The 71,121-nt window shown below is 41.7% G+C and overlaps 6 protein-coding genes and 2 long non-coding RNA genes across 10 annotated transcripts in view; 2 read left to right on the top strand and 6 right to left on the bottom strand.

Annotated features, from left to right (window-relative positions):
• Positions 1–12,027, bottom strand: part of tmprss2 (transmembrane serine protease 2) — a 12,644-nt gene extending 617 nt beyond the window's left edge. Inside the window, exons 1-13 of one of the 2 annotated variants that reach the window (XM_080779855.1) lie at positions 11,912–12,027; positions 11,481–11,533; positions 9,716–9,908; positions 8,880–8,972; positions 8,352–8,468; positions 7,874–8,003; positions 7,146–7,262; positions 6,030–6,070; positions 5,628–5,796; positions 4,761–4,933; positions 4,553–4,648; positions 1,779–1,921; positions 1,472–1,624 (exon numbers count right to left, since the gene is read on the bottom strand). In XM_080779855.1, coding sequence (XP_080635981.1) covers positions 1,472–1,624; positions 1,779–1,921; positions 4,553–4,648; positions 4,761–4,933; positions 5,628–5,796; positions 6,030–6,070; positions 7,146–7,262; positions 7,874–8,003; positions 8,352–8,468; positions 8,880–8,972; positions 9,716–9,908; positions 11,481–11,495 — 1,440 coding nt within the window. In that variant the 5' untranslated portion in view covers positions 11,496–11,533; positions 11,912–12,027. Of the gene's footprint in view, positions 1–1,405; positions 1,625–1,778; positions 1,922–4,552; positions 4,649–4,760; positions 4,934–5,627; positions 5,797–6,029; positions 6,071–7,145; positions 7,263–7,873; positions 8,004–8,351; positions 8,469–8,879; positions 8,973–9,715; positions 9,909–11,480; positions 11,534–11,911 lie in introns of those variants that run through there. The other variant, XM_080779854.1, reaches the window with a different exon arrangement.
• A 1,564-nt stretch (positions 12,028–13,591) lies between these two features.
• Positions 13,592–23,445, bottom strand: acat1 (acetyl-CoA acetyltransferase 1). Its single transcript, XM_080779876.1, has 12 exons — positions 23,309–23,445; positions 21,873–21,920; positions 21,575–21,692; positions 21,321–21,416; positions 20,479–20,579; positions 18,808–18,951; positions 18,041–18,191; positions 16,904–16,999; positions 16,267–16,380; positions 15,605–15,669; positions 14,936–15,093; positions 13,592–13,963 (listed from the first exon to the last, which is right to left on the bottom strand). The coding sequence occupies exons 1-12, from the start codon at positions 23,357–23,359 to the stop codon at positions 13,843–13,845; spliced, it is 1,263 nt and encodes a 420-aa protein (XP_080636002.1). The 5' UTR covers positions 23,360–23,445; the 3' UTR covers positions 13,592–13,842.
• Positions 23,446–30,955: 7,510 nt separating this feature from the next.
• LOC308326976 lies at positions 30,956–32,388 on the top strand. The gene is made up of 3 exons (XR_013965151.1): positions 30,956–31,669; positions 31,827–31,918; positions 32,328–32,388. It is a non-coding gene; the product is annotated as an uncharacterized lncRNA (long non-coding RNA).
• A 244-nt stretch (positions 32,389–32,632) lies between these two features.
• LOC308326975 lies at positions 32,633–36,943 on the top strand. 2 transcript variants are annotated; one of them, XR_013965149.1, is made up of 9 exons: positions 32,633–32,759; positions 33,165–33,276; positions 33,355–33,455; positions 33,862–33,973; positions 34,056–34,160; positions 34,587–34,847; positions 35,070–35,166; positions 35,608–35,694; positions 36,688–36,943. It is a non-coding gene; the product is annotated as an uncharacterized lncRNA (long non-coding RNA). The 2 variants fall into 2 exon arrangements; XR_013965150.1 differs by having other exon boundaries at positions 33,862–34,160.
• Positions 36,944–39,549: 2,606 nt separating this feature from the next.
• Positions 39,550–53,708, bottom strand: LOC308327581 (uncharacterized protein). The gene is made up of 20 exons (XM_080781104.1): positions 53,595–53,708; positions 53,064–53,311; positions 52,763–52,911; positions 52,490–52,618; positions 52,186–52,347; positions 51,940–52,069; positions 51,693–51,826; positions 51,447–51,606; positions 51,252–51,355; positions 50,719–50,811; positions 44,147–44,199; positions 43,676–43,926; positions 43,354–43,502; positions 42,514–42,642; positions 42,229–42,390; positions 41,986–42,115; positions 41,735–41,871; positions 41,459–41,621; positions 41,216–41,319; positions 39,550–40,797 (listed from the first exon to the last, which is right to left on the bottom strand). The coding sequence occupies exons 1-20, from the start codon at positions 53,691–53,693 to the stop codon at positions 40,592–40,594; spliced, it is 2,892 nt and encodes a 963-aa protein (XP_080637230.1). The 5' UTR covers positions 53,694–53,708; the 3' UTR covers positions 39,550–40,591.
• LOC308327132 (translationally-controlled tumor protein homolog) lies at positions 47,116–47,637 on the bottom strand (the record flags this gene model as incomplete). Its single annotated transcript, XM_080780313.1, has 1 exon — positions 47,116–47,637. One exon carries the CDS (start codon positions 47,635–47,637, stop codon positions 47,116–47,118), a length of 522 nt encoding a protein of 173 aa, XP_080636439.1.
• On the bottom strand, positions 48,303–49,073 carry LOC308327131 (proteasome subunit alpha type-3-like; the record flags this gene model as incomplete). The annotated part of the gene is made up of 1 exon (XM_080780312.1): positions 48,303–49,073. The coding sequence occupies one exon, from the start codon at positions 49,071–49,073 to the stop codon at positions 48,303–48,305; it is 771 nt and encodes a 256-aa protein (XP_080636438.1).
• Positions 53,709–57,524: 3,816 nt separating the features above from the next.
• LOC308327158 (collagenase 3-like) lies at positions 57,525–61,599 on the bottom strand. Its single transcript, XM_080780370.1, has 10 exons — positions 61,490–61,599; positions 61,000–61,247; positions 60,736–60,884; positions 60,398–60,526; positions 59,356–59,517; positions 59,111–59,240; positions 58,876–59,009; positions 58,624–58,783; positions 58,404–58,507; positions 57,525–57,967 (listed from the first exon to the last, which is right to left on the bottom strand). The coding sequence occupies exons 1-10, from the start codon at positions 61,586–61,588 to the stop codon at positions 57,858–57,860; spliced, it is 1,425 nt and encodes a 474-aa protein (XP_080636496.1). The 5' UTR covers positions 61,589–61,599; the 3' UTR covers positions 57,525–57,857.
• Between the last annotated feature and the right edge of the window lie 9,522 nt (positions 61,600–71,121).

The raw sequence follows: 71,121 nt of genomic DNA, 5'->3' as shown, positions 1-71,121 counted from the left end.
TCTAAGACAGAAAATAATCTTAAAACCGTAAAGTTGGGTTGTCTCATGTAGGTCCCCAGAAATCTGAATATCCCAACATACTATAATAGACCAACAATAACAGTAAACTACACACTCAGCTGAAACTGTTACAGTACACCAATGAATCACAGTCACAACAAAAGTATACCAATCGCAGCAAACTACTACTGTATATAGCCGGGGAGCCACAAGGCCCAAAATTGGACAGGACCTGTGATGTCATGCTGTATTTTTTTTTTTTTTTTTTCTATTCATTTGGTCATTAAGGTCCACTGAATGAGAGGCCTGCTCTGCCGGGAACATCGCAAAATAAAGTTATGCCCATTTTTGTATACCACACCATACTGTAGAGTAACCAATATACAACATTTCATCATGCTTTAAGTAGAATGTGACAATTGTGACATGTCAAACTAGGGGGTTTTCATGATTCTGAATCCATTCCAAGCATTCTTTTTGCATGAAAAACACTCCTTGGCCTAAATTCAGCCATAGCCACAAAATGTGCTGACCTCATCACTTTTGTGCTGACCTCATCACATTTCTGATGACGGCTATGGCCGTTTTTAGGCCAAGGAGTGTTTTTCATGCAAAACAAATGGAATGGATTCAGAATCATGAAAACCCCCTAGTTTGACATGTCACAATTGTCACATGCTACTTAAAGCATGATGAAATTTGGGAAATGTTGTCTTATATTGGTTATATGGTGTGGTATACAAAAATGGCCATAACTTTTTTCGCAATGTTTTCGGCAGAGCAGGCCTCTCATTCTGTGGACCTTAATGACCACGTGAATAGAGAAAAACACGTATTAAAAAGTACAGCATGACATCACAGGTTAATCCTTAACCATGTTACAGCAATCACAGCTAAAATACTTTAGCATTCCGCTAATGTGGTGTAGTGTATGTTTTTAATTGTTTTCAATGGGAGTGCTGCGTATTTGCACTATGCTGGAAATGCCAGCAGCGTGATATGGCTTAAGTGTTCAAGTCTAGCATTTCTATCTCTTGAAATATATTCTCTGTTTTTTTGGACGAGTGTGCTTTGGTTCTTCACCTGGGCAAAAACACTTTGGTGACGGTCACAGCCATAGTACTGTAATAGTTATCTTTATCTGCCCCAAAGCAAAAGCACCCTGGCATGATTATTGCCTTGAAGCATGTGATAATCTTGGGCGGATCAGTTATGTGCAAAAACTCAAATGTTTCAAATGCCAAAATGCTCAGCAAAGGCACACTTACTACTCTTTACTGTCTTTGAGTTTCATAATTAATTGAAAGAGCGTCTATTCTAGTATTGGATAAGAATCCAATACTAGAATAGTACAAAATGGTTAAGGCTACCTGTGTTGTTTGCAAGCACATTTTGTTTGGTAACATTACAATAACATCTCAAATTAAATGATGTAGGCCTACATTAGCTTTGGTCACCCTTCCGTAAATACCTTCATTTGTTCATATATCCAGTCAATGAAATAGGAGACATTTCCATAGATCCCAGGCCTATTCTTCCATGCACATCCTATACCCCAGCTTGTGTCCCCTACCAGCCACCATACTTGTCCCTCCTTGGCAACCAGGGGTCCTCCACTGTCACCCTGCAGTAATCAAGAGCAATTTAGTGTCAAGTTAGTGATGCAGGGTTACGCTATAATATGTATGTGCTAATAACACCAGACTCTTTGTCTGTGCCATCTGTGTGCAATGTCAAAGTTATTAGTTAGCATTATGTATGGGGGGAGAGAGACTGACCTGACATGAGTCCACTCCTCCTTCCAGTTTGCCAGCACATATCATGGTTTCGGTTACTTTTCCATCCAACACCTCCTCTCTGTTGCATGTGTCTCTGCTGTAAATAGTAACCTCGGCCTGCATTAGTGTGTCAGGGGAAGATCCTGAAGGCAAAATTTGAAATTGTACTTAATGCTTCACTACGCACTCCTCCATTCACTTGTAAATTGTTAAAAACGTATTTATTTCGTATTTTCGTATTTATTTTATGATATCTTTTTTTTACTTGATTTATTTGCATCTCAATGTTTTACCTTCTATTGTTTGTTTCATGCCCTTGTTTTAACATGATTTTACCTTGTTGTACAGCACTTTGTAACATTGTTTCGAAAGGTGCTCTATAAATAAAATGTACTTACTTACTTGTACATTTTAAAAACTCCACTGCCATTCATAACAAATGTAGCAATGAGAATAAATTGTGGGAGAGTTAGATGAAATGTATCAATGGAGTGTAAAATCTGCCTCAACTTCGAGCATCGGTTTTGGAGTACGATCACGTCGGCATGAAGTGATCCCAAACTGCTGATCCTTCCTTAATTTAGTTCCGAGCATTAATAAATGTGACGGCTGAAATCAATCTGGCACACCCTATGAAATCAAGCCTCGCCCTCGTTTTTGCTACATGAACAACTGCAATACGACCAAACAACGTATGGAAACCATAGTTACATTTAGGAACAAAATCCCCTCTCACACACACACACACACACACACACACACACACACACACACACACACACACACACACACACACACACACACACACACACACACACACACACACACACACACACACACACACACACACACACACACACACACACACACACACACACACACACACACACACACACACACACACACACACACACACACACACACACACACACACACACACACGTGTGTTGTATTTTAAATAAATAAAGAATGAACACCTGCATGAATTAAATAATAGCTGTAGGCCTACCCTACACGTTCACCTGCATGAATTAAATAATAGCTGTAGGCCTACCCTACACGTTGTCTGTTTCCCTCTCGCCTCACTTGTCTGGCTGTCATGCACGCACGCACGCACCAAGGCTACATGACACATCACAGTTGCATCGCCATGAATGGAATAAGTTTGTAGGCTACTATATTAATTTTACCCATTCGTGTGCAGTGCACGTTAAAGCAGTCATGTAGCCTAGGTAGGCGAAGACGATCCCAGTGAAACTGCATGCTCACTGCTATGTGAGGGCTGTGGGTGAGTGATGCCTGCACCGCACGTTAATGAGAGATAACCTGGCAAGGCAGTCATAAATAATCAATGTTTATGGAGTGATTGATGAATGAATCATAAACATATGGATGAAGGCTGGTGTGTGCTGGTGTCGCTGTTTAAACAGCGCCCACCACGGTCCCGTCCCATAAGCCTATCTGACCCAGATGACCAGATCTGCCTTTTATCTGAATGACTGTTAAAGCACTTATTTAAAGGACAACTTTAGTTTTTTTCAACCAAGGTTCATGTTTTATGTTGTTATTAGAGAAAGTAAAAGATGAGTGTTAATTCTTGCTCGAATGCCCCCGCCCCCCTGTCAAAACCAGCTAAAATCCCATAAAACGAAAGAAAGCAGCAAATGAAAAATAATTAACACTCACCTTACATTTACTTTCTCTAATAACAACCTAAAACATGAACCTCGGTTGAAGAAACGAAAGTTGTCCTTTAAATGGGTGAATGATTAAGCCCCTTACACCTATAGGCCTATAGCCTACAATTGCAAATAGGCAAAATATTATTTTAATTTATATAGGCTGCGCTCCCGAATCATCTCACAAGTGCGCTCGCATATATGTTTAACAAGGCCAGTAAAGCACTGTTTGATTATTTGTACATTGTAAACATGTTATATTGTTTTTAATTGAGCAATATTAATTGCTTGTAAATCTCTCTTTTGACATGTATACACATACAGTTTTATATTAACATTTTAGGAGTGAATACATAATATGTTTAGATGCCTGTGACAGCCTGTCAGCTGGTCAGACATGCTGCTCCACTTTTCTACAACAGAAAAACAGGTGAGGACAAAGCCTACAACAGCTCCCGCCCGACCTGACGTGATATTTGGCCGGGCGCACGTTCAAGTTCAAGGTCATGCAGGGATAATAAATGCCGAAAATGATGGTGGTTCCGGTGTACGCCCATATTTGGACTGCACAATCCGTTACCTGCTGAGAACCATGGCCTCAGATTTGGAGATGGAGATCCTCATCCAGAACAGCAGCCGTACCCAGACAGCAGAGAGCTCTAGGACTCAGAGCAGCAGTCGTACTCAGACAGACAGCAGAGAGCTCTAGGACTCAGAGCAGCAGTCGTACTCAGACAGACAGCAGAGAGCTCTAGGACTCAGAGCAGCAGTCTTACTCAGACAGACAGCAGAGAGCTCTAGGACTCGGAGCAGCAGTCGTACTCAGACAGACAGCAGAGAGCTCTAGGACTCAGAGCAGCAGTCGTACCCAGACTGAGAGCTCTATAGGGACTCAGAGCAGCAGTCATACCCAGACAGCAGCAGAGAGCTTTAGGACTCAGAGCAACCAGCTTATAGTTGCTGGTCTGTTACGTTAATGTTTTTTGTTTGTTTGTGATATAGTTAGAGGCCTTGAATAAGCTCTTTAGGTTTTCCTACGTCCTCCTAGTTATTTTCAAGTATTTTGTATTGTACATCCAGCCTATGCTGCCTCACCTTGTGATCTTAAGGCTCCCCATCCAGTGATCCAGGCTTGGCGCTCAGGGGAGAAGTTAACACCAACATTGGGAAGACATACAGGCCTCACTTCTCCTAAAGCAGAAACATCAAGCTGGAAGTTGGACAAATATATCCACCAGAAATATACAGGTTGCATGGACTACAAAATAGTTGTAATTCATGTATGTGTTGGAAAATCACTTACGTGAAAATGTGAGGGGTGTACTGAGCCTCAGCAGAGCAATGTCATTGTCACTGGTTTCTGGGTCATATCCTTTATGATTGATGATTCTTTCAACTCTATTGCTGCTAATCCAGCTCATTGCAACCAAGCTCACATGGCCAGAATGCACCGTCCACAACGCAGGCTTGGAGTACCTAAGGTGGAAATGAGAAACAGGTGACATCAACTATGATAAAAAAAAAACCCAAAAACATGGATGGATGGATGGATAGATGGATAGATGGATAGATGGATGGATGGATGGATAGATGGATGGATAGATGGATACTATATATAATCTTGCTATACTCCTAAAGGTGAGGAAACATCTGTCTTTCTGTGATTAGGTCTGTCTATCTTCATCCATTTTTCTCCTCAGTGGGTTGCCCAATTGATCTAAACTTGTACATGAGCATTGGCTATTGGCAAACAAAAAGAGTATGAAAGCCAATTGTTTTTACTTTTTCCAAATATAAGCTGTGTGCCTTGCAAGGCATTGGATCCCCAACTGCTCCAGCTTTTATTCTGCGTCTATGTGCAGGGCTTTGCTGAAAATAAGCACTTGGCCTCGGCTACTACCATGGGTAAAAAAAAGAAGAAGAAGAAGGAAAAAGGAGATAGCTCAGTCGTGCAGTTATAAATGACTTTGATTTGAACACACAGCAAAGAGCAGACCCGAGGCTGGCCTGCACGTGACGTGGACTATATAAACTTTGTGCACCAGTCCTGAGTCCAATGTGTAGGTGTGGTCAATAATCTGTGGCCTAAACCCTAAAGCATATCAAACTGAGTGTAGGTCCTTGGAATTTAAAAAGGTTGAGAATCAGTGGTCTAAAAGAATAGACTCACGTTTGGAAGCAGTGAGCAGCAGACAAAATCCAGTATGGGCTGATAATGGAGCCTCCGCATACGTGCTGACCATTAATCTGTAGACTGACCTGCCATGGCCAGGCCCCCCTCACTGCCTGTGTGCCCCCCACAATACGAGTCCTGGGGGCTGCATCACTCACACCACATTCTGAGGAAGGGATTTAAAAACAATTCCACATTTAGGCAACAAGTTCATTCACAATTAAGCACTTAAATGTGTATTTTAGGTTTATTTTACTTAAACCTTAAAATAAACATTTAAGTGCTAGTATTAAACCAGGACACCATGCAAACACGGTCAGGCAGAACCCAGATTATTACCAATTCACTTATAACCAAAGTAAAGTTAAATTATAAGCTTAAAATTAAATAACAGCTTACCAATACAGCGCAGGCTGACAGCAGGGACTGTGCAACTTTGACTGCAAAGGGGAGTGACACACAAATTAATTTGATGTAAAGCTACAGTACAATCTGTTCATGTACTACCCTAGCTGCAAACAACTTGCTATCTGCAATTCTGCATCAACAACCTCCATTGACATTCATGAAACAGAAAAGTTCTTCTATATCTGAAGAACCAAGGCCTGGCCCAGGCCTTCATTTTGAGGCCCTTTGAGAACTCTACCGTTGGGTTCTGTATGAACGGCAGCTCGAGTGTGACAAACAGTGCATGTGTGAGTATTAGATTAGATTTAGATTAGATTCAATTGAGTACCAGGACACTATTAATAATAGACAATTTGAAAATATGAAAATAAAATATCCGCATTAGAATGAAGACAACTAGCTCCATTCAAACTGCATTTTACTGTGGGAGGAGTGGGGGAAAATGGAGAACAGGGGGCAACTATGAAACAATTCAAGGCCAACATGCAGGACAGGATTATAGGCTTGATTCAGGGTACATGTGTTTTGGTGTGGATTTGTCCAACCGTCCAAGAACAGGATGATATTTTGAGTATTAGAAAAATATAATTTTGTTCTAAATATCCATTCCATAGGCTGACAAACATAGCTATTGTTCTGGACACTTAATTGTCATATTGTGGAAATGTCCATAGACATTATTTTCCTAGAAATACCACCATACAAGTTTTGTTTTGTTTTTTTCAGCCAAGGTTCATGTTTTAGGTTAAGTAAAATATGAGTGTTAATTGTTTTTCATTCGCTGCTTTCTTTCGTTTTAGCTATTATACATAATATACAAAGAAGTGGCTAAATATGTATTTTTCCTTTTTTTTCCTGCTTTTTTTTTTTTTACAAAATGTTATAGCGATTTCTTTATTATTATTTACTATAGTCCTACTAGACCCCAGGAACTTGTATCTGGCCACAAAATATCACAGGATCTTTCTCTAATAACAACCTGAAACAAGAAAACAAAAAACAAACAAAAAGGTTGTCCTTTTAACCACTTAAACCCTGTAGTTGGTTGACTGGAGTCTCTCAGGGCTCTATAGTTTTATGGGGCTTTGTGATCTGGTTCATACGTACCTGTGTGTTAGCAGTGACTGGATATATTTTACAGGTGTATATCCAGACTTCACTTTCATGTAGCCTCCATGCGCCATGGATCCTGCACTGATCTTAGTAGAAGAGACATAGTCCCCACTGTAGAATATGCAAAGCAACAACAGCTCTGTGTTCATTTTACTTGACTGACTGTACAAATGGAACCAAATGGGCCTATATTTCACTGAGAAAGTGAGAATTAATGTTTGGCTAAAAGCCTCAACTGATGAAAGCTGAATTCAACTGAGTTAATCTGTGTGTCAAGCTCAAAATCAATTTGACACCAAGGTTAGTGACCACTGGATGCAGGGGGCTCAGATCCAGAGAGGTGTCACAGGCAGTGCTGGGTCTGAACACCATGACACCTTTTACTTTAATTAAAGTTTTGGACGTTTAAAGCCATACATAAACTTGTATGTCCTTCAGACAGTCCAGCAGTGTATACTGTCACACAAAACTATCCGATCTACAAGAGCTTGAGGCTATTTTTGCTCATCAAAGTGATTAATCTGTCCGTGGGTTTTACAAACATTGAACCAGTTAAAATGATTAACAAGAGCTTGTGACTGAATAATAAGTCTGGGTCAATTTGAACACAACACATGGTTATTTTATTATAATTTTCTCTTTTTTAAACATTTCCTGGATATGTAAGGTTTCCACCCAACAGCACTGGTAAGAATACATGACCAAGTGGAGCGGTACTGCACCTCTTGTATCCGATCTGTTCACACGTAGCTTTTCCATATTCGTCATTCCAGTCTTCTGCACACACCGGCCTCCATGTTTGGCCTTCTGGAGAGTAGCTCTGCAGGAGGAAGTTGGTCCCATGGAGGCGAACTAGATAGCAGAGAAGCTGGCGTTAGGATTACTAGTTGTGTCAGTGTCACCACTATTCACACACTTCCAAAAGGAATTAAGGACATTAGACATGCAGTAGGGCAGTGGTTCTAAAAGTGGGGTCCTTGAGGGTGTTCCATGGTTTCCCCAGTTAAATGATTGATTAGGAACCAAATTAATCTCACTGAGGATTTACAGTGTAGATTTACCTGCCAGAGATAAAAAAAGATTGTATGTGTTCAAAATATATTTAAATAGCCTAAGATATGTTTAAAGTGTACGCTGTTAAACCTCAAATGCATTGACCAAATGTGTGGTGTAAGAGAGTGCATGCGTGTTTGTGCTTACAACACTGGGATTCATCTTGTCCCTTTGAACAATCCTTGACACCGTCACACCACTGGGAGGCGCTGAGGCACGCCCCACCATCACCACATGTCTTCCCCAGCAGACACTGGTAATACACTGTAGCACACACACACACACACACACACACACACACACACACACACACACACACACACACACACACACACACACACACACACACACACACACACACACACACACACACACACACACACACACACACACACACACACACACACACACACACACACACACACACACACACACACACACACACACACACACACACACACACACACACACACACACACATTATTAATAGTCAATTATCAATAATAGTGAAAATAGAAGGTCTACAGTTGCATCACAATGCATTGTGATGTTGTAGATCTGCTATTTTCACTATATTTGCAATAAGGTTCTAGTGATTTATAATGTGTCCTTCCTAGAAATGTAGCGGAGTCAAAAGTACAGTATAATTTCAATGGAACATGAACAATAACTTACAGAAGTACCACAGCAAAGCTCCCGTCACTGCCAGGACAGCTAAGACTGACAGTACGGCACACAGTATCCAACTACACTGGATTCTCTTCGATTCTGAGTGATGGTACAGACAAAACACAGGAAAACACTTTTTTTTGTTAATTAATGCTTTTTCTTAGCTTCTTGATTCAAGGTTTAACAACATTCATTACAGTAAGAATCAGTTGTAGGTATTATAATAGGATTCAACTAATATTGCAGTCCACTGGAGTCCTGCAAGTAAAAACAATACATTTTAAATAGTTGTGGTGGTTAGGTACTATGGAAACATGCAAACTCTTTACATTTACATAATTCTGAAAGGTACAAAAACAGTCTTGCAACATACTGTGAAATAATAATCAATACATGTACATGTACATAATAATCAACATAATTCATCACTGTCGGGAGGAAACTACCCAACTAAATTTTTTAAGTTTTCACAAATGAATGCAATTAATTGAACACCCTTTACGTCTGTGTGTTGGTTAAAAAAATATTGAACCATGAATGAAAAGTATTAAAAAGCGCTTCGGACAAAACCTCTTAACTCTTAAACCTCAAAACCTCTCGACTCCATTGGACCCTCAAACTGGTTAATTGATTTGTTGATATTTAAAACTTAAAACCGCCCAAGACACATTTTCACATCAATTTCATCACGCCATACATCATGTCCTCCTAATAAAGCACACTTCAAACCGCAATATTAGCAAACACCGCACCCAGAGAATTACACATTACAGTACATACTGTACATAAACACATGACGTAAGAATGAGGTGTACAAACTAATTGAATAAGGAGTACTGTACCTTTGCTCTGGGTTGTCGGGTTCTCGGCTTGTGCAGGGGTCACAGGGTGGTGTGTGTTAATGACACTGGGGGTGTATCGGGGTACACCATCTGAGGCGTGGTCTGGCGGGAGAGGGGGATACACCGGGGCATAAGGAGGTGGTCTTTCATCCCCATATTGAAACCCTCGGTTTACATAGTCGGGACCTGCTGTCTGGGGGAAATCAGAAGGAAATTAACCAATTAAGATGATTCACGGTTCTCAATAACAGTGCTTCAACCTTTTCAGGCATTTGAACTGGGGTGGGGAGTCTATAGGAAAGCCCAACCCGACAAGCTCATGTGGCATTTGAGTTGCAGTTGAGGCATAAATATTGTGAAAATAGCAGATCTACAACCCCTACGACACCTTGCAATGCTGAAGTGGTGAGCTTGTAGATCGACCATATTCACAATTTTTGCCCCTTTCTTATATTATTTGACAATTTGGCCCCCCCGACCCACATGTTGAGAACCGCTGCTAAAAACAATTTGGGTCTTTAAGTAAAAATCCTAATGTTGATATTGGATTGATCAAGTCGGTAAGACAAAAATAATAACATAACATGTTTTAACCACTGAAACACTATACATAAATACTGAGTAAACCAATATTTAGTTGATCGATATCGGCTCTGAATTCACCATTTGTCAGCCTTCTGATTGTTTGGTTCCTGACTGACTAACCAGCAGGCTCTTTCTGACTTGTTTCCGCCTTGGTTCCACCTTTTTTATGTTGAATTAAAAACAAACATGATATGCCCAGCCACCATGCTGCACCTGTGATGTTCCTTTTTACTGACACCAAGTTTAAAATAAGAATTGAATTCACAGAATATCAATACGAAGAAACTGAAAAACACGATATTTCAATGGTAGTGGATGGAGAGAAAGGATTTTTGTCCAACCACGAAACGGCAACCAATGGGTGCGAAGAGGGGCACAACCAGGGACGTGACTTGACAAAGGGTGAATTAGTCTGCTCTTTTCTCGAGCGTTTCCCTAGGTAGGTTCTCAATGCACTTCCCACTGGGAGGAGACCCCAGGACAGATCAAGGCGCAGATGGAGGGATTACATCGACTCACTGGCCTTGGAACGCCTCAGGAAGCTGTTGCCCCCGGGACCCGACTACGGATAGGCGGTTGAAGATGGATGAATGGATATAGTATAGATTTTCCCCCCACACATTTCATATAGTATGGAGTGTCAAATAGAATCTAATATTCATCAGTAGGTAAGACCGTATAGTAGTCTAAATGTTCTTCTGAATACTATACAGTCAAGACTCCATGGCATGCAACTGTCAAGGAATCAGGATGGTGAGGCAAACAGAGTTGGAGACACTTTATAATATAAAGGTTTAGACGAACTCAAGTAGTTCAGTTATGAAAGCAGGGATCGGAACATAGCCCTACACAGAGATAAGAGGGAGCTTGAGTCATAGGACCAGGCAGTACTCAAAATAATAAATACCTGGCCTGTTCCATGACGTCATGACTATAATATTCAGAAGGCCAGAATATATAAAACCAAGGATGATCAACATGAAAGACAGACTAATGCATCATATCTGACAATTAAAAGGCTGAGAAGAAAATCACTGGCCTGTGGCAAACATTTTTGTGGACTTTGATGAAGACCTCACTGTCTGCTGTCAAGTGTCATTGATTAATATCTTGAAATATTTTGCATATTGTGATGCAGTGGCATTTGCATGTGCCCTGCAAACACAGAAAGTACATTTACCTGATCATTGTTCATACTGATTCCGCTTACAGTGGTCCAGGAAGTTGCCAAACCTGTTAAAGGATAAAGGTCAACAAGCAATGAGGTGATATGGCAAGATATATTGTTATATCAATTCATGAAACTCAAATGGAAATGTGAATATTTCATACCGGTATATGCATATTTAGTTACATATTTTGTCAAGTAAAGTAGTTTTGTTAATCAGCCAAATAAATGCAGATGAATGAAAGGCTCTCTCTGGGTTATGTGTACAGTACACAATAACACAGTGACAACACCAATTTAGGTTTAAATAGAAAGCACACTAGACATACCCTATTATGAAAATGAACTGATCAAATTTCCCCAAATGGTTCATCCATTAACTGCATATGGTGATTTTACACACCATTATTTGTTTATTTTATTCCAGAATTTGTCTGACTTACCTTGAAACTCCAAAGTTCTGTTAACAGTCCGATTCTGTCTATTCGTTGTACTCTCCTCTCCTCTCACTCTGAATCAGAACATTCCTCCGCTATGCCAGGTAATGAACAGCCATGGCCACACCTTTCCCTGTGTGTGCTTAAGCTAGTGTGCTCATGCTGCAGGCCAGTTGATGTGTGGGGATACTTGAAATGACATAAACAAACAGTAAGCATTCTCTGATCTCGGTCAAACTGATACTAGAGAAAGACAAATGTGTTCTTCCTAACGAGGCCTTGTGATTAAGTGAATAATGTGAAAGCAATGCGTACACTTTCACAGCAGTCCCTTAGTGTCCAACCAACAAGACCACATATTGTTTCCTCATTAGCCAAACATGGGTTACTAAGTACTGTAGGTCAAGTAATATGGCCCTGGCCTTAACGTATTACTGTTTATCTATCCAACATTGAAACCTGTTGTACATCCTATCCAAAAAGATTAAATGGTTTACCTAAAAAGTTCCAGATTACTGAAATCAAGCAAAAATAAGTTATAAAAAAACAAATTAAAACAAAGATTTCAACAAATGCAATTTTACTTGATTTAGAAGTGTCATTTATAATAAAAGGGTAGACTTCATTTGAGGAACTTCATTTGTTCCATAACTGACACCCGACACTAAACAATGGCCATTGAAAACTACTTGTCTAAGTGGAAACACAATTGTCAGTTTCACCTGTGGTTTCTTGAATGAACACGGTCAACACAGGATGCGGTAAGTGGTAACATAAAACATGTTTGACAATCTAGTTGGTTAATTAAAGCAGCCTCCCACTACACCACTAATGCCGTTTAAAGACCTTAGAATGTGAGCCAGAGCGTCATCATTCAACAAGAAGAGGTCCATAAATGGACACTATTAACGACCTTTCTATGGCAAAATAAGCACTAATTTTGTGTAGTAACCCTAGCTAGTAACGTAAATATATTAACCATTTTGATGCCAATGCCTCTACAAATAAAGAATCAAAAGATTATAGGAGAGAAAGCAGATTTGACTTACACTGTGTAGGATTCTCAGTCTTCACATGCCCCAAGTTCCCTTAGTGTTTAATCAGTAACTGGGTATTGTCTCCATCAGGTACTCGCAAACTAGCATAAATTGAGAGCTTGTTAAAATGACTTTACACAAACTGCAATGGCCTCAGGACTTTGAGACTTAGTCAATATTTAACATGGCATATGACTGTTACGTGCTAGGAAAAGGAAATACTTAAAAAATAGCTACAAGGAAACATATTTTGAGTGTACAGTCAACTGTACACATATCTGACTGTTAAGCCATCATTACTTTTTATGTGGATTGGTTGGATATATCGAAATCATTGGAAAATAATCGGACAATTTCATCTGTCACTTTGTTTTAGGGCATTGAAAAATACAATCTCTGACACCTACTTTACAATAGCAAAACCGATAACTGTATAATTAACCAGCAGGAATTAGAACAATGCATTAACATTGTGTGTATATTAATGACAAAATAAATTTCACTTGTATCGAAGGAAGTTGCACCATCTAGTGGCCAAGTACAGTTTCAACAGAGATATTTACCAACCAGTAAAATGAAAACAATGTAATCAGCAACTATTCTACAACAATAAAACAACTAAAGAAACTACAGAGACCAGCAAACACCATTCAATTTCATAGAAACAATTTATTCAATATGTCAAGTTCAAAAGTAAATACTGTATCAATCTTCAAACAAAGGAGTGTCTTTAACATGGGAGTGTTCAATTAATTTATAGGGAGTTTGTCAAGTAAGGCAGGTGGTATTTAAGTTAAAACAGATGTATTATACAGGGCAAAAGGAGTCTACTGATATGTTAACAATACTTACAAAGTACAAAGTACTTACAAAGTATATTATGTAACAGGGAGAATGTTTCTACAACTTCTGGATGATGATGGAAGAAGCTCCTCCACCGCCATTGCAGATACTGGCCAGGCCATATTGGCCTGACTTTAGGTTGTGCACCATATGACCTACGATCCTTGCGCCGGACATCCTGAGGAAAAACAAACGATCAATTAACTAAACCCCTTTCAACATGGCATTCCTATTTTGGGGCATTTCATTCTAGGCAAACGTTCATGTTCAATTCATTTATAATTTGTTGACTCCTCACAAATGCATCACAATGCGACGCATTGTGAGCTTGTAGATTGGCCATTTCCATTGCATGACACCAAATGTGCTGACCTCTTCATATTTGTGATGACAGCTATGGCTGTTTTTAGCTGAGTGTTTTTAGAATGAGTGTTTTTCGTGCAACTAATGCTTGCAATGGATTCAGAATCATGAAAACCCCCTAGTTTGACCCGTCCCATGCTACTTAAAGCATAATGACATTTTGAAAATGTTGCCATAAATTGGATGTCAACACCCCGAGCAGCAAGGACGGAGTTCTCCGTTCAATCAATTAGTAACGCCCAGCGCTCAGGACGGAGATTAATAATAGATTTATTGATATCAAAAGCGATCACATCACTCCACAGGCTGGGAGTGTCTGTTGCGCAACATTCAATGTCATTTCCGGTTGGGACGTCATCGAAAATGTTCCCCCCCATTTTAGCCGATGAGACCAAAAATCTTAAAACGTGAATAACTCTCATCGCTAGTCGCATTAGAATTAATCATACCTACCGTTGTTGTCAATCGCCTCGGGAGTGTTTTGGCTACATCAAGCTACTTCAGCTACATCGGGGATAGCGGCTGATGCGTCGCTAAATGTCCTTCGCTGCTATAAATCGCTGGGCGCTTTGATTTAATGGATTAAATAACCCCGGACGTTTGTGTTAATGGTACCCCATCGTATGTCCGGGTTCACAATGGGGCTCTATGGACTGGCAAGTAGACTATTCTCCCTCCCATCCCTCCCTCCCTCCACTCTCTATTTTAATATTTGTGTCCAATCAAATCTGTGATACATTTACCAATATTCCAGATTTCCACAGATCCTTCCCAGGCAGGTGCTTACCCAATAGGATGTCCCAATGACACAGCACCCCCGTTGACGTTGACCTTGCTGGGGTCAATGTCCAGCATTTTCATGTTTGCCAGAACAACTACGCTAAAAGCTTCATTGATCTCCCACATGGCGATGTCCTCCTTCTTCAAGCCCCCTGCCTCCAGGACCTAGCAGACAGAGAGAGAGTTTGTGTTTTCAGTTTCCAACATTTGTGCAGTCATGGACATCTTCAAATGTGGGACAGCAGGTATATTTGCTGGGCTTGCGCTGATTATTACGATTATCACCCTCACCGGCTTCCCTCCCCCGAACACGGGCCAATTGTGTAGACACTCGACAAAGCCGGACATTGCACCACCCGAGCTCCCCCATGTGAGTATTTTTCACTTTTTGATCACCGTCAATGATCTCTAAACAGGGGCAGCGAAACTTGCTGAGCAATGCTGCCTCTCCCGTGCTGGCAATGTCCATTTCTGGAGCATATACACTTTTATTTAGTGTTTTTTTGCTTGAGAAGAAAGGAAAAATCCACACATTAACATACTAGAGTGCACATGTGGACTATTTTTGTCAACCTTTTGCCGATAACAAAATGACCACACATTTTTCAAATTTCCAAACTGCCATGCGTGGCCAACCCCCTGCTCCCCCAAAGACAGATTCGGATACGAAACTCACCTTTGGTACAGCGAATGCTGGAGCGATGGGAAAATCAATGGGTGCAACTGCAGCATCAGCAAATGCTAGAAGTAAAAAAATAAACAGCTGCATTATTATTATTTGCAGGGGTCCGCTATAACTGCCTCTGTGTCCGTTTCAGTGCAGTAGTTTAGGTAGGAACCAAAATTCTCTAAGGCAGAACTATTGTGTTCCGAGTCGTTAGTTTCCGCTCAGACATATTTGCGGTTGCCATTATGTTTTTGATAAATATGTATATTTTGTATATTGCAATAGATCTTTATGGACTATATTATTTACGTTTTTTCCCTCGCCTTTAGTGATTTTCTCCCCTTATTGATTGAGACTGCTACGCCATCCTCCCGGGTCAGATATATATATTTTTTAATATGACTATAATAATTAGTAGTAATAGTTAGTGTTGAATTGTGTGAACAGCCCTTTACAGAGAATAAGGGCGATACAAATGCATTTTACTTGAGCTGATGTATACCGACATGGTAACAGCTGTTAAAACCTTTTTTTTGCTGCAGTACAGATGAAACACACGAATGCCAAAGCTACTGCTATAGAGCAATATCAATGTTCATGAGTAACATTACCACAGACCTATTGTTTTTTCAAAACAAAATGTGTGGTACATCTGAACAAATGCAACTTACAAACAACCCTGGCCAGTGGAGCTACATTCAGCCTCTTGGCAGCGTCAGCAGTCATTAAAACAAGAGCTGCAGCCCCATCGTTTAGTGTGCTGGCATTGGCTGCTGTCACTGTGCCTACAAAACCAACAGAGAAAAACTTCAAAATGAAATGTATATATACAAAATGTAAGGTACGGTATTTCAATACTGTAGCAAATAATTAAAGTATCATCCTTTCCAATATGCTTTAAACATTGAAAATAGCTCTACAATGATAACCTTTAACTAGATATTTTCTTTTTCTACATGAATTGTGCAATATAGCTTTGTCTATAACTTATCTCCATATTGGGCTAACGTTGAATGTTGATCACATAATTGTAGATTAGTTTAAAGTAAACAAACAAAACATGGCAGTCCATGGCTATATTTCATAATAGTATTAAAGCCCTGGATGTGACTTTGCATGATTTCCACAAATGACATTACTACACCACATAACATCTTTGCCGAAAATAGCCGATCTACAAGCTCCCAACGCATCTCATTGCAACACATTGTGAGCTTGAAGATCAGCAAATGTCGTCCCTAGAACAGGGGTAGGTTTCAAGTGGTTACCTTTCCACCTTCACTAATAATTAGTCTGTTCCATACTCACCATTTTCCTTTTGGAACACTGCCCTCAGCTTGGGGACTTTGCTGAAGTCAACACGCCTCCATTCCTCATCCTCTGATACCACAACATCAGGCTTGCCTACAGAAACAAGTAATTATTATTAATTACACAGCTTGATTGAATGCTTGATTCTGATTCAATCACGATATTCAGCGGTCTGTTATTTCTCAATAGCAGACTGCTACAATAAAGAACAGACCATTGCTATGGATCAGGGGTTTTCAACAGGTGGTCCATGAAGGTATTGCATGTGGTCCCTGACCATGCATTTAGTAATGTAGGGAAGGATTTATTTTCTTCCACAGAAAAGTGCAGTAATGATCTGGTGACCTATCATGATGCGTCAATGTTGAAGGGGAAGTATACCAGATTGCCTGACATTGGGTCATCATTATTAGGAAATGTGCCCATATAATCAGGTCTGCTCAGTGCTCACTCATACGTAAAATACGCTGCTAAAATCCGAACACACGTCCAGTGTGCAGGGACCTTAACCGTGGGATAGAGAATAGATCTGTTGTTATCAACCTTTTTTTCGAGCTCTTGACTACTTGTATATTTCAGTTAAATAATGGCAGGGCTTGATGCACATAGTATTGTGCAACAAATTAAATCGAGCGCTTAACAGTCATTATTTAAGTTAACTTTTTCTCCCACACCACGCTTATTTGACAGACTTATGAAATATTATACAACATATTTTAATAGGGCAGAGGCAAGGAAGCAACCAGGTGCTCAGGAGGTGTGCAGGTATACAAAATATAAAAATTGTAAAAAGGTGTTCCTGGGATCAACTTTATTGAACAGACATGTTTCGACCTATACGGTCTTCATCAGGGCTGGACAGCACTGATGAGTCAGCACACAGAACACGTGTGGACATGCAGAAGATGACAACAGTTCCCTTAGAGATCTTGCCCATAGCAGTCAGATCAGCAGTACAACGTAGGTGTGAGGGGCCGAACTCTAGTTGAGAAATAAACCCCTTCAGGGTGAGTAGACCAATCTGCTCCAGTTTATTACACAACAATGACCTGGTTCAGTATCCCTTACTCATATATCACCTATTGAACCCACTGACATCAGCCCAAGGCAACCAACTTGTTCTCCATACTGTACCTCTCTGAGGGATGCTAACTGGAACAATCTCTTTAGCCAAAACACCAGACTCATATGCTGCTTTGCTGCGTGTGTACGAGCCAATAGCATAGGCATCCTGCTCTTCCCTGGTGATCTGGCTATTCTTGGCTGTGTTCTCTGCACAGTTGCCCTGGTAATGACAATCAAGCATAATACATTAAGGGATATATAGATAACATTTCGGGGGGAACACAGAAAATATGTTAAATCAAAGTATTGCTTTTCCCCCAAAATATATTTTGATTATGAAATCATTTGACGGAATGAATAGTATCATGTGGTATATGTTTCGGCAGTGATCACTCCACACTGTTAGTGTGCGTTATTTTATCTGGGGCAATTTTCAACCAGACAGAAGTCAGTACTCTTGTTCTCTTAATGATGATTGGAAAATCAGTGGCATGGCCGTCTTAACCAATTTTGGGTGGGAACCCCTTTTGGTGTCAGCATTATGTTATGCTTTAGCTATTGAAAAATAGCAGATCTACAAGCTCATAGCTTGTAGGTCTGCTATTTTTGAAAAATCGAAGAACGACTGACATAGAAACATAGCTTTTTCAGAAAACTGTCAGGATGTAGAAGACATTTTTAGAATCTGATCTCAGGTCAAAATGGGTTAAACAGAGTCAGACACAGCTTTGCTTGTAACACTAGACTGAGCAGAATCGGCCCGGGCAAAAATGTCTCTCTTCCACGTCACCCCATCATCAAACCAATGAAATAAGAAAAGAAAATGGCACTATTACCATGTGAAATTTGTTGTAGACATCAGTGAGGCCATCTTTAACAATGAGATCTTCCACTTTCACTCCTCCGTAAAATGGAGTCTCTCTGTCCATCACATAAGGTACATTGGACATACTCTCCATGCCTCCTGCCACCATCACATCCTAAAAGAACACATAAAAACACAGCACTGAAACACACACCATTTCTGTTCCAGGAAATGACAAGCATGTTGATAAGTAGCCGCAATTTGCAACTCTAGATTTTTTTTACAATTGGTTGAAATCTAGAGTTGCAATAACCTCCATCGACTTCCTATGCATTGTTTTGGTTTTGCATTGGTTTGTGACCTCCTGGTCTTAAATTACGTTAAACTCACCAACATTGCAGCTGTAGTCCAAGCTTGAATTATCCTCTTTCGATCTGGTGTCGCTTGTTTATCATAAAAGTCCCCCGTAAAGATGTTATGAGCTACTTTCTGTCCAAAATATTCCAAGAGTGACAATATCGAGCTGCCATTTTGATTTTTGCAACATGCCATAAAACAAGATGTGAGGGGGAGTGCTTGTTTAATAGCGTCCCTCCCTCCCTAGGGCGTCGGCCTCTTCTTTGGGTGTCTTACCTGCGCAGGTAAGATTCTATTAAACAAGCGCTCCCCCTCACATCTTGTTTTATGGCACGTTGCAAAAATCAAAATGGCGGCTCGATATTGTCACTCTTGGAATATTTTGGACAGAAAGTAGCTCATAACATCTTTACGGGGGACTTTTATGATAAACAAGCGACACCAGATCGAAAGAGGATAATTCAAGCTTGGACTACAGCTGCAATGTTGGTGAGTTTAACGTAATTTAAGACCAGGAGGTCACAAACCAATGCAAAACCAAAACAATGCATAGGAAGTCGATGGAGGTTATTGCAACTCTAGATTCAGCCAATTGTAAAAAAATCTAGAGTTGCAAATTGCGGCTAGTTGATAAGGTGTCCTAATAATCAGGATAACATCTGCCAAATCTTGTTTTTGGTCACAGCAATTGCGTTCGCTGATAAAGACCTTTGATATCACATTACAACATTTCAATGTTAACCTGTACATGAATATCTAGCCTGTGACAGAACTGAGATGAATTCTAAAATGTGGTGATAAAGATGCATCATCTGTGAATTTCAATAATCAGGTTGTGCACATAATCTTTAAGCCAGGAGGACCCAGAAATATGAATCCATATTTATCACAATACAAACCCGATTTGTATTGTGAAATACCCGTAGTATTTGGTGCTGCAGTCTGCACTTTGGAAACATTGGCACAAACAAAAAGTCGACTTGACTTAAGTTGAGATGGTCCGTTCAAGTACTAAAACCATATGTTACTCATAATGAGTTGACAATTAATTGTTTAACTGTTAACAGAAACGTTTTAAACACAGAAATTACTCAATTACATAATGTTACATTATGTATTGAGTGAATATCTAATCTCCTGCGCTGCCCAGTATGAAATGAGCATAAGGAATTGGTTATGGAGCCACCTGTTGGTTATAGAATAATAACATTATGTAACTGACCAACATTATTTAATAATTATTATAGTTAATAGTTATTATAATAACCCCACCCTCCCTTTGAGAGTCAGTTCTGGTTTTGTCTTCAAAGCCAGTAGGAGAACTATAGTGTAATGGCTATTTCACCTGGTGTCCACACATTAGACTCTGAGCAGCCAACATTATAGACTTCATTCCAGAGGCACAGACTTTGTTGATGGTTGTTGCTGGAGTGCCAAGAGTCAAACCTGTAAACAGGGAGGCAGGTTGGCTTTTCAAAATAAATAATGGCAATCAGGTGTTTTAAGTTTGTGCAGGTGTTGAGGGATCACTATCATTTTAAATGATCTGTTTGTGAATAAACCTACTCAACTTTGCTCCAATATTTCTGACATGTCCTCACTTTGCTTTTTAACAACACCCAACGTGTCAGTATAAATAGATAACTCAGTGTTTGCTTGAGTGGCTGTGTAATTCATCAATCATAATGCCAGCCTGAAGACCTTTGACTATAGACTATGGAGATGCTATTGCATCCACTTCTAATATCTAGTATATTCATTGTAGTTGCCTTATGTTTTTTTTTTCTTCTTCTTCTCCATTACTGTCTGATTTTAATGATTTGTTAAAATATAATTAATTATAATAGTCAATGTCTGTTACCAATTCACATTGAAATGTGATCTCGTGTCCTGCTGGACACGAGATCACATTTCAATGTGAATCACAAATATAGGGGAAGTCAGCTGGCTCAACTAGGCTTCAAGACTTGTCTCGCTAAGGTAACCTTGGCATTGTTATACAGGCATGCGGGGAGAGGCCTTCAGATAATGAGTTCACTAGGGTAGAGGGGATCCTCCTTTTTGTATACGTTAAGAAATGTATATTTCTCAGGAGATTACAAATATCTAATTTGTTCCCCATGTGATACAGTATTGAATCTATTGATGATGTGGACCAAAAAGTAATCAACTGTGTGCGTATCACACCTGCCCCAAGTAAGGCTTGTCTTGTGGGAGCTTGTCCTTCTCCTGCCTGCAGCACATTGCCCATGTAGACCTCCTTCACCTCCTCAACAGGGATCCCTAAATGCAAGAAATGTGACATCAAGTCAAATTAGTCAATGACAAATGGATCTTTACCAAAATACACTATGCATTTTGTGTGGTGACATAACTCAGTCCAGGGTGCTGTGTTTTGTGTTTAAGGAATAAAGGTTCAATGGCCACATCTAGTTTCATACCTGCTTTGTCAATGGCTCCCTTGATGGCGATGGAGCCCAGTTTGGTAGCTGGAACTGATGATAAGCTCCCTCTGAAGGACCCCATGGGAGTGCGCACTGCACTGACAATGACCACTTCCTGCGATCATATATTACAGTAAATATAATTTCACAGAGCTTCTTTATTTTGTATATACACATTACCTCATATGTTACATTATAACTTCATAAGTTACATAATATATAAACACTTAAACTAGATTATTGGCCTGAAATAATCACATTTTTAAATTGTTATTTGTTTTTAAAGTGTACTCACATTTAGAGAAGGGCGAGATGTATAATTCCTTGACAGGTACTTGTGAACCTGGAGTGACAGGAAAAACGTTACACACCGCCATTCAGAACCACCTTTGCTTAACTGTAGCATCTGTTTGAAGGTATTTTTGCCATTCTAAAATTCAGCTCTTTTCATCTCTAAAGATCAAGGTATTTCTATAATTTTACAAAAGATGGTATTACTTACAGTTACACGTGCCCCTACCCTACTGTGTCAATAACCTTGAGCCCAGTGTTGCCAACTCTCCAGTGACGGAAGTAGCTAGTGGCTCCTCGAAAAGTCGCTAAAAGTCGCCAGGGGTGGGATATGCGCGCGCGTAGCGCGCGCCGCCCCTAGCGACTTTTTTGCGTCCCTAGCGACTTTTAGGCGCCCCTAGCAACGAAAATATGTAGCCAGCCCAGAAAAACATTTGTCATTTATGTGCACTTAGTTTGTATCATCTCTTCATTTGATAACACATCGTTTAAACTCATTGTAATATAAAAATAAAAAAAACATACCACAATTCAACTAATGTTTAGAACGCTATTTTGTTCCGATCCATACAGGAATTAGAAGGTTAATACTTTAAGCATCCGAGTGTGTATTTTATTTTTACTAGCAGACTAAACTGAGCTGCCAGTGCTTCCTCCTTTCTTGCTCTGTCGAGCTCGAGAGGCGCGTTCGGAAATACCGCACCGGAGCGCACTCGCCTAGGCAGAGCAAGAAAGGAGGAAGCACTGGTAGACAGTCTGTGCAGTGTGCACATAACCGAGCCGAGGAAGCCACTGAGCCTGCTGTGACCTGTGAGCCAGACCAGACGCGCCGACCACTTTTAGTTTTGCCAATTTAGCGGATTTGAGGCTGAGAAAAACAAAAAAATGATTTTATCTCTGGCGCATATCTGGCGCCTGTCAACACGATTTGTCCCCAATTCACCAGGGGAAAAAAGCTAGATTTCTCGCCAGAAGCTTTTCACTAATTCAGTCGCTAGGGGGGTCTGGAAAGAAGCTAAATATGACGACAAATCCGCTAAGTTGGCAACACTGCTTGAGCCTTTCTAACTAAAAAACGTTCGGTAAAGACACGTGCATAAGTTCAACGGACCAGAGCTAAGTTAAACCCACAGCAAAAAATATAAACAAAAGCTGAAGGATCTAACACTTTGTTCAAGGACGCTACCCCTCTGCCAACAATGTGTTAAGTTGGCCTTGTGTTTACAACGTGCATGTCTATGTCTGTAGCTCCGTTTGGAACCTCTATGTCTACGCTGAGCTAAAGCGTAGATACAGTATAGAGGTTCCAAACGGAGTAACAGAGCTAGTCTGTCTGTGAGTGTGGCTAGCGCACTAGCATGTTTGCGTCTTTGCGACATCGAAGATAAAACAAATCTATTTTTTATGCAGACGTGCCCAAGTCACCGCCCTACTACTCACCAGCCGCATGCAACTTCGAGAACGCATGGTTAAAAGTCCACTCGATGACATAATGTTATGTTGCACTAAAACAGCAGACTGAATGATTCACACAGATAGATTGGACAGATCAACCCTCTTCACCTTCAGCCTTACAGCGGGGGGAGGGGCAACTTCATCAGCCAATCGCATGTGTGGGTGCGTGTGCTCGACGTCATCAGAAACTCATGCATTTTGGTTATTGTAGTCTAACGCAGGTGCCACCGGTAGCCAGAGCCGACCTTAGAGTATATATACAAGGAGCCGACGAGTTCTGATGATCCTCATGGGGGCTCCCCGCAGCCCCCCCCCCCGCAGCGGTGGGAAAAAAGAAGTTGATGTTTTCACTGGTAGCCTACTTTGGGTAGCCAGAATTGCGTTGGGGGGGGACTGTCGCGGCCGAGCGGAGCAGAGACACAGATTTCAACAGCTCGCACGCAACGCACAAACAAGAAAGGAAAGAAAGAAAGAAAAGTACTTTATTATTTGTTTATTGAACCCTGCGCTCTGTTTTTTGAGACCTTTATTTAGTTTATGTCTGGAGCCTGTTCTTGTTTTGTTTGCCCCGTTTATTTTGAAACCATTACACTCACACGACACAAACTCCTACAATAATATCAACCTGTTGCAGTCATTGTGCTGTCAAAACCCCTAATTGGCCTAATTGGCATCAATCATTGGTGTCAATCACTGATCATGAGTAGTCAGCACCTGGTGACAATCACTGATTGGGGCGAGGCACTGAAAACAGGAAGTGTTTGTCCAGTATGAGAGCAGCAGCAGTGGAGAACACAGCATGGAGAGAAGCAGAACAAACTGAAAGACTTTTCATGAACTGAACTGCAAACATTGGAGCTGGGAAGACCGAAACCTCAAGCCATCAAGGGGAATGCCACTGGTGCGTTAATTGTTACTGCATTGAAGTTTATTTTGTTGCTTAAATTTATTATAAAAGTTATTTATGTTTTTGTGCTGCTAGGCCAAATTTAACTGCTATAATTAGCTATAAGTTTGATTTAAGTTGCATATAGGCTTGCTAAGTTGATGTGATGATCTTGAATTGAATTATGGAAGAAATATGAGTTAAAACAACCTGTTTATTTAGATTACCCAAGTGACTAGTGATTCAGTCATGTAGGTTACATTAGTAACTATGGTTATTCGAGTGAAATGAGTGAATTTCAGTTATTGTTTTTGTTTAAGTATGACCTTACATAGTTAATGTGAAGAGAAGAGAGTCCGCACACAGGTTTGCTCCAAGGTGTTTGTTTTTTATTCAAAACACCATAAATATAACACGACGTTTCGGCCGTGAACGGCCTTCATCAGGTGATAATCGGCAGTATATGTGACAACTCCCTTTTAAACCTAGTCGTCACATCACGTGACTGATGACGACTGCATGGGCAGGTGATTCACTAACACCAATAAGTGACATGACAATCAATATGAACATGAATAACCACCACATCAAGCAAGTTTACAATAAGGCAACACAGTTTCCAAAAGAACAATTTCAATAAAACTTGCTGGTTTTTTGCTTGTTACAGACTGTTTTAGTATTTTTTAAATACATTTTTTAAATATTTTTTATATATTAGATTTTGCATTTTTTGTTTGTTTTTAGTTTTAAGATTTAAAAAGCTTTTGGTACCAAAAGTAGTTTACAGTTTGGGCAGTCTGCTCCAAAATAGTGTTAATCAGTCAGAACAATATCAAAGGGAACAGGTAAGCGACACATGAAGGCTAGCATTCAAGATCAATCAATGGTTCTCTGGACATCGGCCAGTAAAGCCATCAAGATAAATTTAATTTAAAGTGGACGACCCTGATAAAAGACAAGTAACGAGAAGTATACTTCACAAGACCAAAAGTCTTAAATAATAAGTATAAATAGATAAATATCAAAAAGAATACAGAGTCAACATGCAGTTCAAGTTCACACAGGGGAATCTGATTGTTAAGTCCTTGCTCACTATTTACAGGAAGGCAGATAACTCATAGTCCTCATTTAGTCCATGGGGTTGTAGGGTGCGGAGGGTGTAGGTCCAATATGCCTCCCTTCTTAAGAGGAGTTTGTGGATATCTCCACCTCTCCGTGGTAGCTGCACCCTCTCTATGCCCACATACCGGAGCGATGCCACGGCATGGCCCATTTTATTAAAGTGTTGGGCTACTGGGCTTTTGGGATTGGTGTTTCTGATGTTGGATCTATGTTCACTAATACGTGTTTTTAGGGCTCTACTGGTTTGTCCCACGTATGAGAGGCCACATGGGCATGTCAACATGTATATAACGTTTGTGGTTGAGCATGTAATTGTTCCTCTGATTTTAATGGCCTTGCCTGTATGTGGATGGTTAAACGTGTCACATCTGGTGGTGAAGTTACACTGTGCACAGGATCCACATTTGAAATTGCCTGTAAGGACATTTTTGTCCAAGAAAGTACGAGGTGTTTGGGGATTATGATCCGATCTCACCAACATCGATCTGATGTTTGGTGCCCTTTTGTATACTATCTGTGGTGGTCCTTCGTACGCTGATTTAAAGGCGTTGTCAGATTGGATTATGTGCCAGTGTTTTTTTAGGATGTTATCAATTTCTTTTCCCTGTGGAGAGTAAGTCAAGAAGCACATGGGTCTTTTCTTTTGTGATTTGGTTTTGGTTTTTGTACTAAGACACTCTGTCTGAGAGATATGATTAACCTTGTCTTTAGCCTCCTGGGTCCATTGGTCTGGGTATCCTCTCTGTGTGAACCTTACTGACATGCGTTGACACTGTTCCTCATAAGCTTCCTCTGTGCTGCATATTCTTCGCACTCTGTTGAACTGACTGATGGGTAGGCTCCTTTTCAGGGCTGTGGGATGATAAGAGTCACAACGGAGGAGAGTATTACGATCAGTTGGTTTGCAATATAGGTTGGTGGTGAGTGTATTGCCTACTTTGACTATCTTGATATCCAAGAAGTTAGACTCACTTTTGTCTACGTCCACTGTGAAACGAAGATGCTCATTGCGGCTGTTGAGGTAGCCATGGAAGTTGGCAAGGTCCTCTTTTGTGCCTGAGAATACAATAAAGATGTCATCGATAAAGCGTTTGTAGAACTTGACTAGTTTGTGGAACGGATTTACTGGGTTCAATATGAACTTGTTTTCAAATAGTCCCATGTATATGTTGGCTAGCTGTGGGGCCATTTTGCTGCCCATCGCACAGCCCACCCTCTGTAGATAAAAAGTATCTTTGAATAAAAAGTAGTTGTGTTGCAAAACCAAAGCCGTCAGATCGAGGATACAATTAGTGTTGGGAGGGTTGTCATTGGGTCGTAGTTCTAGAAAATATTTGATAGCCTCTAGGGCTCCTTGGTGAGGGATATTTGTATATAGACTTTCTATAGACGGCTTTGGTTTTGCAACACAACTACTTTTTATTCAAAGATACTTTTTATCTACAGAGGGTGGGCTGTGCGATGGGCAGCAAAATGGCCCCACAGCTAGCCAACATATACATGGGACTATTTGAAAACAAGTTCATATTGAACCCAGTAAATCCGTTCCACAAACTAGTCAAGTTCTACAAACGCTTTATCGATGACATCTTTATTGTATTCTCAGGCACAAAAGAGGACCTTGCCAACTTCCATGGCTACCTCAACAGCCGCAATGAGCATCTTCGTTTCACAGTGGACGTAGACAAAAGTGAGTCTAACTTCTTGGATATCAAGATAGTCAAAGTAGGCAATACACTCACCACCAACCTATATTGCAAACCAACTGATCGTAATACTCTCCTCCGTTGTGACTCTTATCATCCCACAGCCCTGAAAAGGAGCCTACCCATCAGTCAGTTCAACAGAGTGCGAAGAATATGCAGCACAGAGGAAGCTTATGAGGAACAGTGTCAACGCATGTCAGTAAGGTTCACACAGAGAGGATACCCAGACCAATGGACCCAGGAGGCTAAAGACAAGGTTAATCATATCTCTCAGACAGAGTGTCTTAGTACAAAAACCAAATCACAAAAGAAAAGACCCATGTGCTTCTTGACTTACTCTCCACAGGGAAAAGAAATTGATAACATCCTAAAAAAACACTGGCACATAATCCAATCTGACAACGCCTTTAAATCAGCGTACGAAGGACCACCACAGATAGTATACAAAAGGGCACCAAACATCAGATCGATGTTGGTGAGATCGGATCATAATCCCCAAACACCTCGTACTTTCTTGGACAAAAATGTCCTTACAGGCAATTTCAAATGTGGATCCTGTGCACAGTGTAACTTCACCACCAGATGTGACGCGTTTAACCATCCACATACAGGCAAGGCCATTAAAATCAGAGGAACAATTACGTGCTCAACCACAAACGTTATATACATGTTGACATGCCCATGTGGCCTCTCATACGTGGGACAAACCAGTAGAGCCCTAAAAACACGTATTAGTGAACATAGATCCAACATCAGAAACACCAATCCCAAAAGCCCAGTAGCCCAACACTTTAATAAAATGGGCCATGCCGTGGCATCGCTCCGGTATGTGGGCATAGAGAGGGTGCAGCTACCACGGAGAGGTGGAGATATCCACAACCTCCTCTTAAGAAGGGAGGCATATTGGACCTAAATAGTAAATAGTGAGCAAGGACTTAACAATCAGATTCCCCTGTGTGAACTTGAACTGCATGTTGACTCTGTATTCTTTTTGATATTTATCTATTTATACTTATTATTTAAGACTTTTGGTCTTGTGAAGTATACTTCTCGTTACTTGTCTTTTATCAGGGTCGTCCACTTTCAATTAAATTTATCTTGATGGCTTTACTGGCCGATGTCCAGAGAACCATTGATTGATCTTGAATGCTAGCCTTCATGTGTCGCTTACCTGTTCCCTTTGATATTGTTCTGACTGATTAACACTATTTTGGAGCAGACTGCCCAAACTGTAAACTACTTTTGGTACCAAAAGCTTTTTAAATCTTAAAACTAAAAACAAACAAAAAATGCAAAATCTAATATATAAAAAATATTTAAAAAAATGTATTTAAAAAATACTAAAACAGTCTGTAACAAGCAAAAAACCAGCAAGTTTTATTGAAATTGTTCTTTTGGAAACTGTGTTGCCTTATTGTAAACTTGCTTGATGTGGTGGTTATTCATGTTCATATTGATTGTCATGTCACTTATTGGTGTTAGTGAATCACCTGCCCATGCAGTCGTCATCAGTCACGTGATGTGACGACTAGGTTTAAAAGGGAGTTGTCACATATACTGCCGATTATCACCTGATGAAGGCCGTTCACGGCCGAAACGTCGTGTTATATTTATGGTGTTTTGAATAAAAAACAAACACCTTGGAGCAAACCTGTGTGCGGACTCTCTTCTCTTCACTGTATTTACCTTATCAGTCCAGCACCAGACAGGAACTGGATGTGCGCTAGCCACCTACCTTTTTTTCTTACATAGTTAATGACAGCTTGTATTTGTTTTTTGTCTTTTTCTCTGTTTAAGGTTTTCAACCTAATGCCTAAATACCTAATACCTAACCAACAACTGTACTTACCTGTACCACAATTTCAAGTAAAAACAAACAAAAAAGGAAAGAAGTTGTCTTTTTGAGTTGACCACAGTTCCCCCTGTCGGCTAAGCCGTTTTTCAAGTTTGGGCAAAAAGGTTTCTGAAGAAAATCCCGAATAACTTGACAGTCATCATCAATCACCATCGACAAACGACTACAAGTGAGTAAACAACAAGACGCCCAAGTCCCAAAGTGTGAGCACGTTAAACCGTATATCTCTGGTGATAAAAGAAAGAAAGGCATATTGGCCCTACATTCAAGTTGAAATCTTTACTCTGATACGGACACAAGTATTGAAATTGGATCGATTGGAAGGATCTAACCATGGATGTGTCACGCTATTGAAGCTAATGAAATGAGCGATACCATACGGATGAATGAACGCGCAGAGCGCGACATTTAATGTGGATTGGAATGAATTGATGTCGCTATTAAGAAAGCTTTGTGCAACGCTAAGTTTGGATCTGGAAAATAAGCACTGCTGTTGTATTCTAAATACGGACGTCACGTCACGTTTTACTGATGTCTGTAAATGAAGCGGATGAATTAGGCTACTCCAGTATGAAAGAGGCCTGTCCGTGTGTTTGCTAATACAAAAACAGCTTAATTGATATAAGCATCAAAGCAATATTTTAAGTACTTTTTATTAGCAAGTGCATTCCATAGCGCTGGACCACACATCATACACCTGCGACGGGAACAGTTCCTATGTAGTAAAAGATTATATGAAAGAAATAAAATATTTAACTGGTTTATATTTTACAATTTTAGTTATAGATGGCAAGTATAATGTTAAGGAATATTTGTCTTATTAGCCAGAGATCCTTTTAAAATGTTTCTATTACTGTGAGTGATATGGTCAGCTTCTGATGTCTTTCTTTCTAATGTAGATGGAGATGACCGTAGATGCTGCTAGAACACTGAACCTGGTCTCCTGTGTGAACCACCCCATCCTGACAGCTAAGATGTCCATGTGGACATTATGAGTGTTTGTATAGAGAGAAGCATGGCTGAAGAGCTTTGCATATCAGTCGTTTCTTGCTGCTGCCAAAGTCAAATTGTGATATCTGTGGTGTTAAGTTCATGGCCGCTTATGAGATGTAGATGACTGGTGGAATAGCCTTGTGATACATACTGGGTGTGCTCTTTGGTCGTTCACAAAACAAACAAACAAAAGCTGCACAAAATGCCACAAACTCACTAAAAGCTCCACAAAAATCACACAAATCAAGGGATGTCCGACAGTCAGTGTTGGATATTGTCCAACTCCTAATTGCCGATATCAACAGATACCGATATGCAGGCTTTTTCCAGTGGTGGAAACATAACTCAAACTTTTTACTTAAATAAAAGTAGGCAATATAGAAATACTCCGTTACAATTCAACATGTACTCGAGTAAAGGTACAAAGGTTTTGGTATAAAATGTACTTAAAATACCAAAAGTTATTATTAATAATGACTCATGCAAAATGTCTCATCTAAAATGATCTAATCTCTCACAAGCTCACATGTGTCTTATTGTATTGTGAGCTTGTATAGATGTTTTTAATGTAAAATAATAAATAAAGTAAAATTAAGGGTTAGGGTTATTCATTTTTAATGCCTTATCGGCCGATAATATCGGACATCCCTAACAAAAACATATATCAAACGTGTCAATACATTTCAAAGAATGCCACAAGTGGCACTAAAACTTCACCAATAAATAAAGAAACATCCACATGTTCCATAAATTAAATGCCACAAAGGTTTGCCGAAAAAATGAAGAAATTACAAAAAATAAGTTTCTTAAACATCTTCTGCCGTATGTCCATAGAACTTCAGCTCTGTTGCAGCAAGCCAGTACAATGTGTCATCGTCTAGGTCACCTAAGCCACGATCACCATTCGGTGGCCGGTATTTGGGGCAAATGGTCATTACGTGTTCCACAGTCTGTAGTGGATCCTCGCATTCACAGTGGGCACTGTCCGAGATGTCCCACTTCTGCAGGGGAGGTGCTGGCAAAGAACATATTTGGGGTCCTCAATGTATTGGTGTGTGTGTGTGTGTGTGTGTGTGTGTGTGTTGTGGCAAAGGGCACCGTGACTTGAGGCACGTGTGCTGTGGTGTCTCTGACGACCTTGTGGAGGAGATGGCTGGGATTCACTCAGCTGTGCCTTCCCGGTGAGGGCCAGCGTGGCTGCTTCTCGTCTGACCTCTGTTGGAGTGATTCCAGCGAGAACAGGCAGGCAGTTTGTTTGGGGTGGCCCATCCGGTGTTGAGGGCAGCATCCAGCTTCTTGACATGAGAGCTACGGCTCCAGACTGGGACACAGTACTCGGGTCGTCTGCATAGCCATACTTCATTGATGTTGTTGCAGGGAGGTCATCGATGTAGCTGTTAGTGTTGAACAGCAGTTACTGGTGTGGAACCGAAAAGCTTCACAAACATGCCAAAAAATTCTAGTTTTGAACCTTTTTAATCTAGTTTATTTTCAAATTTTGTTTTTACTGTTTTGTGAAGCAACTTTGGGTACCTTGAAAAGTGCTATATAAATTGTATGTATTATAAAAAAACAGACACACAGCAATTGTCGCCACACAGACATCACAAATTCCTATTGGCAGCAGCAACAAGTGAGTGATGTGCAATGCCATTCATAGACTATAACCACCATGTCTTCATTCCAGATGCTGCGAGGCTCAACCGGAGCCCCTACAGGTGGACATCTGCAGTTCTCGCTGTCCATGGATGAATCTGCATGGGGGGCTCTGAAGGCGGCTCAAAGTAAGAAACCACTTAGACTTTTCTATTACTGCGAGTGGTATGGTCTGCTTCTGTTTTAAATGTTCTCTATACATTTTGTGTATGATGTGAAAGGACACAATGTACATATATCTGGCTCTTGGTCACTTAAATTAATCTTTCGTTCTTTCTTTCTTAGGGTGGATGGGTCGTGGTAGACGTCGTGGAAGGACAGAGATCCGTTCCAAAGCTTCCCTCCCGGGCGTTTCCTCTGAGGACTTCTGATGAGCTGTGAGTAGGAATATTTCTTGTTGGGATGGATATCTGTTGTACTGTTATGGTACGAAGTATAGCATGGCAGTATGATTCCTCCTAGTGGCACTGGTTGAATGTCTGTCAGCTCTCCAACCTAATCAAAGTCTTAATGACACTTTTTTTTAACCACTTCAACCCCAGCATCTCTATTCTGGGGGGAGCGTTCAGCCAAATTAGCAGATCTACAAGCTCACACCGCATTGCGACGTGTTGTGAGCTTGTAGATCTGCTATGTTTGGCAAATCAATTTGTGTAGAGTGAAATCGGAGCATATACCAAATGCTCTCTTTAAAGGTCTGTTTTATCAAATCTATAGAGGGTTTAAGTGGTTCTGAATATGCAGCTCAACAAAAGCTAATGTAGTCTTTATTTCTTTCTTTCTTAGGACGGAGATCTGTGTAGATGCCGGAGGACTTCGGACCTGGGCCTGCCCGGTGAGGAACCGCCCAGTAAGAACCGGCCTTTCACGATTATGAGGTTTCTTTTTACTGGACGATTATTGTCGCTCTAATAAATTGCAATTAAATATTTAAGTGTGGCCCGGACGGTTAGCTCAACTGTCTGGGCACCTATGCTGCCAAGCCAGCCGGACGGCGTGCTGCGGGTTCGACTCCCGACGGCCACTGCTGGACAGGGTACACGCACACACACACACACATGCACACACAGAGCAAAGCTAATTTGGTGTTTTTTTTTCTTTTCTTTCTTTGTTAGAATGGAGATATCGATAGACGAGCTGATGTTCCCGGACAGAGATCCGTTCCAAAGCTCCCCCCCCCCCCCCCCCGGGGGCTTCCTCAGAGGACTCTGATGAGCTGTGAGTAGGAATAGTTCTTTCTTGTTTCTGAGGATGGATAACTGCTTTTGTACTGTTATGGCACGAAGAATGGCATCATTTACTACAGTCATCCAAATGTTTTAAATATTTTATGATAAATCTAAATGACTCTGCACAATAGTTTGAGAGTCAATATCTCATCTGCTTTTAGAAGCACTTGAATAAAAAATGACAAAAGATGTTGAGGACTGTACATGTGTTGATGCCTCCTAGTGGCACTGTGGTTGAATGTCTGTCAGCCTTCCAAGCTAATCAAAGTCTTAAAACCCCAGCATCCCTATTCTGGGGGGAGCGTTCAGCAAAAAATAGCAGATCTACAAGCTCACACCGTGTTGCAACGTGTTGTGAGCTTGTAGAGCTAATGCTTTCTTCTTTCTCTCTCAGGATGGAAATGGCAGACGCAGCTGAAGCCTCTAGAGATCTGCAGGTCTGTCCATGGATGGATGGGAGGACGGAGATCTGGGTAGACGTCGCTGGAACGCCACTGCTGGACAGGGTACACGCACACACACACACACGCACACACAGAGCAAAGCTAATTTGGTGTAGTTTTTTTCTTTTCTTTCTTTGTTAGAATGGAGATATCGATAGACGAGCTGATGTTCCCGGACAGAGATCCGTTCCAAAGCTCCCCCCCCCCCCCCCGGGGGCTTCCTCAGAGGACTCTGATGAGCTGTGAGTAGGAATAGTTCTTTCTTGTTTCTGAGGATGGATAACTGCTTTTGTACTGTTATGGCACGAAGAATGGCATCATTTACTACAGTCATCCAAATGTTTTAAATATTTTATGATAAATCTAAATGACTCTGCACAATAATTTTTTGAGTCAATATCTCATCTGCTTTTAGAAGCACTTGAATAAAAAATGACAAAAGATGTTGAGGACTGTACATGTGTTGATGCCTCCTAGTGGCACTGTGGTTGAATGTCTGTCAGCCTTCCAAGCTAATCAAAGTCTTAAAACCCCAGCATCCCTATTCTGGGGGGAGCGTTCAGCAAAAAATTGCAGATCTACAAGCTCACACCGCGTTGCAACGTGTTGTGAGCTTGTAGAGCTAATGCTTTCTTCTTTCTCTCTCAGGATGGAAATGGCAGACGCAGCTGAAGCCTCTAGAGATCTGCAGGTCTGTCCATGGATGGATGGGAGGACGGAGATCTGGGTAGACGTCGCTGGAACGCCACTGCTGGACAGGGTACACGCACACACACACACACACACGCACACACAGAGCAAAGCTAATTTGGTGTGTTTTTTTTCTTTTCTTTCTTTGTTAGAATGGAGATATCGATAGACGAGCTGATGTTCCCGGACAGAGATCCGTTCCAAAGCTCCCCCCCCCCCCCCCCCCCGGGGGCTTCCTCAGAGGACTCTGATGAGCTGTGAGTAGGAATAGTTATGGCTTGTTTCTGAGGATGGATAACTGCTTTTGTACTGTTATGGCACGAAGAATGGCATCATTTACTACAGTCATCCAAATGTTTTAAATATTTTATGATAAATCTAAATGACAAATAATAAATGCACAATAGTTTGAGAGTCAATATCTCATCTGCTTTTAGAAGCACTTGAATAAAAAATGACAAAAGATGTTGAGGACTGTACATGTGTTGATGCCTCCTAGTGGCACTGTGGTTGAATGTCTGTCAGCCTTCCAAGCTAATCAAAGTCTTAATGACACTACCACTTCAACCCCAGCATCCCTATTCTGAGGGAGCGTTCAGCAAAAATAGCAGATCTACAAGCTCACACCGCGTTGCAACGTGTTGTGAGCTTGTAGAGCTAATGCTTTCTTCTTTCTCTCTCAGGATGGAAATGGCAGTAGACGCAGCTGGAGCCTCTAGAGATCTGCAGGTCTGTCCATGGATGGATGGGAGGACGGAGATCTGGGTAGACGCTGGAGGACTTCGGACCTGGGCCTGGATGGATGGGAGGACAGAGGACGGAGATCTGGGTAGACGCTGGAGGACTTCCGACCTGGGCCTGGATGGATGGGAGGACAGAGGGCGGAGATCTGGGTAGACGCTGGAGGACTTCGGAGAGGAACTCAACATATACGAACCGCTTCGGTGAGGAACTCGACAGTACGAACCGCTTTAGGGTTGGGGCTTTTTTATAGGCTTTATAGTAAAAAGCCAATAATCGTCCGTTGCCGATAATCGGTCAATCCCTATTCTTAAACGTTACTGTAAGTGCATGTGTATGTTGTGACAGGACACACACCCACACACACAGCAAAGCTAATTTGGGGTGCGTGTGTGTCTGTCTGTCTGTCTTTCGTTCTTTGTTAGAATGGAGATCTCAGCCGATGCCCGAGATCCGAAGCTTTCCCTGGGTGTTTCCGCTGAGGACTTCTGGGTCGCTGGGAGGCTCGGATGGAGCTGGAAGGTTCGGTAGACATCACTGGAACCCGTTTAGGCCTGTCGGAATTTGAGGTTTTATAATGGCCGATTTAATTGTTTCTCAAATAAATTACTAGTAACAATTTAATTGCGTCATAACATAACATTCTAAATAAAACTTTGGCTTTTGTAGGCTTTGTAAACAAAAAGCTGCACATGGCATAATTCAACAACTTTATACACTAAAAGAGAAGAAAATTACAAAGTGACACGTTTAGAGCTTGTAGATCGGTTGCTTCCATTATTTCTTTAAAATGTTTGACAATATATGAACATTTTCAACATGGAGACGATTATGACTAATCTCTAAAAAAAGTATCTCAAATACTTGGCGATTAGGTAATTGTGACAGGCCTAAATCCTTCTAGTTGTGTTTTTTTATATCATGTTCTGTAATCAGTTAGGGTTGACTATAGACTTTTTTTAGGAACAAGATCATCATGCCGGTGAAGAGCACGTTTCTAGCTGATGGAGCAACTATTTCTGATCACCTTTGGAGTTACATCACAGCAAGGTAACTATACAAAACTGAATCCATTCTCTTTGGATCTAATAGTAATCTCAGCAAGGCAAATGGCTTCTTGGTTAGAGTTGGTGACAATGTTATCACACGTAAAGATGAAATTACCTACCTAGGTTCCATCCTGGAGGCTAATCTTTCCGGTGATAAAATGGCCACCAACGTAATCAAAAAAGTCAACCAAAGAACAAGATTCCTTTACAGGATCTCCTCACTGGTCAACAAAAACACCTTGAAGACCTTAACAGGAGCCCTCGTACAAGGTTTCTTTGACTATGCATGCACCTCCTGGTACCACAGCACCTCAAAGGCCCTTAAAACTAGGCTCCAGACCTCCCAAAACAAACTGGTCAGGCTCCTACTTGGCCTCACCCCCCGAACCTACCTCACTCCTGCCCACTTTGACAGGCTGGAATGGCTTAGGGTCGACGACAGAGTACAGCATCTTGCAATGGGTCTGGTCCACAAGATTCGATACACCACCAAGATACCCATGTACCTGTCTAGATACTTCCTTTATGTTAACGAAGTCCACACCCACAACACCAGAGGGAGTGCAACGAACCATGTACAACCCAGATTCGGCACAAACAAGGGACTAAATTATTTTCACTCCTATGCCACCAAAATGTGGAACGCCCTACCAACAGTCATTAAGACATGTGAATCCCTTGACTCCCTTTTTCCCCTCACTGTATACGTTTATTTTCCCTTTTTACCTCCTTTATGATGAATTCCTGTTCTGTTCTTTGACTACCGGTATATAGAAGTGTCTTTGTACGTCTCTAAATGTTTTGAAGAATTGAACATGGTGGACCCTCTTGTAAACAAGTGTAATGCTTAATTGGGTCGTCCACTTGCAGTTAACAGTCTTTGTATTGAGTTTGTGCTTGACATGTACTGTAATTCTGCAAACTGTTAATAAATATTTCAATCAATATTGTTTTATGAACAAAGTAGTAATGAGCATTTCTTTCTTTTCATTAGGACGTTGCTGGTCTCCTGTGTGGCTCCATCTGGAGGTCACCAGGGTTCTGAGTCACTCAGATCCTGACTGGTAGTGGTGATATGTAGATGTGATCAATCAGGGCTCTAAACAATAAAATAATAAACCAATATAAATAACTAGATAATAATATAAATAAATGGATAAAACGAACGATAAAAAAATAGATTATAGTAAAATAAAAGTAAATTAAAATAGTAAAATAAAAGTAAATTAAAATTAGTAATAGCATAGTAATGGATAAAATAAATATAATTAGTAATATAGACAATAATACATAAAATAAATTAAATTATCAATATAGTAATGCATAAAATTAGTAATAACAGTAATACAAAAAATAAAATTAGTAATAACAGTAATACAAAAAATAAAATTAGTAATAACAGTAATACATAAAACAAATACTATTTGTAATGCATGAAGTAAAATTAGTAATAACATAGTAATACATCAAATAAATACAATTAGTAATATAGTTATACATAAAATTAGTAATAACATAGTAATATATAAAATACAATTAATACATAAAATAAATTCAATTACTTTGTGTTGTTATAGAATGACTTAAAAAAACAAACAAAAAATATCAATCACATCTACATATCACAACCAGGCTATATTGCCAGCAGGCAGGTGGACTGTAGACTCACTACAGCTGTTGCATGGCTAGTCTGCTATCCGCGAACGTCTCCACGCTGGTTTCCTAAATGAGGGATAGAAGTGCTGTTGGCACTCTGGACTCTGAATTCTGCGATCATGTGCTTCAGAAGAATGATGCTGCGTCACCTGTGCGGTGACAATTTCCGGTCTTTGGAAAGCTGTGACGTTTGCAGCTGTTCTGTCAAGATGGCCAATCTGCAAGCTGAGCTTGTGGATGAGATGTGCAATAGCCTAGTGCTTTGTGTTTGAGCCCTGTGCAGGAGCTACAAGACTGCCGGTTTGGATTGCTCTGTGCAGTTTTAACCACGTGACGCCTGCAGCACACTGTCAAGTGGACAGTTCTGAGCGGACGGCTTCGCCTTGTTTGTTGTTATAAAACTGTGGTGACGCTGTGTAACGTAGGCCTGAGGGCGGTTGCTCTGATAGACTTAAAGAGAGCCTTGTAGGAATTTTTTTACCTGATATGTGATTTCAGGGTCGTTTCGCCTACTTCTACGTCCGGAGAGTTGTGATATTGGTTTTGAGTTCTTAAATGAATAAATGGGGGAAATGTCAAGGAAATGTGGAATGCTTGTACATTTAAGGACGTCATAAACCAAGCCATGAGAAGCTGTTGTCTGTGACCTGTGACATGTGTGGTTCTGAAGGAGTCTTCTGATGTCATGTATACAAGACCCACCCACCCCTGGGGGGGGGGGGGGGGTAATAATGTATTTAAGCTAAAGCCTGACTGAGATGTGTTGAGTCAGTACGGTGTTCCATTGTAACGCGTCACTGCTGTCTCCGTATTCGAATACATTCTATTCCAATACTCTGTCTCATTATTGTTGTTTCAACTATGTTATAAGTGCTCACCGACAGATTTCTTTAACATGTCATATATCTGTAAATATTCATTATTTTCTTGTTAATAAATTATTGCATTTATACCCGGGTGTCCGTTATGTGTCCATTACCCTTAGATCGCGCCGCCGCGGATTTATTTATTTCCCAAATGGTCTAAAAATGAGTTATTTAGCGTACTTTTACCAATTAATTCGCCTATACACAGACAACGACTGATTCGCTTATTTTGGACGATATGGGTCTTTTCTAGAGTCAGTGTGTTTAGTCTCACTATAGTCTGTGTAGATTACCCGGCGGTGTTGCTGCCCCTCCCGGGAGTCGCGGCTCATGGCTCTTCACAGACGGCACAGAGACAGCAGTCACTCCGCTGAACGTGTCAGTGTTGCTGCAGTGGTGTGAACCGTGCGGGCACTGGTGGTGGTGCTGAGTTCTGACAGCCGAGTCATAGCTTCTTCTTCTGAATTACTTTATCTTTGCCTTGGAAAATACATTTTGCGTTTTGCTGTTTCCCAAAACAAACCAGCGCGCGCTACTGTTTGCTACAAAGCGACTGGAAGCGGACGAGGTTTACAGACATACCAATAGTAGCCAATCATATGCTGATTAGGCCAGTTGCTGTATAGCCTACCTACCCGATCACCAGGGAGCAGCAACAACACACACGCACACGCACACACTACACACAAAATAGCCTTCTATATATATAATGCTGCGCACATATATTATATATATTTAAAAAAATACCCAGCATAATTTTTGGGAAGGCTAAGCCTTCCCTAGCCTTACACACCCGCCGCCTATGGGCACTGTACTGTAGGCATATAATACCTGCGGCTAGGTGAAAACAAAAGAAACCTGATTAGCATTTGAGTACTTTTAACACCTCTGAACAGCCTGCGGAGAGGTTCACATTTTCGGAATTTTGCGACGGAGTCACAGAGGGTCAATAATTCCCAGAAAATCTGTAATGTTAATATAAAATGTCCACGAAAATCTTCATGGGGGCTAAAAGGGGCTATTTAATTCTTCATGGGGGCTACAGCCCCATAGCCCCCACAGACTCGACGTCGTTGCCGGTAGCCCACAACAAATGGCATCAATTCAGAAGTTGTATGTATACCCAACATAATTACTGAGGACTGGAGAACAGCCTTATTGTTATTTCATAACAGTGCTTCATGAGTCCTGACTTCTGCAAGAGCAATATGCCTACATGTAATGTGTAGGCTATGCAATGAGCATATGAGGGATGTTATTGGCAATAGCCAGATAATAAGGAACTTATGTTATACAGTATTTTATTTTTATTTTATTTTATTTTATTTGCATTTTATATACACATGCATAATATGATAGTTCTTTCCATGGGAAAGTTGACAGTTAATTGTTGTGCCGGTAATGTATTTACATTACATATAATATGAATGTATTTATATTAAAAAACAAAAAACAAGAAACGGAAAAAAGTTATTAAAACAAAACACAAAAAGTACATACTGAGCAGAAATAAAAAAATGTTTTGGACAAAGCAAGGACATGGTACTATAGACCTAGTCATTTGAAATAAGAAGTAACAATGAAGAAGAAGAAAAAAGAGGTTTAGAAATCCACACATGACAATAATGGATGCCTATCATCCAGTTACCTACTCTGGTATTCAATTTACATATTACGTTTCTTTTTTATACGTATAGGTCAAGAGCAGTAGTATATCAGTGATAGGCTATTCATACAGTATTCTGTATTCATATCTACACACAATTAATTAAAAATAACAGCAGTATAGTACCTAAATCCAAAACATATATCCATATATAGATACCAATATGTCTAGACAGCTTAATAATGGTATAAACATATTACATTCATTGACATTCACAGTGTTGTTTTTGGCAGAACATTTCTATTTTAGTTATAGTCTTTGGAATGAAACTTAATTTAGTCTTAGTCACATTTTTGTCACCTGGAATGTTTTAGTGTTAGTCTAGTTTTAGTTGACTAAATATCATATTTTAGTCAACTAAATAAATCTTAGGTTGATTTAGTCAACTAAAATGGCTGATTTTGCTGAAAATAGCCGATCTACAAACTCACAATGTGTCGCAGCACGACACGTTGTGATCTTGCATGAAGTTGGTTTCATTCAACTTCAGTTGCATTGGTGTGGTTTACCTTAAAAAACGTTTGTCCCGACCTGACCCTTTGGTGTGGTTTGCACAGCATCTCTACAATCCGGTCATAAGATCAAAACAGACTCACATATCATGCTTATGTTTCTGCATTGCTTATTTCTCACCTCTAATGATGTTTTGGGGAAACACGTTTTAGTGTAGCTACTATTTCGCTGTAAATGAGATTGTGTTGCCTATTAGGCTACTTGGCCGCCATGAAAGTTACAACAAAACAAAAAGCTAGCAATGCCCAATGAGGCATATATAAATGTGATACAGAGTCAGTTGCTTGTGCTCCTAGACCATGAGCGCAACGCAGCCAGTAGCTGTTCCTCAGCCTACGGAACAGCCTCCTATACGGCATGTAGTACTCATACATGTAGCGTCCACCGTACACATAGGTGTAACCTATAGGGGATAAAGGGTTGCAAAAAAATTAAGTTATGTATCAGATGATGCCACGAACGAAGGTGCAACAAAAAAGATAGACAGGGAATCCATGTTGTTTCTCTCACACACACACACACGCACGCACGCACGCACGCACGCACGCACGCACGCACGCACGCACACACACACACACACACACACACACACAGCACTTGAAGCAATTGCTCCACCGTGATAATAAGAGATGCAGAGCATTAATTATTCCCCTACTTATCATATAATAATATTAATAATTAGGGCTACACACACTAACATTATCCTAACAGTATACTATACTGTACTTATAGACATATTTGATTTGCAATGCATTCGGTTAAAATAACTTGGTTCATAGGATGTGTCATGTTATGGTAATCACTGTGTCAGGGTGACCCACCTCTGTATTGGAAGGCTGCTGTCACCTTGCCGTCAACATATGGGAACAACTCATTCACTGGTTTGGGGAATCCCCTGTCCATCGTCTCACTGTCTTCATCGTAACTGAAGCAACACAAATAATGATGATGAGAATATGATTTACGGTTCTCATTCACTCATGATCAGAGAAATGAACAACATACTGTAGAACACATGTATCTGATACAATATCATGAAAATGTATACCGTCTTCTGAGCATACCTATAGTAGTTGTCACCAACAAAGAATAACGTCTTGCGTGTATGTTCATCGTAGAGGGCAGCATCGATGTTCTTTACATCTCTGCTGGGTAAACGGAAATGGGTGAGGTCTTTGGGGTAGCCTTGCACAAGATCATAGCCAGAGAAGGCCCATACTCTGCGACCTGGAAAAGAAAAGTACAAGAAGAGTTTTTAATGTGTAAACCTGTGTAGTGTACACTTCAAAATACACTAATGGATTGATGAAGTGCTGTAGGAAGATGAAGAGAATGCATGCCTTTAAAGAAGTAGGTTATGTCTGACTTATGACTCTCATAAGCCGCATCGATGCTGTCAGGCCCATTGGGCCAGTAGTTTGTGATGAGATGCTGCTGTGGTGGGTTGCTGCTCCGTGGGGAGCTTCGCCAGAAGAAGCTGATAATGAAACAAATAATGTCAGAGCATTACAGCTTAGCATCTAAGCCATGAGAAAGCAATGGCATTATTATGCTATTTTTCTGATTCTTGGTCATCTGAGGTGTATTATACCTGTCTTTGAAGAAGATCATTTCCCCTCGCAGCGTGGTTACAGCATCCAAGACCATGGTTGAGTCACATGCATCAGGGGTCGTGGGGGGCTCGGGTCCAGGCTTACCTGGGCTTACATCAGTATTAGCACCTGCAGGTCAAATCAACATAATATAGATAGCTGAACTTAAGTCCTGCAGGAATCCATTTTGGATTTGGGACATTTTATTTAACAAAAAATAATAGAAAAGAAAATGTTTTTACCATAGAGAGACTGGATACCATTAACGTCATCACGGGGCAGAACAAATCTGTCTGGGTTCATATAGCTGTAAGTGGGGTACATGAGAGCGCCAGGGTCATCAGAGTGGGATAGACCCAGCGAATGGCCAAACTCATGGGCTGCTACCATGAAGAGGACAAAACCTGCATTAAAGAAAAAACACAAAACGTATAGTTATAGAAAGACTCTGCTTGACACCGCAGTTATGATTACTGCTCTGTGGATTTGTCTATAGGCTATAATTGTCCACTGGTTAACAAACTCACCTCTGTTGGACTTGAAAGTGAATTTCTCACTATCATCAAAATGTGCATCTCCTCCGATGCCATTGGATGGTGCAAAGGCATGAGCTAAGGTGCCACCTGGCCCATCGAAGGGGTAATGATCACCATGCGCTTTAAACAAGAACATATTTATGTGAGCGACTGTTAATAAGAAATATAGGCCTAGTAAAATTAAAGCATGTTCAATCAATGCTATTTAAGTTGCTCCTAGGTCTACGGCTAACATACAGTAGCAGGGCTAGGATTCTCTGTGTTCCATTGTATATAGAAAAAAAGGGGACAAAGAAAGCTTTGGTGGGTCTGTAAATATCTTATGTCAAATATACAATGCCTACACACACACACACACACACACACACACACACACACACACACACACACACACACACACACACACACACACACACACACACACACACAAATCATTTATTTATGTCCACATAAGAGATACAATACAAGGACACAAATATTTACAAGGTGCTGTACAGAGTGCAATCAGCAAATCACGGACAAATACCCACACACCCTTCAGGGGTACAAGTAACAGTGTCTTCTCCATGTTTGGCGGCCCACACACACACACACACACACACACACACACACACACATACTGTACATATACACTAGTATCTGCTCTTATCCTGAAGTCAAACATTGTCACTGTCTAAAATGTCCTACAGTTCCACACACTGTCATCCTTATTCATTAATATGAATATTATCAAAGCATGCATACAACACAAACATAATTACAGTGGACTGTCTGTGGTTCATTTGGGGTATAGATTTGACACGTGGTAAATGAGTGTTATTTTCTACTTACAGTGGCTGCCAAATGAAATCATGATGTCAGCGGTGCCTCTATCAATCTTTGTGAATCTCAGAGGGGCATGGTTGGCCCACACTTTTAGAGCCCTCGCCATGGTGTCATCTATTTCAGACTTAGACATGTCAGGGGTGTAGTTCTCAATCCTGCGGGTCAGATAGAAAGATAAATGCACAGGCACACAGTTGTTTGTAAATGTGTCTAAAAGCGGAAGCTTTTGTATGTAAACTTGTCTGAACCTGGAAGAATCCCTAGTATTTATCCCACCTTGGATAAGAGGGGATGTGCATGTCTGTACATGTTTGCATAGATCCCTCACCTGTAGGTAATGTCCTTTGTCTCCCACTTGAGGTTTCTTCCAAAGGTGGTGAAACGAGAAAGTTTGACATCGGGAACACCACAGCGAGACTTCTTCATCAGCGCTATCGTCTCAGTGTCCAGCTCTCCAGTGATGTTAAGCCCAAAGAACCTCTGCATTTCACCAAGCTTGCTGGTCATTGGGTTGCCCCCCGATCTGGACTTTATAGGACCATCCTCCTCTGTCATGTTGAAGAAGTTCTTCAGGTAGCTCTGCAACACATATTACATAGATATGACAGATGGATATAGAGTGACAAGACAACAAACATGAAGGCAAGAATATGGATGCAGAAATTCTGTGTTGATTTACAGGAATACTGAGGTGAATCTGTGTATAAGAACATGATAATTATAGTGTCAATTAATCTCAAACGTATCATAAAAATAAAGTATATTGTAAGCTAGTAGATAGAGTAGATAGGCTACCTACCGTTGCAAAATCATCATCTTTTACAGCAATGTCTGGTATAGGCAGAGCATAAACTGCAGTTGCCAAGCTTAGAATGAACAGGCTGAAAGAGTTCATGCTTCTTGGTTATAGTTGCATCCTGAGTTTCTGTGGGGCAGGCAGGTCTTATATAGCCTACTCGTAAAGAGTTGAGCACCACCTACATGAGTCATTGAAACCAGAAACATGATCCATGTGGTCCTGTGGAGTGTGGATAATAGAGGAAGTGTTGATAAATAGGTTTTCCAGTGTAAAATGCTGTAATCATGTCCCCCCAATGAACGGTGGACTGTGCGTGGGCGAAACAAACATTTAACTTTTAACTAGATTTTCAGAGTATACTCTAGAGTCCCCGGCACTCAATAAATATCAAAAGGAGGAATGTGAACACAATTAAAAAGCCTTTACATTGTGACATGCCAACAAACAACATGTTTAGACCTATTAAGGCATGATGGATGAACACATCAGGTTGAAACATGTTGACATTTTTAATCTGAAAGGCTTTTATTTGTAGTTCTTGTAGTTATAGTCTTTTAATCAACAACTAACAAATGTGTTGCAATACAATTATACCGGTAGTTATACTATAAGTTTGGTTGACATGTTGATTTATGTCTAATTATCTGTACAATCCACAATAGTCAGCAATAGTAAAAGAAAAGAAAAAGAAAAAAATATTTTGTTTTCAGGAGGTTTTGAGCTGCCTGTCTGACCAGTACAACTACACACTTTTGTTACTATGTTTTCAGTATAGGGTCAATTTGCAATCCTCCTTGCTCAACCATGACAGAATATTTAATTTCATTCATTCATTCATTCATTTGACTTTGTTTTAACCACATTAACTCTGGCGTCCCTATATGGGCATGCCATTAAACAGTATGACAAAACTTTCATAAATATATATAAATACAGGTAGCCTACTACAACAAAAATATCTAAAATCTTAGAAAATATCAAAAAACGCATTGTCATTGTGAGCTTGTGAGTACATTTTATTGATGGCTTCTATTTCAGCATGCTAACTTTCCAGGAAGAGCAAGGCTGTAGTTTCTATATTAGCTTAGGCATTCTGAACTGTCCATAGCCCACCAATGAGAAACAGACTGAGTAGACAGAAAGATAAGGTTGAAAATGGGTGAAGTGCTCCTCCACACCTTGTGCCTACATTTTTTCATCTTTCATCTGCTTATAGCAGCTGAGTCGAGGAGAGATAACCCATTATTTTTGAAGCATAACTTAGGGCTTAAGAATGGTGGTTTTCACATTCCTTTCTTCCCCCACCAGGTATTTTTGGACCTCACCTTTAACTCCAGCCGTGGCTACTGCTGCTGGCCCAATTAAAACATGTTGTCTCATGTCTTTGCAAACAATTATCCTGTTTGGCCCCTTCATGGTACTTTGGCTTCATGCCAATGAATCATGTTACGCAGTGCAGTAAACAAATCCATCCATCTTCAACCGCTTTTCCGTAGTCAGGTCGCGGGGGCAACAGCTCCACCATAGAGCTCCAGACTTCCCTCACCAGAGCAACATTAGTACAGTAAACAAATCATCAATGATATTGATGATTTGATAACTAAACCCATAAAGCACAACTCAAAATTACACAGCAAGTTACTGGCCTGGTTAACCAAGCTATGGTTATAACCACACCAATACCAATCACATTCCATTCCTGAAATGTGATTTCAAGGGGGAGTGGTTAACCAGACTAGAATTTTACAGCATATTATGTAAGAGCAATACTTAAGACTATAAAGATTTAGCATCCATTAAACCATTAAGCATTCTATTTACACTTTATTACTTTATTCATGAAAAGATGAAGACACACTTCCCCAATGATTTAAAACACATTTTCCAACTGTTAAAACGCATTATATTTGTCATTTAGTAGTAATAAAGAAAATTATGCATTTTATTGTACGCTGAAACCATTTTAAATATCATCATCAAAATCAACTACAATTACAAGAGATTATGTTTTAATAAAATAATGCCATGATCTCTATCCATTTGATCTAAGAGTTTACCTTGCTTACTGTAAATCACTGTGGATAAATATTTTTTAGGTCACACTACCATTTGTATCCAATCAGAACAGCCCCAACAAAGTTAATTTATCAACACTATAAGGACGGTGTCAGGACGGTTTCGGGGAGAAAAAAAAACATCAAGGGAACATAGGGCTGACGAGGGAACATATACGTAAGGCTGGCCCAGTTGAACCTCTACATTGCTTTGACATCTGACCACAGGGGCACGTTAAATGCGAAAGGTTGAACCGTAGAATTACGCTTTTAATCATACAGGATTCACGTAGTTCAGAAAAAGGAGACAAATGTTTCTTTATTCTTTCTTATTCTGTAAAATGATCAATGATCTTTGAAATGACACCTTCCTCAAGATAGTAGTGTCCACAAAGGGAAAAAAAAAGTTAATGGTAAAATTATAATGAATTAATAACTTACCAGTAAGCTCCATTTCAAAAGTGACACATAACAGAGTTTTGTGAGATTGTGGAATGGCTATTTTCACTGTTTCTTGTATACGTTTTTATTTATTTATTTTTAAATTGTTTTTAGTTATGAAATTATTGTGGGACAATCTTTTCTTGGCTCCCGTTCACCCGTTCACCGTTCTCTTAAAATGGGTGGCAATGCTCAATGTATTGCCATTCTCTTATATATTTCTAGTGGCACAATGCCTAAAAAACAAGGCTGATTTACATTTGGAATAATACCTGGCATTGGGCCACAATTGAGGGGAATCTAAATGACTGCGAAAATGGCATTCCTCTTCCGTCATAAAGTAATTCGACACTAACACTTTCACCTGACCTCTGGCCTTAGATAAAAGGGCCAAAATGTGAATTATGGTTTATCCTCCTGTGTTTGAGTGCCAAGAAGCAGCAGACAATTGAAAAACAGAAGGTTCCGGATTCTTTAGCATTTTTCTTGCTCCAAGCCGTCTTTGAAGACGACCATGTATGGTGTGATGCCATCTTCACGGTAGTCCAGTAGGGCAACCATGCCTTCCCCAGTCATGGACTCTCCCATGAAGAAGTCGTAGTTCTTAAAGTTAGCGAGAATCTTCTTCACCTCCTCCTGGGCGCCTGCCATGAAGGGCTTCACTCTTTCTGGATCGCTCTCCGCCAGTCTTTGCTTGACCACCTTCATGTATTCCTTGATGTGAATGATGTAGCTGGCTTTGTCATAGTTAGTCTTCTGCAGTTTGTGGTTGAGGACTATGTCCACTCCACTGACTATGGAGCTCTCCAGGCCCTCACACATGTCCAGTTCACTTGGATCTTTGGATTCGTTGGCTCCCAGTAGGGCGCCATCAATATCACCCACTGACCGGCTGACCTGCTTTCCCTCGACCTCCATGATGACCCCTTTATCTATGATCCTGTAAACGTCTGAGAAGATCTCATCGCCAGTAATGAAATCCTTGTAGATGATCATGTTTGCTGTGGTTTTATCAAAAGATGATGTTCTCTTTCTTCCCTCGTCGAACTGCTCTAAGTCTGTATCGGGTGCGACTGTCCACAAAATATAGACGCGACATACCTATATACTATAGACATAACCATATTTAGACAACAGACATAACCATATTTAGAGAATGGATATGACCATGTATAGACAATAGCCTACAGACAGGTTGGAGAGATGACATTCCTGTGTCAGACAGTGTAAGTATTAGTATCTGGTGGGTGGTTGTTTCCGTTGGGGCATGCATGCCTCGTAGCAGAGTGTTGTTTTTTTACCCCTTGTCCAGGTTGTTTGTCAAAGCAAAAAAAATAAAGAGGAAAAAAGGACATAAATGGTCCATGAACTAGAAAACACAACAAAATACAAAACACTAGATCTATCTCCGTCAGGCCGGTTTCCCTACTACCCACTGTACCCAGAATACACTTACTGTATGTGGTGAAACACAATCTCCATCCCAGGCCTTCAGACTAATAATTCTCACAGTCAATATAAATATGTAGATTTTGCACTTTGTTTCTTTTTCTTGATCTCCATTCCCCTTCTTCCCTTTGTGGATAAAACAACACACTTTTACTTTGTAAATGTGACAATAAAGGTAATTATGATTCTGATTACGAGTCAGTCAGCTATGTTTACATGTTTACATCTTCATCAGAGTCATCCTCTTCCTCCAAAGAATCCTTGGCGTATTTCTCAGCCTCCTCTCTGATGTCTTTGGGAACCAGCTCGTGTCGTCCCTTCGTGACCTCTCCCACCCAGCTGAGTTCCAGTTCAAAGGCCTTGTCTTTGACCTCATCATGGACAATGTAGATAATTTTAGCAACCTCCTTCACCAGCTCCCTACATGTCAGGTCTTTCATCTGCAGTTTTTCAATCTCAGTCTTGGCCGCCTGCTTGGCTTTCCCAATGGCACAGCCCCAGTAACCATGAGAGATCCCAGAGGGGTCCACCATGAAGAGTTGAGGACCTTCATCTTTATCGTAAGAGCCCATGATGAAGCTGCAGCCGAAGGGCCTGACAGCACTGTACAGCGTGTAGGCGTGAACGTACATGGCCACTCTGTCAGACAGGTGCTTCAGAGGGATGTCATATTTATTGTTAGATCTGAAGTTAGAGGCCTCTTCTCTGGCAATCTCAGACAGAGCGCGAGCATCTGCCAGCAGACCCGCTACAGCCATGCCAACATGTCTGTCTATGTTGATGATGCGTTTGTTAGAACCTTTTTCGTAAAGTTTAGACTGAACCAGTTTCTCCACCCCAAACACAACCCCGTCTTTACAGCGAATTCCTATGGCTGTGCTGCTGTTCTCCACAGCCTTCATGGCGTACTCCACTTGGAACACCCTACCATCTGGAGAAAAGGTAGAGGCAGAGAGGTCATACCCTGAGCCAATAGAACTCATTTTGGTTGAAAATCCCTCAGTCGGTGAGCCAGCTCCTCCAGTGAAAACTTGAGGTGAGGTTTTGGCGTTTTGTTGGATAATCGGGAAAGAAGCCTGATTGTTACCCTACTGGGACGAGAGAACAGACCATTCAACCCTACAGGCCGCCCTTTTTATCTACCTTTGATGTCACTGTGATGTCACTTTTGATGTCACACTGAGAGGGCACGAAGGAACGAGGGGTTATGTAAAAAGAAAAATCACACCCGTGGGAAGTGAGGGGCACTCTTATCATCATACATCATCATGCATACTGGCCAATAAGAATGCCTGTTTTCTGTGATTGGTTAGCTGATTTGCCCGTTTACATATGACCCCTTCAATGTCAATGGTGTTGAATGTTTTGAATTAAATTTACGTCATATTTAGCGGAATTTTGACCTAATTTATTCGTTCAATATCAATGGCAAATCTTGAGACGTGCAGTGGGGACAAGATTTAGCGGATATTTGACCAGAATTCCCCTTTCATTGTCAATGTCAAATCTTGAGACATGTGGGGACAAAAGCTGAGGGGCTAGCGCCCCTCAAGAAATATATTATCACCTGTGCCTCAAAATGACTTTCTTTTATTACTAAGGCATATATGTATAGCCTATATTGAAATACCCGTAAAATGCTAATATATCCAATGAAATGCATGCCAAAAGTAAACTGTTAATATCTTTAAAATAGGCTGCCCTGCTGCCCATTTGATTTGTATATGAACAAATCAAATGGGCGTATATGAACAAATCAAACGTCCAATACGTCAGTCTTTGGTGGACCGTTATGGGCTTGGGAAATAACTGTCAACTTATTGTCCTTGTGTTTGTGTGTCTGGGCCACGTTATTCACAAATCTGTGCTCCGTGGCCTGCAATTGAGAGGGTTGCAAAAGACAAATGCAAAGAAGTTTTCTAAATAATGTTTTGTCTCAGCTATTATGGGCAGTCTGTCTATCTGGAGAAGACAATGTTTCATTAATCCTTGAGTGGCTAACAGGGGAGGGAACAAATCCTTTTTTATATACCGGTAGTCATCAATATATGCTATATATCTGTTTTCCACTGTTTTAATTAGCATGTGCAGCAGTTGTATCTGGTTTGATGTAATGTAACCTTCTTCTGAGGAGTGTTTGGATCTATTATGTATCACACTTTTTATGCAGATCCAAATAAAATAATTCAAACGTGTGAGTTGATTTCATTTTGAGTGTCATTATTTTACAATTAATTGTAACACTCTCTTAGAGCAAGTCCTTGTTTTTCTCTGTTCCACCAGAAGATGGTGCCAGATAATCTGTTTTCAAAGGGCTGCCAATAAAAATACAGTTGAACCTTAGGCACAGTAAATACTAAATAGCCAATTATAACAGTCTAAATTATAACATTATACTAGATAATAAACCACAAGAGCACTTTGAATCCATTATAGTTTGCATTTAATTTTCAACATTAATTTTGACATAGGCATGTTATTTTTATAAAATCTTAAAATCATGTAACAATATAAATTAGATTTGATGAAAATGTATATAATAATGTGACTGATAAAATAATAATGCTGATACATTGTCATTCACAGGGCCTTCTTAAAAGACTCAGATGATCTAATAGTTATTGCAACGCAGGAAGTATCTGTTCCTCAACACACGGAACAGCCTCCCACTCCTCAGGCTGTACTCAAACATCAGAGGTCCACTGTACACATAGGTGAAACCTAGGGGACAAATGCAAAGAATAAAGTTAAATATCAGTGGACATGGACACCACTAATGAAACAGACAGAAATAGAAAGACAATGCGATCATGTCGGTGAAACACTGTTTTGTACTAACAGCACAAAATTGATATTGGTCATTTAGGTGATTTTCTCATTTCTGTACGCTTTGCTAGACCTAGCCATATAATACATGCTTTATCTGTACAGTATGCATGCATTGTACCGTATGTACTATGTATTTATCCCTACATGTCGCCATGACATATCAGAAGCTGGGGAAGTAAAGGTGAAACTTAAGAAAGTGTGAATGCTGGCTCATAGTTTAAACTCTATGAACGTTTAAAAAAAAGTTACTGTACTTACCTAAATAACTATTGCTAAAAGTTGGGCAACGAACATCATTATTAGACATTATGTGTTGTTTAAATATCACCCACCTCTGTATTGGAAGGCTGCTGTCACCTTGCTGGTCATGCCTGGAAGCAACTCATCCACCAGTCTGGGGAATCCCTCATCCATCGTCTCACTGGCCTCATCGTAACTGAAGCAACACAAATGATAATGAGACTATGATTCTCTATTCTTAACTCGTTCAGTATTAACTCTGTCCCAACTCTGTCTTCTGAGCATACCTGTAGTAGTTGACACCAACAAAGAATAACGTCTTGCGTGTTGCTTCATCGTAGAGGGCAGCATCAACATTCCTTACATCTCTGGGTAAACTAAAACTGGTGAGGTCTTTGGGATAGCCTGGCACAAGATCGTAGCCATTGAAGGCCCACACCTCATTACCTGGATAATGATTATAGAAGTGTTTTTAATGTGTGTAAACATGTGTATATATGATTGAGTGCTTTGAAGATGAAGAGAGCTTGTACCTTTAAAGAGGTAGACTCTGTCTGACTGACGACTCTCATAAGCAGCATCGATGTTGGCAGGAGCACTGGGCCAGAAGCTTGTGATGAGACTCTGCTCAGGTGTGACTCTCTGTGGGTAGCTTCGCCAGAAGATGCTGACAACAGATAATGCCAGAGCATTACAGCTTAGCAATTAAGCCGCTAGAGAATATAATGCTTTTCTAATGCTGTTTTCCAATCCTTGCATTTCAGTCATATAGTGTTATACCTGTCTTTGAAGAAGAGCATTTCCCCTCGCAGCGTGGTTACAGCATCCAAGACCATGGTTGAGTCACATGCATCAGGGGTGATGGGAGGCTTGGGTCCAGGATTGGTGGGGCCCACATCAGTATTAGGACCTACATGTAAAATCAACATCATCAAATATAGAGAGCTGAACTTTTGTGTAAGTCCAGGGAAATCACTTTTGGAGATCAGGTTATTTTCTTTAAACAGGTCACATTAAATATTTTACCATAGAGAGACTGGATTCCATTAACATCATCACGGGGCAGAACAAAGGTGTCTGGGTTCCTGAAGTTGTATACGGGATACATGAGAGCGCCAGGGTCATCGGAGTGGGATAGACCCAGGGAATGGCCAAACTCATGGGCTGCTACCATGAAGAGGACATAACCTGCACGGGAAAAAAAACACATTTCAGGTCTGCTGTTGATACTGAGGGACAAGGAATTGTAGTTGTTCATTAATTGCCAGAAAAGAAGAAAGGTAGTGGATAGAATTACTCTGTATAAATGCCCTCAGGATAACAAACCCACCTCTGTTGGAACTGAAGGTGAACTTCTCATCTTCATCAAAATGTGCATCTCCTCCGATGCCACTGGATGGTGCAAAGGCATGAGCTAAGGTGCCATCTGGACCATCAAAGGGATAGTAATCCCCATGATCTTTAAACAAGAATGTTACAGTATGTGAGTGACTCAATCAATGCTTAAATTCTCTCACTCTTAATCATAACAACACAAATCATTTATTTGGGGTATAGATTTGACACTTTACTTTTTGGTAAATTAAAGTTATTTTCTACTCACATTGGCGGCCAAAGGAGATCATGATGTCAGCGATGCCGCTGTAGATTCTTGTGAATCTCAGAGGGGTAACATTGGCCCACACTTGCAGAGCTCTCTCAATAGAGTCATCTACTTCAGACACAGGCATGTCAGGGGTGTAGTTCTCAATCCTGTGGGAGAGATTAAATGAAAACAATGTGAATTATTCTAACAGTTTGTTGTGTCTTAAACATGCCTGTAAACCTGGAAGCATCTGTCACTATCTATATTTGTGAGGCTGTACATGTGTCCGAGTTCACATATACATGTATAGGTCTCCCACCTGTAAGTAAGGCTGTTTTTCTCCCACTTGAGGTCTCCTCCAAAGGTGGTGAAACGAGAAAGTTTGACATCGGGAACACCACAGCGAGGCTTCTTCATCAGCGCTACTGTGTCAGTGTCCAGTGTTCCAGTGATCTGAAGGCCAAAGAACTTCTGCATTTCACTGAGCTTCCTGGTCAGTGGACTGATTCCCCGTCTGACAGTGGGTCCGTTTTCCTCTGTCAGGTTGAAGAAGTTCTTCAGGTAGCTCTGCAACACATTACATTACTGGTTAGATATGGACGGGCAGAATAACATATCACATGAAGGTCAGTCAGTGGGTCACAAATTCTGTTGATATTATGTCAATACTGAGCAGTGAGCACTGTCTATAGTGTCTAACAATTAATTTAAGACGAGACTTTACATATAGTTGTCTTTATATTAATACTGCGGTATGTACACCATGAAGATTAGGTTTAACTTAAAATAATTTTGTCATAAAGAACACCAGTAGTTCTAAATAGTTTTAAGGTACAGAACGGTTACCTACCTTTGCAAAATCTTCATCTTGTACAGTGACTTGTGATATTGGCAGCAAATAAACGGTGGCTCCCAAGCTTAATACAATGCATAGGCTGAGAGAGTTCATGTTTGCTTGGCTGGTTGGTTGTGTTCCTGTGTGACAGGCATATTTTATATACATGATGACCAGGAGAGTTGAGCAACAACTACTTGAGTCATTGAAATCAGAAATTTCCTAAATCAATGACAGAGGACGTTTTGATGACTTAACTAAAGTTATGTTGACACAGTAATGACATGTGGTATGTGGTTTTATCTGTAGTGCTACACATAATTATATTGAATCATGCACGCGTGTGTTAATGGAGGCGGTTGGCACTGCTCAAAAAGATTAATAGTGTAAAACTACAATTTAGTAATGGTTCTTTAATGGCTGGACAGACACTGAAAGGAATTGCACAATATATTGCCATAAGTAAGGTGACCATCAACCAACATTGTGAGAAACCCATACTTGAAAGATTGTGTTGTAATAGGAATTTAGTACACACAGATGGTAAATTGATCAATGCTTTTTTTCTCAAGTTTACTGGACTATTGCAGCGCCTTATTTACCAGCATCCTCAAGAAGTCAAGAAGCTTTTATTGTATTGAACAATTACATCTTCGTTCTCATTATAAATGGTTGCACTTTGCTGATTCTGTTGTTGTCAATCATCATTATCATTCTTATTTTATTTATACTTTATTACTTTATTAACAAATACTCTACAGTATGCAGTAATAGTATTTGCTACCAAAACATTAGCCTGGCTAATAAGCCAGACTAATATCACACAATATCATCAGGCTGATTCGGTCTGGCTTATTAGCCAGGCTACCAAAACATTCCACTGATGTCCACTATTAAATAAAAATCACACCCGTGTGAAGTGAGTGGTGCAACTCTGTGTGGGGGTCCCCGGAACTTCCAGACCTACAGGAATGCACCCAGGGTGCCGGCCCAGTTCTGGCGAGCCGCCCCATGTCCGAAACGGTTGAGAAATGATAGTTACCCACACGGTAACTCTGTCATTTCAGAGTTACCGTGTTGTGTGTGTGTGTGTGTGTGTGTGTGTGTGTGTGTGTGTGTGTGTGTGTGTGTGTGTGTGTGTTAGGCTGCACAACAGTGACACTTGATGAAAACCAACCAAATGCTATTTTCGTGCTCGGACACAGCCAGCCAGGGACCCAGGGACACAGCCAGAGACACCCTATATAGCTGTACTGTACTGTACTGTACTGTACTGTACTGTACTGTACTGTACTGTACTGTACTGTACTGTACTGTACTGTACACTGGGTATTTTTGCTATTTGATGTAGCCTACAATGAAGTAGTGTACATAGAGTTTAGGTGGAAAGTTAACATAGCCCAGACTTACAGGCTGATTTAAAATTATTCACACCTGGGCTGGCCAGGGACTACTTCTGAAAACTAGCGCTCAGGCTAATTCCAGCACATTTACAGTAATGATTATTAATATGCTCAGTCTCTGAGAAATACACTGGAAAAAAACAAAACAAAACTCATGCAACACTATCTATGAAATCACTGCATACTTACTTACTGTACCATGAGGCAACGATCGACAACTGAGGAAAGGTAGTGATGTCAACATGATTTACTCAAAAAGGATATGGCAAGATATAATAAGTGAGGAAATTGTCGAACATTATAGTACGCCTACTTCCAAAGAGTTACCAAATATTTGTGTTAAAAACAGATGTCAAAACCTATTATTGATTTCAGTATGTTCTATGAGTAAAAGTCCATCTCAATTGATTATTTATGTTCTATAATAATAATAATAACTAGAAAAGTCACAATTTTGAAAAATTGCAGTGTGGTTGCCGCAGTCTGGATGTGATAGTGACCAATAAAAGATTAAAGGCTGCCCGCAGGCTCTGAAATAATTTGCCCAATTCACATCAGAGCTGCCCAGTCCATCATAACTTTTAAATCTTTGTTAAGACCCACTTATTCTCCTTGACCTTAGTGTCAGCTGAGGGAGCCCTGTTTCATTAGTGCTCACAGAGGGGTGCCCTGGCCCTGGGTGCTGAGGTGTAATCCATAGAGCAGGTTCTCCGTAGGCCAGGTGTAGCTAATCAGTGCTGCTGTTTACTCAAGTAAAGAATTTGAGTACGTTTTGCACCACTGGGCAGAGTAAATCACTTTACACACACAAGTGTCTTTCTGTCTGTCTGTGTCTGCTGTGGTTATTTGTAGGCTGTGTTGTAAAGCAAGTGGTTCCCAAACTAGCCGTCCCTAGATGACATTGTGATTGTGATTTGGATTGGACACACTCACACACCACACAACTGATTAAAATGAGTAATTGACATCACCAGCTTCCTCTGTGTAGGCTACATATGACATTTTCAAGTGACAATTATTAACACGCAAGGACTAAAAGGGTATGTATTTATTGACATGTGGGAAAGTTGAATTGTTTGTGTGTTACCTGTCTCTCGATCTTCTGCGGTCCCGAACCTCTGAATGACATCACTTTCTAGTCTGGACAGAGCAGAACCAACTTAAATTCGGCTTTAAAAGTATGTAGAGTATGATTCAACCCTAAGCAGCCCAATTAGCCCAGAGTCACCCACGCTAGCCAGGACAGCAGTCCAGGCGTCCCATCTCTGAGAGGGGCCGGGAAGGAGGGTGGAGTTGGTCACTCTGGGGAGGTTTGTGGAGGTGTTTTTATTATTATGTGTATGGCAACCCAGCTGTTTCAGTGTCTGTTGTTTTGGCTTGGGGGCTTTAGCTGCAACCTTTGGTGTTTTCAGTTTGATGTTGCGAGCCCCTGCTTTCTCCAAAGCCAAACCAATTCACCATTCACATGGAGGCCATGTTTGATATTTGCATTTAAAAAGCAGGGTGGCAATGGCAAAATGGCTGCCGTGTGAATATGGTCTATTTATGGGACTCTGAGCTGGGTGTGTGACTGCACTGCACACCTGTTGTGACAGGAAGGATAAATCGGTCATCACCACCATGCACATTCATGGGGAGCCTCTGTCATAACAATTTACTACTGATCTTGCCCCTCTGCAATAAATTTGTTTGAACATGTTATTTACTTGAAGAGCCATAATGTATTACAATTGAGTGAATGAAATAAAGACGCAGTAGGCTACGGCATGACTCATGACATGAGCACTGCACAACGGGCATGAAGTGGACAGTATAATTATTTAACATAAAGAGGACAACTATTAGTCACATGGTGTTATTCACAAGACAATTACGTGTTATAGTGTTCTTCCTCTAAGCCACAGTGGAAGTACACTAGCCCAGAAAAAGGGATCTATTACAAGAGAGCATAGGCCTATTCATAGTCTGGTTTTTACTCACCATATCACCAGATTCACCAAGTATGGCCATCAAACATTTGCTTAATTTGTCAGTATCTTATGTAATGCTGTTTTCATAGTAATGGTGCCAAACTTTCACAGACTTGCACAGCTTAAAGTGGACATTCTATGCTTGTCCCTTTTTGCCCATGGAGAATCCCTGTTGTCATATGGCCAATATTGGCCACATGGGCATGCTGATATTCCCTTATGAGTTAGAAATAGAATGCATAAAGGAACACTGAGGATTGGTGTAATACTGCAAATGACATGGATGATATGAAAGTGTCTAAATACAAAATCACCTCAGTGATGTCTGCATAATGTGATACGTAGTGAGTGATACATAATGTAGCCTATATGTTTCCTTTTCGTGATGTAGGCTTGGATCATGTGGATGTATGGCTCCAGGTTCAGGAATCAATAAGACTATCAGTATCAGAAGTATAGCTCTCAAAAGATGAAAAGGCAGCAGTTAAGTAGTAAATGTTTTATTGTTTGTCTATCCAGCACATGTGGAAGACACTGACTTACAGTACAACTACAATGCAGTATACATTTACTTTAGGTTTAATACAAAACACATTAAAAGTTACTTTTATTATATTGATTGTACCATGTTGTTTCATATGCATTATATACACAGTATATTAGTAGCCTATATTGCAGTGCATTCATATACATCTTTAGATTGCACTTATTTCAGAATAACAGCAGCATTATAAATAAACAAAATTGTATGCTCACCTAAAAAATTGTAAATACATTAAAAAAAAATACTGTAACTTATATTTAACTTATATTAAAAAATAACATCTGATAAAAATGAAAATGTAAACATTCACTGTCATTCTATGTGCCTTCTTAAAAGACATGAGGTCAGCAGGTCAGATGAACTAATAGTTATTGCAACGCAGAAAGTAGCTGTTCCTCAGCACACGGAACAGCCTCCCACTCCTCAGGCTGTACTCAAACATCAGAGGTCCACTGTACACATAGGTGAAACCTAGAGGACAAATGCAAAGCAAAAGTAAAATATCAGTGGACACCACTAATGAAACGGATACAACTAATGAAACTGCAACAGACAGAAAGAAAAGGCGAGTGGATTTTGCGCAAGAAGTCATTCTCAAGCTGCACACACTTTTTTTTAAAGATTTGTTTTAGGCTTTTCTGCCTTTATTGATCATCAAGTGAAGATTGACAAGAAAGAGGGAGAGAGAGAGAGAAGGGGAGAGACGCGGCAAAGGTCGTCATGAATGGGACTCGAACACGTGAGTCCCAACACATACTATGTGGCATGCGCCTGGACCACTTGGCCTGCACACATAGCTTTGTTTTCAAACTGAGCTACATTGCCTAACTAACTATCAATAGCTAAAGATTGGATATTGAGGCCACATCATTATTAGACATGTCTAATAGCAGTAAATATCACCCACCTCTGTATTGGAAGGCTGCTGTCACCTTGCTGGTCATGCCTGGAAGCAACTCATCCACCAATCTGGGGAATCCCTCATCCATCGCCCCCCTGGCCTCATCGTAACTGAAGCAACACAAATGATGATTTGACTATGATTTTCTATAAATTGTTCAGTAATGAACTCTGTCTCAACTTCTCTGCATACCTACAGTATAGTATACCTATATAGTATAGCATACCTATAGTAGTTGTCACCAACAAAGAATAACGTCTTGCGTGTTGCTTCATCGTAGAGGGCAGCATTAACTTTCCTTACACCTCTGGGTAAACCAAAACTGGAGAGCTTTTTGGGATAGCCTGGCACAAGATCGTAGCCAGAGAAGGCCCATACTTTATGACCTGGGGAATAATAATAGAAGAGAAGAGTTTTTAATATAAACACGTGTACACTTTAAATAATTGAGTGCTTTGAAGATGAAGAGAGCTTGTACCTTTAAAGAGGTAGACTCTGTCTGACTGACGACTCTCATAAGCAGCATCGATGTTGGCAGGAGCACTGGGCCAGAAGCTTGTGATGAGACTCTGCTCAGGTGTGACTCTCTGTGGGTAGCTTCGCCAGAAGATGCTGACAACAGATAATGCCAGAGCATTAGCCTACAGCTTAGCAATTAAGCCGCTAGAGAAAACAGTGTTATTCTAAGGTTGTTGGCTGATTTTCGGTCATACTTGTCTTTGAAGAAGAGCATTTCCCCTCGCAGCGTGCTTACAGCATCCAAGACCATGGTTGAGTCACATGCATCAGGGGTGGTGGGGGGCTCCGGTTCCGGCTCAGGGAGGCTCACATCAGTATTAGGACCTGCAGGTCAAATCAACATAATCAAATATACAGAGCTGAACTAAGACATAAGCCCAGGAGAACTAAGACATAAGCCCAAAACAGATAATATTAAATCTGGGTGGGTTTGTTTTACCATAGAGAGACTGGATGCCATTAACATCATCACGGGGCAGAACAAAGGTGTCTGGGTTCCTATAGTTGTATACGGGGTACATGAGAGCGCCAGGGTCATCAGAGTGGGATAGACCCAGGGAATGGCCAAACTCATGGGCTGCTACCAGGAAGAGGATATAACCTGTAAGAAAAAAACACAAACATTACAGTTCTGCTATGGATCTACTGTGGGACAAGGAATTGCAAGTTTTGAGGGACAGCTTTTGACTCCACACGTCTCATATTTGCCAAAGGAGAAATTAGGTCATTATGTCCGTCAAATTTGACGTAAATTTGTGGCTGGCAACACAAACATTAAACGCCATTGACAATGAAGGGAAAATGTACGTCATATGTAGATGAGCAAATCGGCTAACCAAACATATAAGTTCAGTTGTTCATGAGATAATGTATGACGATGTATAATGATAATAAGAGCGCCCCTCACTTCATACGGGTGTGATATTTGAGGGGCACTAGACCCTCCTATTAACAGCCTTTGTCCCCACACGTCTCAAGATGCCATTGACAATGAAAGGGGAATTCATGTCAAATGTCCGCTAAATCTTGTCCCCACACGTCTCAAGATTTGCCATTGACAATGAACGGAGAAATTAGGTCAAATGTTCGCTAAATATGACGTAAATTAAACATCAAAACATTAAATGCCATTGACATTGAAGGGAAAATTTACGTCATATGTAAACGAGAAAATCAGCGAACTAATCACAGGCAACAGGCATTCTGATTGGCCAGTATGAGATGATGCATGATGATGTATGATGATAAGAGCTGATAATTCCGCTAAATATGACGTAAATTAAACATCAAAACATTGACATTGAAGGGAAAACTTACGTCATATGTAAACGAGCAAATCGGCTAACCAATCACATGTCGGTGGGAGTGTTTGGTCAATAAGGGACCACCTTATGTAGCAAGTTTTTAAAATAATTGCCAGTAAAGAAGAAAGGTAGTGGATATAATTACTCCTTATGAATTCCCTTGGGTTAAAAGCTCACCTCTGTTGGAATTGAAAGTGAAGTTCTCATCTTCATCAAAATGTGCATCTCCTCCGATGCCACTGGATGGTGCAAAGGCATGAGCTAAGGTGCCATCTGGACCATCGAAGGGGTAATAATCACCATGCGCTTTAAATAAGAACATATTTATGTTAAGAAATAGTAGCACCATTAAAGCAGTTTCATCCATGCTATTTCCTAGTAGTTCCTAGGTCTATGGCTAACAGACAGCATCAGAGCTACGATTGTCTGTGTTCCATTGTAAATCAGCACTGAACAACAGCAATCATTTATTTGGGGTGTAGATTTGGTAAATTAGAGTTATTTTCTATACTCACATTGGCGGCCAAAGGAGATCATGATGTCAGCGATGTCGCTGTAGATTCTTGTGAATCTCAGAGGGGTAACATTGGCCCACACTTGCAGAGCTCTCTCTATTGAGTCATCTACTTCAGACACAGACATGTCAGGGGTGTAGTTTTCAATCCTGTGGAACAGATTGGAAGATAAATGTGGAGACACATACAGCAACTATGTTGTTACTGTAAACATGTCCGTAAAGAATTAGTACATGTGTGTCCGAGTTCACAGTGGTCTCCTACCTGTAGGTAAGGCTGTTTTTCTCCCACTTGAGATCTCCTCCAAAGGTGGTGAAACGAGAAGGTTTGACATCGGGAACACCACAGCGAGGCTTCTTCATCAGCGCTACTGTGTCAGTGTCCAGTGTTCCAGTGATCTGAAGGCCAAAGAACTTCTGCATTTCACTGAGCTTCCTGGTCAGCGGACTGATTCCCCGTCTGACAGTGGGTCCGTTTTCCTCTGTCAGGTTGAAGAAGTTATTCAGGTAGCTCTGCAACACATAACATATGACTGGTTAGATATGGATGGGCCAGATAACACATCACATGACGGTCAATAAGTGGATCACAAATACTGTATTGATATTAGGTCAATACTGAGTACTGTTTAGAAGAGTAAGATGATATCTTTATATAGTATATTATAGGTCTAAAGCTTGTAGTTTTGTATAGGATTAGGTAATATTTTGTCATAAAGAATGATCTATTGTAGAGATACAGAGAGGATACCTACCGTTGCAAAAGCTTCATCTTGTACAGTAACATGTGATATTGGCAGCAAATAAACTGTGGCTACCACGCTTAGTAGAATGCACAGACTGAAAGTGTTCATGTTTCTTCGTTGATTTGTTGGTCGAGTTTCTGTGTGACTGCCAGGCGGGTCTTATATACACATGATTAGACCATGCAGGATAGTTGAGCAACAACTACCTGAGTCACCAAACATTCCCTATGATGGCAGAGGATGTTTGGATTGATGATGCAGCTGGTTTAACTGTTATATGATTAGATTAGATAAGAGCAAGCTGTATGATCCACGGAGGAAAAATCAGATGTCAAAGGTAAGAGTCAAGAACTAAACCATGATAAGAATATATATAAATAATAGAACACTAAGCTGCTTGCCCTAGATAACTGCCAAGGATCTGATTGAATTAATTATTATTATTTTTTGTTATCAATTTTTCTTTCATGAAAAAAACAGAACAATTGAATTCTGGCATTATGAATGAATAAAAAAAACACACACAAATACAGGATATAATGTATAAACATAGTAAACATAGTTCATTCTATGACCAAAACTGAACAGAACTAAAGGAAAACTAAGAAACAAAAACAAACCCATGCACCCACCCCTCCCTCCCAGGACCAAAGATGTCACACATTTCTTACCATTGTGTAAAAAGCAAAAAAGGACTATATCCTAATTTTAGAGGGATTTTATCTGCAATGTTAGACCAAATATTAACATTTTCTTCTTTAGCTCCATGTAACGTTGCCCTGATTGAGTGAATTATTGAACGTAAAAAATGTAAACAGTCTCAGTAGTTGAACAGACGACAGCAAGGGTTTCAGGCCAAAAACATATTGGCATGCCCTTGGTGTATCTCACAATACGGTGCATGCACTCCTACTGTAGCACTGAGTCCAATTTGTTTGGCTGTGGCCAGGCTTGACTTCTTAAATCAGCCAGCCCACACTTTTATATATTTTTTACGTTTATATATTACTGCTGTTTTATTTGAAATGTGGTGGAAGGTAGGGTAAGTGATATACCCTATGATATAACGTACATTAACGATATACTGTACCTGTGTGTGTGTGTGTGTGTGTGTGTGTGTGTGTGCGTGCGTGCGTGCGTGTGTGTGTGTGTGTGTGCGTGCGTGTGCGTGCGTGTGTGCGTCTTAGCACCATGTCTGTTTGTACCATGACCTTTGACCTGTACAGCTTGCACACACACACACACACACACACACACACACACACACACACACACACACACACACACACACACACACACACACACACACACACACACACACACTACACTACACTACAGTACGAGTATACAAGCAGTACAGAGTACAGTACAACACACACACGTCACACACACTGCCTGTATTGGCAATAACAGGAGACATGGGTTGGGAGCCGTGTGAGATAAGGTGGAGAGGCAGCATGATGGCCTTATGGAACCGACTAATCAGAATGCCAGAGAACAAAGTTGCTAGGAAGATTTTCAACTGGGATGTATCAGTAAAAGGTGCATGGGCGAGTGCAATAGAGGACACTCTTGTAAGAACTGGGTTACATGACAGTTTTCTAAATAACAGTGTTGTAAACATCTCCATGGTTAAAGACACACGTCATAGTTTATTTCAGAACAAATGGTCACAGGACATATTGGGGGGGGGGGGTCACGGCACTCCATCTTTGAAGCACTATATTCTTAGAGTAATAATAGTAATCATTGCTATAGAGTGTTTTCAGGGGTCTCCCCATCTCCAGTTCTATAATAAACAGAAAATACACTGACCATTTAACAAAAAATTATTTACATGTACATCACATGTTGATGACATCATCAAGATGTGATTCACCATGTTAACGATTTCTTTCAGACCTCCAGTTCTACGAAACACAGAATTGGGGGACTTTTTTTTATTATTTCCACACAACAGCTCTAAGGTATATTAATGACATAGTAAAATGTTGAAAATGAGTGGTGTTATAAGCATGAGTTGCCCATGTCTGTGTACTTGAACTTGAGATACAGTGTACTGTATATGTATTGTGTACTTCCTGAACTGTAGCATACTTTATAGTTAGGCTACGAGACATCTCGGCGGCAGCAAGGTCAGCCTTGCTGCAGTATAGGCACATTATTTTGTCTCATATCTCACGTCATTATGATCCAGCACTATATATATTCCCTGTTGTGTAATAAACTTTGTGAACCTTAATTTGATACTGTCTCGTGTCCCCTTATTTGTTCTCCCGGGTCCCGCCGCTGCAGTCGTCGTACCAAAGGAATAATTCAACTGGATTGTCACACACCACCGAGCCTGCACACACTACCAGAACCAGACGAGGGTCCAATTAGAGTTTACAACAAGTGGTATTCCACTTTAAGCCATATCTTCCCGCAGTGGATTGATTATACAGCAGCTGTGAGTCATAAACAGGTTTGATTGACAATGTTATTTTTGGTCTTTTCGAGCTACCTGTTTCCTGACCAGTAGAATTTGCAGTCCTGCTTACTCACATATTGGATTTAAAAGGATAAGGATTTTCTGATTATTTTCTCATACCCTGAGGTACCCTACTGTTGACCCCAGTAAGACATGTTGTCTCATGTCTTACAAACAATAGGAATCCTGTTTAACTCAACTCAAAATCACCCAGCAGTAAAAACATTAAATGACTCACATACACAGACACTGCTGTGTATGTGAGTCATTTAAAAGTCACATTAAGGTACAGCTATCATCATTTTCATAAAGTCATCGTAATCCTCCTATCAATTTAAGGCTTAACATTTACTGTGGAATTACAAGGACGGTGGGCATTGCAGACTTATTTTAGTGGAAAACTACAATATAGTGATCGAGTGTTTTATAACACTTAAGGAAATCACATTGCTCAATACATTGCCTCAGGTAGTGGACCATCAACCACTCCATGAGAACTCTGGAAAGGAAAGATTGTGTTGTAATAGGAAAAAGTACAGACAGTCTCAGATGTCTCTCTCTCTCTCTCTCTCTCTCTCTCTCTCTCTCTCTCTCTCTCTCTCTCTCTCTCTCTCTCTCTACTTTTTATCAAGAATATAATATTTGTCTTTCAAGGCAGAAAGGTAGAGGTGCTTTCATCAGGTTTTTGGGGAACGATCACTATTTCTTTCCTCACGATCGGCTGATATCGATACCAATCTTGTGCGTAAGGGGAAAATCCATGTCAAAACCTTTCCTGTGTGTGTGTGGCGAGGAATGGGAGAATGTTTAGGCCTGTCACAAAGATGCAAAACGATATTATACTATAAATGTGAATGTGATTGACTTTTATACCACTAAAATGGTATAAATCGTTTGTCCAGATCAGGTAAATTGCCAATCACCGATCTAGTCATTTGGAGTGAAAATCGTCCGGGCACCGATCGGAGCACTTCTTCAGAAAAGGCATGGGAACAACAGTTTGCTCCACTATTTTCATTATCTCATTTCATTATCGCTCTTTGGAAGTACGTTTTACGCATTTTAATATGGTTTAATATGAATAACTATTACAAAACTATATTGATGTAATAGATTTAACTACTTCCCTATTCCCATGATCTAGGTTCCCTTTAGACAACTTGTAATCATAACTAAATATTTCACAATCAAACACAAAAGTACACATCACCAACATGACCCTCAGATTAGAATCATGTTCCCTTCATTGTAATTCTTTACTCAGATCCCCATTAGGTCAGTGTACTGAAGTATCATGTTTTTCCTGCGGTTGTTTCCGCTACCGTGGTCATAATCTTCCTGGGGGCCCCACACAAAACCACACACACACACACACACACACACACACACACACACACACACACACACACACACACACACACACACACACACACACACACACACACACACACACACACACACACACACACACACACACACACATACATATACGCAACATAAAACCAAATATTTGTTTGATTGACACTGACACAAAATCAAAGTAATCAAAACATCTGCTAACATAACAAGGCATGTGTAGCAGTTACAACATTTGCGTGGTCTCTCTCCTTAGTTTCTGTGTGAGGCATTAATTTTAAGTACTTGCTTATTATGTTTAATGTGTGAAGGCAGTGCAGATTTCCACTGTAGATTAGATCAAGTAGATTAGAACATGGCTCTGTCAGTGCAGGCTGCTTCTTTTATTGCATTCCAGCATTTCATTAGCAGGCCCAGCAGAGATGACATATTTGCGTTTGGGGTCATATTTGTACTGTACATTCCCCTTGAAGAAGAAGACAAACCCTGTTGGTGAAGGTATAAATTATCCAGTGTTGTACACACATGTGTCTCACATTGTGAGAACATTAATCATTATGTATGCAATGAAGAGAGAATAATGGATACCCTCATAGGAGACTGCTGCATCCAGAGGAGTGGGAACACCTGGCCATTCCTGGGATATAGGTGTTGGAGAACCCTTCTCCATCATCATCTGCTCTTCATCGTACCTATAAATCATACATCAACATCAACATGTCAATGCTGGATGACATCCAACTAGAACATAACAAAGCTGGAGTTAGCTGTGTTGCAGCTGAAAGTATAGGCTATAAACTGAAAGCCCACGCATACTGTACCAACATCCACCACTCTGTAACAAATTACTGTACACTTGTATGTACAGTACATGTGTTTAGCTGAACACCACCTGAGGGTAATGGCAGATGACCACTGAGATGTCAATGTGTTTACTCAAAAAGGAATAGGGATTGGCAACATGCAGAATGTGAGGAAATGGTATAATATTACAGTAGTGTTACCAAATCAGGATTTCACCATACTATGAGTGAAAAGCCATCTAAATTTGTTTTATTTATGTTCTATTAATGATAACATTTGTTCAAAGATTGTTGGAATATCATCTCTAATACTAAGCATGTGTGTATGGAGAATATCGGAGGGTTACACTCTCTGTAACCCAGGTTCTCTGAGTGGAGAGACTGGCTCTCCACTACATATTATTCAATATGTACGGGAACTGACCCCACGGGGCAGTGTACATGGATATCTCTTTAAGACACATCATCTACGGTGGCCCTGCCAGATGCCAATCAGCGGGCTACTTAAGCCCCATCTGTGCAGAGCCACTTCGATTAACTTGATTGACACGAATTTCGGAGCGGCTCTTTCGTGGAGAGCCAGTCTCTCCACTCAGAGAACCTGGGTTACAGAGAGTGTAACCCTCCGTTCTCTATCGTGTTCGAGACTGGCTCTCCACTACATATTATTCAATATGTACGGGAACTCTCTAAGACACACCGCGAGGAAATAAGCAGACCAGCTGCCCCCGCGGCAGCCCGAGGCAGTTTACCCTGAATTCCATCAGAGCCTATATTCTGTGCGGTCTGGCCGGTATACACTGTATACTGTACAGCCGCGGCCCGCCATGGTCCACCGGAGGTTCACCGACGAGGTCGGTTTCGCTCTGGGTCCCAGCGCTTCTGCAGCCAGGGAGCCAAGGATCTACCAACGTGGTTGGCTTCACACTTGGACCCTCTGGCCAGTGGCCACCCGAACGCCGACCCAAGGTTTCCCCCAACGAGCAGGTTTCACCAAGGGTTGGACGCACGGACCGAACGCCGTCTCCAAGGTTTCCCCCAACGAGCAGGTTTCACCAAGGAGCGGTCGCACGGAGGATATGATGCTCGTGGCCTAGGTGCAAGACGCAACCTAGGCCCAGCTGGCCCAGCCAGACGCTGCGGCCAGTCAACAAAACTCGTGGCCTAGGTGCAAGACGCAACCTAGGCCCAGCTGGCCCCCAGACCCTGAGGCCAGTCAACAAAACTCGTGGCCTAGGTGCAAGACGCAACCTAGGCCCAGCTGGCCCCCAGACCCTGAGGCCAGTCAACAAAACTCGTGGCCTAGGTGTGAGCCGCCACCTAGGCCCAGCTGGCCCTGACCGACACTGAGGCCAGTCAACAAACTCCTAGACGCTAAGGCCAGTCCAAGCTACTGCCTGGAGCCCAGTACACGCTCCGTGAACTGGGTGCTGGCTGCCACGTTCACACAGTAGAACCTTGTGAATGTGGAGGGCGTCGACCAAGATGCTGCTGTGCATATCTCGGACAAGGTCGCGCCTCGCCACAAAGCCCATGAGGCTGCGAGGCCGCGAGTCGAGTGTGCCCGTACCCCTGACGGGGCTGGCTTGCCTGCCTGTCTATATGCCTCCTGGATGGTTTCCACTACCCAGTGAGAAAGCCTAGCCTTCGAGACCGGCTTCCCGAGGCAGTTATGTCTATAGCAGACGAACAGCTGGTCCGTTGTCCTGAGGTCTTGCGTCCGCCGATGGTACGTCCTCAGGGCCCTGAGGGGGCATAACAGAGCCTGCCCGCCCGATCCCCCTTCTCCTTGTGAGGGGTCGAGCGGGCGCAACTCAAGGGACTGACTGGCTCGAGACCCAGACCAAACCTTAGGGTGGAACGCAGGGTTCGGTCGCAATATCACCCCAGCCTCCTCGGGCAAGAAGTGGCAGCACTCCTCATGCCCTGACAGGGCATGTAGCTCACCTATTCTTTTTGCGGATGCCATTGCCAGCAAAAATGCGGTCTTGCGGGAGAGCCATTCCAGCTCCACCGTTTCCAGGGGCTCGAACGGCCCGTGCCGCAAGGCCGACAGTACCACCTCCAGATCCCAAGGGGGGGCTGTCGGCCTACCCTGCGAGGGATGAGACCTTGTGGCGCCTTTAAGGAACTGACTAATCAGGTCGCAACAACCGTCTGCCAGTTTACGGGGCCCAACCCGGTTCGCCTTTATGGCCGCCACCATGCCCCTCAAAGTCGTGGGAGACTTGCCTGCCTCCAACATTCCCTGGAGGAACGAGAGGATGTCGCAAGCCCCACAAGAGAGGGGATCCACCTGCCTCGCAGTGCACCATACTTGGAAATTTTCCCAGCGGTATGCGTACACCCTCCTTGTAGATGGAGCCCGGGCTTCCTGCAGAGTCCCAACCACCGATGGAGGCAACCCCATGGCTAGGAACTCCGCCCTCTCAGGGGCCAGGCCCAGAGCTTGAGTCCCCGGGGAAAGGGATGAACCCATACTATGGCCCGCAGGTCTCTCTGCGCCTGCTGAGTGGCCTGCGGCCCCCGATACCCCTGGGTCATGGTGGAAATCACCCAGGGGTCCGCCCCGATTGTCCCCCGGAACAATGTCTGTTTCAGGGGGCGGCAAGGGGGGGTTGAGCCCCCCCCCACCGTCAGGAGCGCGCATGGGGCGCCCGGGGCCCTCTGCCCCGCCCCCGCGCACGCCTCTGGCCTCGTCCGGACCTGCCGCGCCGGAAGGAGTCCAACTGGCCCCTTAGGTCCCCTGGAGCGTCATAAGTCGGTCGGGGTGGCTCTGCCCGTGGGGTCGTGACACGCTGGCTGCGACCCTTCTGGATAGCCCCCGACACCTCCCTGGCACACTTGCGGCCCTCCTGGGCCTGCTGGAGCAATGGCATGGCACTCGGCCCGAACATGGCCGATGGTACCACGGGTAGCGCCGTCAGACATTTCCTGTCAACCGCTTCCAGCTTCGACTGTGACAGCCAGAGGTGGCGCCTTGCCACGCAGAGTGAGGCAAGCGCCCTGCCTGATGCCACCGCTTGCTCCTTCATTAGTTTTGCCAAAAGCGTAGACACCTGCTGCAACTCCGCAGTGGGGTCGGGACCCTCGCTGTCCAGCTGCCTAGCCAGACCGCGTTGGTACAGGGCTAGGATCGATGCTGTATTGGCCAGTTGGCCCTGAACTGCCAAGGCTCCATGCACTCTGGTCAGCATGGTGTCCATGGCCTTGGTGTCCTTTGTGGCACAGGCTGGTTGCCCCAGAACCGATGTGGCGGGGGCGATCCAGGCCCCCAAGGCCCGATCCAAGGTCGGTGGTGGGCCACAGCCGATCCTCTCCGGACCTTCCACGTTCGCTAGCCGTCTAACTAGGCCTGACCAGTGGTGGGCCTCCGTCGGCTTCTTAAACTGCTGGAGCACTAAGTCCTCCACGTCTGGGAGCAGGGGCACCAAGAGGGAGTGCGGCTGGTCCCCCCCCTCGTCGTCGAACCGGGAGGTTTTCTGTGTCCGCCCTGAGGGCAGCTCTACGTCCAAGGCCCGTGCGGCCCGTGCTATGAGCTCAAGATCGGAGGAGGGGTACTGCTCTTGTTCCTGCTCCTCCTCCGCCTGTGCCTCCTCCCCCTCCTGCCAGGTGGGGAGGCCTTCTTCCTCGAGGTCCTTGGGGTCATCGGGGTCATCCCCCACCACATCAACCTCCTCCTCCTCCGACCCACCCTCCAGGTGCACCTCCTCCTGGCCTACAATGGCAGCAGGGTGCTGTGGAGCCGGTGGGGCCGATATTGTGGCCGTAGGGCGCCGCAGAGTTATAAGGCGCCGTAGAGCTGGAGGAGCCACCACTATGGCTGCTGGGCGCCGTGGGGTTGTTGGATTTAGCGGAGCTGGTGGGGCTGACGAAGCTGTGGCTGACGGCGGTTGCCTCTGCCGCTGGTCGCCCCCCACGGCAGTCTTCATCCGCTTGGCCTGATGCTGCTGGGCTAAAATAGCCTCTACCGGTACCAGCGAGAGTGACCGAGCCCTGGCCTCCCTCACTCTAGCCGGCAGGATGAAACAATTCATACAGGATGCCGGGTCCAAACTGGCCGTATGTGCATGGTCCAGACCCAAGCACAGCATGCACCTATCCTGGCCGTCCTCCATGGGCATTTTCACCCCACACACCGAACAGGTGTGCACTGGACTGGCCATGTTTCTGCCTATGTACCTAAATAATATATAGCTATGTGTTATAATTCACATCTATATGTTCATATACATATATAGATATATCTATTTACTTATTTGTATATTCAGACAACTCTATAGACGTGTATTATAACTGCATATATTTAATTTCTATGTACCTAAATACCTGGATGGGTATATAGATATGTATCACAGTATACTATCTATACCTATACATCTATAAGTGTGTATGTATATAGATGTGTATCACAGTATACTATCTATACCCATATATCTATAAGTGTGTATAAACCCACTTATATTGTAGACAACCTGGCAACCAGCCTACACGACGAGTGAGGGTGACAGAGTGTATTCACTAGCGCTCCCTCCCCCCACGCCGACGTGTGACGTCAACGCGGAAGTCGGGGGTTTGTTATTGTTTTTCCTCTGTGCGGTCTGGCCGGTATACACTGTATACTATACAGCCGCGGCCCGCGATGGTCCACCGGAGGTTCACCGACGAGGTCGGTTTCGCTCTGGGTCCCAGCGCTTCTGCAGCCAGGGAGCCAAGGATCTACCAACGTGGTTGGCTTCACACTTGGACCCTCTGGCCAGTGGCCACCCGAACGCCGACCCAAGGTTTCCCCCAACGAGCAGGTTTCACCAAGGGTTGGACGCACGGACCGAACGCCGTCTCCAAGGTTTCCCCCAACGAGCAGGTTTCACCAAGGAGCGGTCGCACGGACAAACTGAGGCTTCCTCCGCAAGACGGACTCGGCACTCAGCTTGTTTGCTGTTGTTGTCGTTGTTGTTGTGGAATGTGGAGCTACGCGGCGCCCAGAGAGGAGTCGTCAGGACGACCGGCTC

This window comes from Protomyctophum bolini (genome assembly GCF_963924005.1).
Source record: "Protomyctophum bolini genome assembly, chromosome: 13".
Taxonomy (NCBI): Eukaryota; Metazoa; Chordata; class Actinopteri; order Myctophiformes; family Myctophidae; genus Protomyctophum; species Protomyctophum bolini.
The sequence above is the reverse complement of the archived record's forward strand: the minus strand, read 5'-3'. Positions and strand labels throughout refer to the sequence as shown.

Coding starts and splice junctions, on each gene's coding strand:
- LOC308327158 (XM_080780370.1), bottom strand. CDS start 61,588: ATGAACACTTTCAGTCTGTGCATTCTACTAAGCGTGGTAGCCACAGTT. Junction 60,885..60,999: donor AAAAACAGCCTTACCTACAG/GTAGGAGACCAC, acceptor TCTGTTCCACAG/GATTGAAAACTACACCCCTG. Junction 59,518..60,397: donor CACTTTCAATTCCAACAGAG/GTGAGCTTTTAA, acceptor TTTTTCTTACAG/GTTATATCCTCTTCCTGGTA.
- LOC308327581 (XM_080781104.1), bottom strand. CDS start 53,693: ATGAACTCTCTCAGCCTATGCATTGTATTAAGCTTGGGAGCCACCGTT. Junction 44,200..50,718: donor GAGGAACAGATACTTCCTGC/GTTGCAATAACT, acceptor TGGCAACTGCAG/TTTATGCTCTGCCTATACCA. Junction 41,622..41,734: donor CATAACCTACTTCTTTAAAG/GCATGCATTCTC, acceptor TTTCTTTTCCAG/GTCGCAGAGTATGGGCCTTC.
- acat1 (XM_080779876.1), bottom strand. CDS start 23,359: ATGTCATCGAGTGGACTTTTAACCATGCGTTCTCGAAGTTGCATGCGG. Junction 21,417..21,574: donor GGGAGCCATTGACAAAGCAG/GTATGAAACTAG, acceptor TCTTGCATTTAG/GGATCCCTGTTGAGGAGGTG. Junction 18,192..18,807: donor TCTACAACAAATTTCACATG/GTAATAGTGCCA, acceptor TGTCATTACCAG/GGCAACTGTGCAGAGAACAC.